General features: G+C 39.4%; 2 protein-coding genes, 1 non-coding gene and 2 pseudogenes across 3 annotated transcripts; 2 read left to right on the top strand and 3 right to left on the bottom strand.

Moving 5' to 3' along the window:
• The first annotated feature begins 14153 nt into the window (after nt 1-14153).
• Nucleotides 14154-29893, top strand: LOC144254446 (E3 ubiquitin-protein ligase TRIM34-like). Its single transcript, XM_077797600.1, has 8 exons — nt 14154-14177; nt 23064-23552; nt 24100-24195; nt 24806-25036; nt 27243-27265; nt 28672-28772; nt 29065-29091; nt 29334-29893. Exons 2-8 carry the CDS (start codon nt 23103-23105, stop codon nt 29891-29893), a joined length of 1488 nt encoding a protein of 495 aa, XP_077653726.1. The 5' UTR covers nt 14154-14177; nt 23064-23102.
• A 3813-nt stretch (nt 29894-33706) lies between these two features.
• Nucleotides 33707-35317, bottom strand: LOC144254445 (magnesium transporter NIPA2-like; annotated as a pseudogene).
• Nucleotides 35318-39672: 4355 nt separating this feature from the next.
• Nucleotides 39673-67087, bottom strand: LOC113178409 (tripartite motif-containing protein 5-like). The gene is given in 9 exon segments (XM_077797599.1): nt 39673-40238; nt 40240-40715; nt 44183-44209; nt 44478-44578; nt 45884-45906; nt 50987-51217; nt 55044-55139; nt 55699-56177; nt 67009-67087. Coding segments are annotated over 8 exon segments (1506 nt in total). The 5' UTR covers nt 56119-56177; nt 67009-67087; the 3' UTR covers nt 39673-40106.
• Trnav-cac (transfer RNA valine (anticodon CAC)) lies at nt 46056-46129 on the top strand. The gene has a single exon. It is a non-coding gene; the product is annotated as a tRNA-Val (tRNA).
• Nucleotides 52050-54776, bottom strand: LOC113178167 (ATP-dependent RNA helicase DHX15 pseudogene; annotated as a pseudogene).
• Nucleotides 67088-72089: the final 5002 nt, after the last annotated feature.

Below are 72089 nucleotides of genomic sequence, written 5' to 3'. Positions count from 1 at the left end.
AAGCTTTGACTGGTGAAATCATGACCACCAAGACAAGAAAGATATCCATCACCTTTAAAAACTTTCTCCTACTCTTTGGTAATCCCTCAATCTCTCACCCCACCATACTCCTATCTTTCAGCAAACATTTTTCTTTTTATCATTATAATTTGCATTTCCTAGAGTTTTTTTTTTTTTTTTTTTTGAGGAGAGAGAAAGAGGAGAGAGACAGAGAGAGAGAGGGAGAGAGAAAGAGAGAGAGAATTTTTTTTTTAATATTTATTTTTTAGTTTTCAGCGGACACACATCTTTCTTTCTATGTGGTGCTGAGGACCGAACCCGGGCCGCACGCATGCCAGGCGAGTGCACTACCGCTTGAGCCATATCCCCAGTCCCTCCTAGAGTTTTGTATGAAGTGAATCACACAATTTTATCTGGTTACCCCTATTCACCAAGCTGTTGTTTGTATCAAGTGTATTGCCAAGTAGTGAATAGACAACAATTCATCCATTTATCTGTTTTGTAAGTGTAGGTTACTTCTAATTTTCGACTGCTACAAATAAAACTGTGATAAACATTTGTTATAAAAGTCTTTCAGTAAACGTGATTCTTATTTCTTGGTTATATAGTAAAGCTAATGTTTGGTAATAAGTATGTAGTTAATTTAAAAAAATATAGTGGAGCGATTTTGTAAAGTGATGGTGCCATTTTACGTCTTCTCAACAACATATCGACTTCAGTTGCTCTACATACTTGCAACCACTTGGTATGATTTGTGTTTGATTTTGGATATTCTTTCTTTTTTAAAAATATTTTTTTAGTTGTCAATGGACCTTTATTTATTTATTTATATGTGATGCTGAGAATCAAACCCAGTGCTTCACACATGCTGGGCAAGCACTCTACCACTGAGGTACAACCCCAGCCCAATATTCTAATAGAAGTGTAATTTTCACTTCTTTAATAACTTGGGATATCAAACATTTTTTATGTGCTTTTAGCCATTTGCATTCCTTCTTTGGTGAATTGTTTCTTCAAACTCTTTGCTCATTTTTAAAATGTGGTTGTTTATTTTCTTAGTTTTGAAAGCTTTATACACTGTTGTGACAAGTCGCTCATTAAATATGAAATTTACAAATATCTTCTTCCAGTTTATGGCTTGCCTTTTCATTCTCTTAATAGTGTCATTCAAAGAGTAAAAGTTTTTGATTTTGATGATGTTCATCTGGCAGATTTTTTTTCTTTATAGATTAGACTTTTAGTGTTTTATCTAAGAAATCTTTCCTAATCCAAGGTCTCAAAGAATTTCTCTTGATTTTCCTCTAGAAATTTTTTAATTTTAGATTTTACTTCAGACAATGGCTTGTATTAAGATAATTTTGTTTTAAATAGTGCAAGGTGTAGAATGAAATCCACCCCCTTGTATGTATAGATGCACTGTTGCATTACTATTTGTTAAAAGACTGTTCTTTCTCCATCAAATTAGCTTTGCATCTTTGTCATATTGCCACTGATCCTATGTGTATAGGTCTCTTTAGACTTGGTCAGTTCCATTCATCCACTTGGCTACCTTTGCACTGGTACCACATGTGTTGAGTACTGTGGCTGCATAATAAATCTTGAAATCAGAGAGTTGTTTCATTTTTTTTTTTTTTTTTAGACAGAGAATTTTTAATATTTATTTTTCAGTTCTCGGCGGACACAACATCTTTGTTGGTATGTGGTGCTGAGGATCGAACCCGGGCCGCACGCATGCCAGGCAAGGGCGCTACTGCCTGAGCCACATTCCCAGCCCGAGTTGTTTCATTTTGATGTTACTCTGTATTAATATGTAATTTAGGGTCAGTTTGTCAATTTCTGAATTATAGTCTGCTATAATTTTGTTTAAGATTGCATTTTGAACTATTGATTAATTTGAGTGAGAATTGACTTCTTACAAATCTTGAGTAACCTGATCTATTAACCATGTATTTTTTCTACTTATGTTTTTTTTTCTTTCTTCAGCAACATTTTATAGTTTTTAATATATACATTTTTATCATCTTTATCCCATTTCATATTTTGATGCTATTGTATTTATTCAATTTCTAATTTATTATAACTTTCTAGAAATATAATTATGTTTGTATGCTGATTTTACATACTGAAATCTTGCTAAAACTCATTTGTTAGCTTTAGTAGTTTTTAATGCTTTCATAGAATTGATTATATAGGTAATTATGTGACATTTACTCACCATAAAAGTTTTATATATATATATATATATATATATAACTTTCTTGGTGAATAAATGTCACATAATTACCTATATAATATATAAAATTTACATTTAATATATTTATATATTTATACTATATATATTTGTTTCTTTGGTGCTAAGGATTGTTTAACCACTGAGTCACATCCCCAACCCTGTCTTTTAAATTTTTTATTTTGACACAGGGTCTAAGTTTCTTAGGGCCTCACTAAATTGTTGAGGCTAGCTTTGAACTTGCGATCCTCCTGCTTCAGTGTCCTGAACCACTGGGATTACAGCATGCACTACCATGTCAAGCAATATACATAAATAAATCATTTATTTACTCATTTATTTTTTTGAGATGGGGTCTTCTTATGTTGCCTAGGCCAGCCTTGAATTTACGGGCTCAAGTGATTATCCTGCATCAACCTCCCTCACAAATAGCTGGGACTACAGGTATGTGCCAATGTGCCTGGCATGTGTGTGTGTGGGGGGGTGCGTGTAAGGTGTAGATATTTTATAGTCTGTTAGTGTGCTACACTATATTACTTAATTTTCAAATGTTAACCCTTCTTTCTATCCCTAGAACAACCCCACTTTGTCATGATGCATTATCTTTTCCATGTGTTGTTGAATTTGATTGCTAAAGTTTTGCTCATTATTTTTTAGATCTGTGTTCATGAGGAACAGTCTGTAGTTTTTGTTTCTTTTTTATGTCTTTTTTCTGGTTTTGATATCAGAATAATGCTGATCTTGTAGAATGAATTATGCAGAATTCCCTTCTCTTCTATCTTATGAAAGAGCATGTGTACCTTCAGCATTTTTTCTTTTATGATTGGAAAAATTCCCCATTATGTTTTATCACGAGAAGTATTTCAATAGTGAGAATCTAAGTTGCCTTTATCCTAGTAAATGTAGATGCTAGGTTCTCTACAGCTAATTATTTAATATAATCTATTTATTTATATAATTTAATATGCTTCTCAGGACTTTGTGTTGCTGAATTAGGAGCTGAAAATGTTTACAAGAATTATTATAGACTCTCCTATAATTAAAACTGAGAACATTGTTGATACTTCAAACACATATAGTATTACCACCTATCTGAATATTCTACAACAGGAAGACTTGAAATTAAATGGCTAAAAATATGATGTAGTAGTGCATACAGAAGTATTTAGGAATATTTTATTAGATTCTTAATTTAACTATTATTAATTGGAATGCTCAAACTGATTATCGTGCACACAAGGGAATTTTTGCCTATGCCACTGGCTAGTTTCTGTTAAGCAACATACAATAACTGAAATCCCAGGAAGAATGTCAGTAGGAAGAGAAAATTCTAGTGGCAGCAGGGAAATCTAGTGGAAAGGCAACACTGCTGTCCTTCACATTCCATATGCACTTGTTGCCTATGCCAGAGGGCATATAACTGACAAAATTGTGTTTACATCTAATTAATTTGAAGTTGCTCCATCAGTGTACCTGTATTTAGAGAACACAGAAAATCCATGTGACAATTCTACCCTCTAATAAATACATAATCCATGTTTATTTATTTATTTATTAGCTTACTTATTCACAAATATTTATCACACACAGATATACCAAGCTTGGTGCTAGTTTGGGGGGATATGCTAAGAAACTCACAGAGTGTACACACTTGAAGAGAAGACAAACTTTGAAAATGAAGAGTATTTGGCACTTGTGATACGAGTTATTCAGAATCAGAGTGGGCTTTTTTTGTTTGTTTCTTTCTTTTTTTCAACATTCTGTTATAAGGGAGAATCTTGATAGATTCCAAGAAGACAAGGAGATTGAGTTGTATTTTTCATTAGTGTCTGTCAAGCCTCAAGAAGTTTTTTTCTTTTTTTATTCCATGTCATGAAACCATATTCTTCTAGAAATATGGTAGAAATTAAATAACAACAAAATGTTTGAAAAACTTGCAGTTGTAGCTTATGACTTTACTAACCCAAATATTGTCTGTCTTTTCTGGTTTATGTTCTCTGTGACTTGAAAGGAATAATTTTCAGAATGCGAATCCTGATACTTTAAAAATTATTACCAGGTGGGGGTTGTAAACCAGTGGTGGAGCAGGTGCTTAGCACTTATAATTCCTTGGATCCAATCCCCAGCACTACCAAACAAAACAACAACAACAAAATTTGGGGTGTGTTGTGTCATGCCTGTAATCTCAGCAATGTGAGAGGCTGAAGAAAAAGATTGCAAGTTTGAGGCCAGCCTCAACAATTTAGGGAGATGCTATCTCAAAATTAAATTTAAAAGAGCTGAGATATATCTTTGATTTATAATCCTCAGTACTTAAAAAAAAAGGAAAAAGAAACAAGAAAGGAAGAAAAAGAAAAGAAAATCATCACTTTATAAACAATTCCATTGTAAAACAAAATTTTATTGTGATCCTATTCCCAACTTTTTAAAAAAAAATCTCATTGACATACTAGTTTAAAACTGATTTGAGGGGCTGGAGATGTGGCTCAGCGGTAGCGCGCTCGCCTGGCATGCGTGCGGCCCGGGTTCGATCCTCAGCACCACATACCAACAGAGATGTTGTGTCCGCCAAGAACTAAAAAAAAATAAATATTAAAAAAAAAAATTCTCTCTCTCTCTCTCCCCTCTCTCTCTCTCTCTTTAAAAAAAAAAAAAAAAAAAAAAAAAAAAAACTGATTTGAGGTGCACATGATTAGTATGTGCAAGTCCCTGGATTCAATAACAGCACTAAAACACACACACACACACACACACACACACACAAAATGATTGGATATTCTTTTTCCAGATGTAGTTTTTATTTGTTTTAAAACAACGTATTCTCCCTGATGCAGTGGTGCATACCTATAATTCCAGTGAGTTGTATTTTCAGGAGGCTGAGGTAGGAGGTACAAGTTTGAGGCGAGCCTCAGCAAATATGTGAGGCCCCAAGCAACTTAATGACACTCTGTCTCGAGACAGATTATATATATATATATATAAAGGGTTAGGAGTGTGTAGCTCAGTGGTAAAGCACCCTTGGGTTAAATCCCCAGTACCAATCTAAATAAATAAAATAAAAATAAAAAACTTACTCTGATTGGTGTCCTTTCTGATGTTTGATTTAGTGCCTGACAATGTTTTTTGAAAATTATTTGCCATTATTACTTTAAATATTTCTTCTGATCTTTCTTTTCAGAATGCAAATCCTGATACTTTAAAAATTATTACCAGGTGGGGGTTGTAAACCAGTGGTGGAACAGGTACTTAGCACTGATAAATCCTTGGGTCCAATCCCCAGTACCACCAAACAAAACAACAACAACTGATTATCGCGCACACAAGGGAGTTTTTGTCTCTTCTCTTCAAAGTATGTCTCTTCTCTTCAAAGTATTCCATTATGCATATTATATCTTATGAAATTGTCTCTTCTTATATTCTCCATTTCATTTTTCTCTTTACATTTCAGTGTAGAGAATTCTAATGGACATCTCTTCAAGTTCACTGATTTTTCTTTGATCAGTTCCAGTCTTTCTTTCCTTTCCTTCCTCCCACCCACCCTCCAGTCCGTCCTTCCCCTCTCTTATTTTCTTTCTTTCTCTCTCTTATTTTCTTTCTTATTTTTTTGAGACAGGGTCCCAGACAGACCTCAAACTTGCAACTCATGACCCTCCAACCTTAGCCTCCTCAGTCTCTGGGATTATAGTCATGCACCACCGTGCCTGGCTTGATGTCTAGCCTTTTGATGGGGTTTGGGCCACAATCCCAAAATATGCAATCCTGTTTTTTAGAATAGTGATAGACATCAAAGGTATTTTTCACTTCTGTTACACTTGAGCACTTTCCTATCTCAGTTTCCATCTCTCTGATTGCATTACCTGTCTGTTTTCTTCATGGGCTTTTTACATTATATTCCTTGAAGTACTACTTAATTATTTTACGTTCCCTGTCTGATTATTCCAAAATCCATGTGAGATCCCGAATCCTATTGATGCTTAGTTTGTCTCTTCAGTGTTTTTTCTTGCTTTTGGCAAGCCTCCTATTTTTGTTGTTGTTGTAAACCTGATATAATGCATCAAATAAGAGGAATTTAAGAAAGGGCCTTTTTGTGTGAGATTATATGTTATGTGACTAGGAATGGACCTGCATTTAATGTTGGTTATAGCTGTAGGGGTGCTAAAGACTTCCGATTCCTTTCTTATCCTTGCTGTTTGTTACTGTGGTAGTAGGGACTGAACCCAATGCCTGGAACACAGGAGCTACATTCCCAGCCCTTTTATTTTATTTTCAGACAGGGTCTCACTAAATTACTCTGGCTGATCTTGAATCTACCTCAATCTTCTCAGTAACTGGAATTGCAGGTATGCATCAGCCTGTAATTTAAACAGAACACATGAACCTGAGAAATGGTGCCCTCTACTGTCAGGATGATGAAGCCCGAAAATTGCTTCCTGTTTTTCTGTTTTAAGCAAAAAGACCAGAGAAGAAAAGGATCTGGACTTAACATAAAAAGTCCAATGGGTTATTTCACTTAGCCTGATTTTCTCCATTTCCACGTGGAAGCTAACGCAAAATAAGGAAAGATGGAAGTGGGGGAGGGGATGAGATATCATAAAGACATAGGGAAAATCAGTGGAGTAAAAGAAATAAAAGAAAGATAAAGGAAGGAAAAGAAATATGGATTGAATCTAACAGAATCATATCCAATACACATATAAATGTACCATCGGGAATTTCACCTTTATGTACATGTAGAAAGTACTAATGAAGAATTAAAAAATAGCTGGGTATGGTGGCACAAACCTGTAATCCCAGAAACTTGGGAGGCTGAGGCAGGAGGATTGCAAGTTTGAGACCAGCCTCAGAAATTTAGAGAGGCCCAAAGCAACTTAGCAGGACCCAGTCTCAAAATAAAAAAATAAAAATAAAAAAAGCTGGGGGTGTGGCTCAGTGGTAAAGTGCACCTGAGTTCAATTTGTAGTACATAAATAAATAAATAAATAAATAAATAAATAAATAAGTATTAGGTGCAGGACAGGCTGAGTAAGTTGTCTGCAGGGCATGTAAGTTAGCTGCAGGGTGACCTGGCCACTCAAACCCTCTGTCTGGTTCTTTATCACCTGTGCTTCAAGCCCAAATGCCCAAGCCCCCCACCCCAAGGCTGAGCGCTTTGCCCCCCCCCTCAAGGCTGAGCACTCAACCCCCCCCCACTCAAGGCTGAACACTTAACCCCCCCCCCCTCTTGAGCCAACAAGGCAGCTTGCAGACCCAGAGAACTCATTAGATTTGGGCTATAAAAACTCCCTCCTGCCTGGCCCCTCTCTCTCTTGCTATCTCTCTTCCTTTCTCTGTGTCTCTCTTGTTCTCTCTCTCTCTCTCTCTCTCTCTCTCTCTCTCTCCTCTTTCTCTCTTTTCTCCTCTGTTGCACTGCTGCAATAAATATCTCTTGGTTGCTCTGAGTGTTGTGGTCACTTTTCTTTCAATAAGGAGTAAAAAGAAGATCAGTAGAATAGAGGAGGGAGAAAAGGCAGAAGGAAGGAAAAGGGTGGGGGAATGGAGATTGAAATCAAATTCCTTGTATATATAATTTTGTCAAAAGGAACTATGTATAATTACAATGCTCAAAAAAAAAAAAAAAAGTGTTGGTAAAGATGGCACCCGGAGTGCTTCTCTTCTGGGAGCTCAGGTCCATGACGTACTGAATGGCGTGTGAACTGTCACCTCCAATCCCTCTGAATGGCGCCAATTTTGAATGGCACACCTCCAATCCCTGAAATGGCGCGAACTCTCAGCCAATGAAGAAGTAACAACTCACTCACCTTTCTCCTCCTCATTCTGTGTTAAGCCCATAAATATCAACAGGGATATTTTCGTGTATAAAACTGCTGCAAACCTTGGGCTCTTACTCTCTCTCTCCTCCTCTCACCCTCTCTCTTTCCTCCCTTACTCTCCCCCTCCCCCCCCCCTCTCTTACTCTCTCTCACCCTCCTCCCTCTCTCTCTTACTCTCTCACTCTCTCCTCTCTCTCTTCCCCCGGACTTTCCCTCAATCATCAACTCTGAAGGTCTCTGTGGCAATCATGCCATCCTGTATTGCAGGGTGTTAGGACTGTGTGGATGAAAAACCAGCCTCTACCTCAGAGCAAAGCCTGTCCAAGGAAGGGGGCGTGACCCTTGTCCTTGGAAAGACCCATGGAGCACTCCTAGGCACTTACCCACCCTGCTGAGTTGTTTATCTACAAATAACAGGAGAGATCTGCTGGGCCAGGTGTCCTTGACTCAGTCAAGCTAGGTGGGGACCCATAGCAACCCTCTAGCAGCCACCAATCAGCATGAGACAGGGAAATACCTGGGATGCCAGATGACCCTCCCAGGAGTTTATGGTGGTTGATAACATGTTGAGAAACCATGTAGTTCAGCATACTCCCCTCATGGCTTAAACCAATCAGTTCAAAGGAATCCCCCTCTTATACTAAGCAATCACCCTTACCCAACTTGTTCCTGCCAGTGAATGTGCTAATCATGTTTTAGAGTTGTTTTATGATTTTCCCGCGGTGTGTGATGATTTGCTAAGAAATGCTATGATGTATGTGAAGTCCCTGCCTTCCCCAAAGAGTGTATAAAACTGCTGCAAACCCTGGGCTCATGTGGAGGACCAAGCTAGCTCGCAATAAACACCTCTTTGCTGCTTACATCTATCTGGGTCTCTGGTGGTCTTTTGGGGGTCCCAAATTTGAGCATAACATGGGATTAAGTTTGGGTAGGTTCAGGAGAATCTCCAAGCATGAGCAGTCTTTAACTACAAGGATGGTTATGGGCAATGTGAAGGCAGCAGTACCCAGAGCCATCACCAGGGGGCGAACAGAAGTTTCTCAGCCCTTGGATTTTGAGTTGGTATACAGGCATCATTTATATGAAATTCTAGAGATCTTCCATTTTTGTGAGAATAATGCTGGGTAATTCTTGATCCTAACTCCAGCCCCATATTTTTTTTTTTTTTGGTTTTGTTTATTTTTAAGATAGGTTCCCTCATCCCTTCCCTTCCACAGTACCTCTCTTTGAGGTCTTCATCCTCCCTATTCCAGTGAATCATCTATTCTCCCTGTGGTGGGAAGAGGGGAATGGTTATTCTCCTTAGGCTTGCTTTGCCACTGACACCATACACTTGTGTTCCTAGATCCTAAGTGTTGGAAATTATTCTTGGGGATATTGAAAAATGCTTCTGGGCATGCCCATGTTGCACTGGGCCAAGTTTACTCTAGGTCACCCAACAGAGTCAGAGTGGTTCCGTAACCTGTGACCTTGCCTTGGTTCTTTGTAAGTTTCTCCAAAGAGTTTTAACTGAAACAAACAAGAAACAAGTAGGATGATAAATTTTGAAGGTAAATTTTATTTTGAAACAGTATCTCTTTTAAAGGAAAGACAGCTTTCTCTTCAAGTGTGGGAGTTTGCTTCTCATGGTGACCATCTTGCTTAGTGCCCCTCATTTAGCTGCTAAGACCATCGCATTCCACCCCCCCACCCCACCCCCAGCTGTTTCCCCTGAGTCATTCAAATTATCACTAGCTGGTATTACAGGTAGAAACAACTGCACAACTTGAAGTTTAAAAAAATAATCCCAGCTCCTTCTGTCTCTAAATTGCTGTGTGTGACTCCCGCCGCCCCCCCATACAGGGGAGACTTCAAAGCAAACATTTTAAACATTTTTAAAGAAGACAGAGAGTAGCAAATCAATAACATTGCAAATGAAAAAAATGGTTCATTACAGATAATTAAACTGTTAAAAAAAGTACTGTACAGTTCTGTGCTAATAAGCTTCAGAAATTTCCTGGAAAATAGTTATTTGAAAATTAAAATGTCCAACCAAAAAAAATCAGAAATGTTTCCAGAGGAAAAATAATTAAAAGATGTATAAAATTATTTTCCACATATGTAAATTCCAGACTTCTGAAGCATTTTTTGCAAACAGAAGCCAGCTGAGAAAAGAGCCCTGTACCATCCTGCTCTGGGAGAATTTGGGGATTGAGCAAAACAAGCTAGAGAGACCTGGGAAAGCCCAGGCTTTTCTTCTGCACTGGTGTCAGTAAATAAATCCCAGATATTTCTCTGTGCCTTGGGGATACATCTCTTTTCCCCTCTTTCAATCTCTTCTCTATTTAACCATAGCTCCAAATATAACCTATGGAATACTTGCAGATTCTTGAATGGACCAAACTTGCTTATTTTTATTTCTGGATCATTTGTTTCTCCCAGTATCATGATTCAGTTGAGAGTGAAGCAGCAGAGGAACTGTTGATACCCCAAAAGTGATAATTTTTTTTTCCTTTAACATTTGTGAGTGGATAATAATTAAGAAGATAACAGAAGCTAAAGACAGGACATGGTTATATGTCTGTTGAATTCATAGAAAAATGAATTAAAAGAAAAATAGAGGAAAAAAATACTGAACAAAATAATTTTTGTTTTTGGTACTGGGGATTTAATCCAGGAGCACTTTATCACTGTGCTACATTCCCAGCGTTTTTTACTTTTTGTTTTGAAAATGGGTCATTCTAACTTGCTTAGGACCTCACTGAATTGCTGAGGCTGCCCTCAAACTTACAATCCTCCTACCACAGGCTCCAAGTTTCTAGGATTTCAGGAATGTGCCATTCACCACACCCAGCATGAACAAACTAGGAATTAAAAATTGGATGTCACAGTGAAGTGGGACAGAAGACACTGGACACCTGAGGAATTTTCAGGAAACAGGCTTATTAATTGTAGGGTCCAGATGGGCTGTTGCCTAAAAATTCTCCCCTGAACAATGAGGATAAAAATCCTTTGAACTTTATACCCCAGTTTTGGCAGGGGTGGGGAGCGGGTGAGGGGGAGGTTCATATGACAAGCACTTTTCGGTCTATACTCTAGACAGAAGTTTCACACATTTTTTTTTTCTGCAAACCTGACATGTATAAACAAAGAGGAAGCCACAAACCACAATGCCTTCTGTAGATTTTTACTGATAGCTGATATTCTGTCCAAAAAGCTCTCTGATAAGAAGAGGAACTAACTTGTATGCCACAAATATGGTGGGGGTTTCTGCTTAATTACGGTAAGTGTTTCTGGGTGGGGGTGTCTGGCCTGCTTTAATAGAACTCATGGGCTTAGTTAGTAAACACATCTCAACTAATGATTTAACAAATCTGCCTAATGATTAACTATCTAAATGATATGAGTTACCAATATTGAGCTAAGGAGTAGAAACTGGAATGGGAGAATAATATTTGACTCCATTAATGTGAGCCAAAATATATGTCCAACTTTTTTGGATGCAGATTTTTTATTTTTTTTTATTATTATTTTTTTTATGGGACAGTTGCTAAATTCCCAACAAATTTGTTATCGTCCTTCTCTCTGGGACTTTCTTTGGGTCCTAAAGCATGAGTGAGATTATGAAAGAGGCCAAAAGGACAACTATACCTCATCAAGCAGTTTCCAAAGGTAGCACTGTTCTTTCTGCATCAAGATCTACAGGAGGAAGGAAGCAAGGATTTTCTCAAATAAAACATAGAAAATGAATCCATCAACTTAAATTCTCTTCATGAAATCATAATGTGCTTGCATAATCCTGTATACAAGAAGAGGGGTGACTTTTCCAGTTCAGGATTCCTCCCCATCAGAAGTTTCAAGCTTACCTCATTTTCAAAGCACTCCTCTTGGTCTAGGGCCTAAAAGACCAGTGTCAGTATGAGAGGCCAGTAACTCTCAGCCTGATTCACATAAGAATCACATAGAAAACTTAATTTTCTTTCATAGTCAAGGTTATCCAGGCACATGTTGAAGCCAGATTTAAAATTAGGTAGTCAGTGTAGTTAGGTAAATGGGGTCTAATATCGAGTAAGATCTAAAGTGAAGGCCATGTTGAGAATGAATTCTGGGAAAAGCTGAACAACTCTTGGGATGTTAATGAAGTCCGGGAAACGCAGGACAACTCATAGAATGTTAATGTCCCCAAGGCCCAGAGCCTATCCCAAAGAAGTGTTAATGAAACAGCTTCCAGCAAACTTGAAGATGCTGACTCAAAAGTCCTTCCTGCCCAGATTACTTCTTAGGCCCACCTAAGCCCCACCCTTCGGGCCTTCCCACCTACATTCCATCACTGAAAGAACTATAAAAAGGGGAACACATTCGACCTTCAATGAATTCCACCTCTTGGGTCCCCTTCTTCCTCGGGAGAAGTCTTTTCTGCTGTCCTTTAATAACTTCTATTTTCCACTCTGACCTTGCCTCGGCGTGCTTCTCTGGTGTTATTCTTCAACATTGGGGAAGCAAGGACTCCTCACCGGTCAACAAAGGTAACATATTGGAGGTTCCCAACCAAGATTCTACACCGAGGTAAGCGCCTCTCCACGCACCCCATGTCTGTCTGAGGTGCATCTTTCTTTCTTTCTGGAGGGTAAGGTGGGCACTCAATGGCTACTTAAACTCAATTAGTGCAGCTGCTTCAAGACTTGGGTGAGAGGTTTCTCGGCCTAGGCAGCTCTCAATCACCTGTTCAATACAGAGCAGGCATGTTGGGTTTTACCAAAGCCGCTTCCAACTTTTCTGTCTAGGCCCAGAGAGCAATTGGCGTGGGTACACAGTGTCTGTCCCTAATCCCAATCTGCCTCGGATGCGTGGAGGTGGAGGAAGGAGTTTGGAACAACTTCGGAATTCTGGTCTGGGCTACACTCAGATGTATTCCTAAGGTTCCTTTCTCTTGAGCCCCCTCCCGACAGCCCTCAGGGGTGATCGGTAGATGAATGGCACTGAGGGAAAGCCCCAATCATATTTGCCTCTGTGTGGGCTACACAACACTCCCAACCCCGCATCCATTCCTTCCTGGATGCTCCCCTTCCTCCTCGGGTCAGAATTGTTAGCAATTCAGGTTGTAGGGCTGAGAGAAAGGCATGGGATAATTAGTAAAAGCTGCCCAGGTTCCCTAAGGTGCATAGGTAGCTTTCACTAGTCTGTTTTACCGCTCTGATGTTTAAAATGTGCTGTTCTCTTTAAGCTGCTAAAGGGAGGCATTTTTAGAATCCATTCTTCCAGTAGTCTCTCAGATAGAAAGCCCTACCTTACAACCAGGAGACTTGCCTTACCCTCAAGGTAAGGAATACTGCCCTTGACAGTTCTGCTTCCTCACACGTTGAACTTTGAACCTTAGAGAAGCACGCCCACGCCAAGGCAAGCATACAAAGCTGGGTTTTATTTAAAAAGGGGTAACATAGATTTCTCCTGGGAGGGAGGAGGGGGCCATAGTGGTAACTTGGTATCCCCAGAAACAAGGTGTTCTGCCCTTTTTATATGTCCTAGGTATCCTTTGTTCTCCTGCCCTCTTCCCTTCATCTCTTTCTTTTCAGTTTACCAGACTAGGCCCAGGAATGCTTGGTGGGATGGCCAAAAGGTGGGAAACAGGTGGGTTGAAGGGGGAAGGCCTGGATGGAGCAACTCAGGACTCATTAATTAACAACCTTATAGCTTCCTGTAGGGAGGGGCAATTGCTGGGACAGGTTACCTTAGCAACAGATTAAGGCGGGGGAAGGTTTTTGATAAGGGTGTAAGGAGGGCTCTGAAGGAATTAACATTTCAATCCCTCAGGGACTGTCTCCAACTTCCAGGACTCACTCAAAATTGGCCTCCTTGATCCGGCCTGACCTACCTAGGCTGACTGCCTGTCTAATTCTGGCTTCACCAGTAGCTGCCTCTGTTATGACAACCAAAAATCTCTTTGGAGTTTGAGAATTTCCCTGCAGTGAACATTTCTCTTTCTCCCGTGGAGAAACACTGTTAATCCATCACCCTCTTCCCAGTGGCCAGAAGATCCACAGGTTCTTTGGCCCAGAAACTTCTTCCCTGTTTCTCTTCCTGTATGCCCCAAGAATTTCACTTTCGCTTCTCAGCCAGCTTTTGAGAGGGAGGGACTACTTGCAGCTGAGCAGCTTGTGGTGAGTGAATCCTGCCCTGACTTTTCTCTACCACTTTAACCACGAGTTGAGATTTCCCTGCTGGGGCCTGAAGGTGTGTGGGGAGGCTTGGTGGGGCAGAGGGTGGGAGACCCTGGGAGGAAAGTACTAAGTGAAGTCCGTCAGGGGAGTTTAATTCCTGCTCAGAGACTGGTCTGCTCTGAAGGGAAGTCAGGAGTGCAGACAGTCTTAACTGCCTTGAAAGGGAGTGATGAGGAGGCCGAGGTCTTGCTTATTTCCTAGAGGAGTGCTTGTTTCTCCAGGCCAAGTCCATCCCTGTTAAACAGCCTTCCTGTTCTGTAGGTTTGATTTTTCTACCTCATGAGGGAAAACGGAATCTCCTTGGCCTCTGTTTTTTCAAAGACAGAAACAGAAGGCTTCTTCATTTGTGTTCCACTCCACTCCTCAGAGGAGAGGGGTCCCTGTATTTCAGGGACCCTGTATTTGTGAAAGCCCAAGCTCCTGAGCTGAACTTGTTAGCAGCAGATAGAACACAGCCCATGGCAGAGGGAATGTCGCTTTTCACCTGCCTCCTGGCAACCACGGAGAGGCTTTGGCTTCCTGTCCTGTCCCTAGCCCTTGGCCTACCCCAGGACAGCTGGTTAGATGACCTGACTACTGTCTGCTTCTTTGTCCCCTTTTAGTTTGTGTCCTGGAGCTCCAGTCGCTTGTTTTTCTCGGAATACAATTGATTATTTTGATGTTTGTTTCAGTGCTGGGGAAAGAACCCAGGGCTTCCGCATGCTAGACAAGTGCTCCGTCCCTGAGCTGCATTCCTAGCCCTTTCTATTTTTCCTGTTGAGTCAGGGTCTTGCAAGGTTGCCCAACTTGGGACCTTCAACTTGGCCTTCAACTTGGGACCCCCCTGCCTCAGTAGCTGGGTCTGCAGGTGTGTGCCTCTTCACCTGACTTGCTTACTCTTACTTCAGAAGTGCATGTGATCCTGTATCCTCCCCTGCCTTGGAAATTGTTCATCATTCTTTCTCTTGTGCACACCTATCCTGGGAAAAGAGATATAACCAGAAGAGAGTCCCAAGGGGTTCTCGGAGAGAGAAGGAAACTGTGCTCAGGACCAGCGGGGTCTTTGGTATAAGTGATAGAAAAGAATTTTAGCAGGTGTCAGTAGAGGCACAAATATTTATTGAGACTAGGAAGTGTTAGGTATTCAAGGGAAAAATGTGGGTCACTTTTACAGTGAGAGATGGTTTTGGGACTCCCAGTTTTTGTTTTTTGTTTTTTTTTTAAGAGAGAGAGAGAGAGAATTTTTTTTAATATTTATTTTTTAGTTATTGGCGGACACAACATCTTTGTTGGTATATGGTGCTGAGGATGGAACCCGGGCTGCATGCATGCCAGGCGAGTGCGCTACCGCTTGAGCCACATCCCCAGCACCTCCCAGCTCTTTTTAAAGGACACTTTGTGAGAAGTGGAAAAGGGAAGGTATGTAGGAATGATATCAGTATGGTGATCTCAAGGAGATTATAGCAGTCTGGTCAGTCTTAGGATCCTCATACTGACCTAGTCTTTATTATCTGATCAATATCATAGTGCAGGAAAGTCCCCCTAAAAAATTACAGGTTTCTCAAAATACCCTCTCTCTTTACCTAATCCATTTATTGGTGGAGGGAGTAATTAACTGTGCTCAAGATAGTCATCACAAGTAAATGGATTTAGGTTTAACTTTAAGATGTAGAGATTTCCTAGGAATTTGGGAGTGACAAGCTTGTGAGACAAAAGGTGGTTTAGAGAGTGACAGCCTGGAAAGGTATGTGGAACTTCTGAATTAAATTTTCATTTCCTTTATGTCCTTAAATCCTACCCTACACCTTTGCATTGATTGTTACCTCCATTTATTACTGTTTTCTTTGCTCGGGGCTAATTATCAAGAGTAGGTTATTTTCAGGAAGAACCTAAAGTTGCAATGGTCTTGCTAATCAACTTGCTGTCTGTTGACCCTGAGTATTTCCCATTTGAGGCTCACTTGTGAGCAATTGGCCTTGATGGGTGTTAGGTGCATTCTGAAACCCACCATGCTGTCCCACACTCCCACTTCTCAGAGTTGACTGTACCTGCCTTGCTATGAGTCTGCCTGACTCCTGGGGAGGGTTTGCTTCTGCCCAGATGCTGATCTAGCAAGATACAGGCCAAAATGGACTGACTTAGTTATAAAAAGCTCAATTTGAAGGAACTAAAGCAGGTTGCTGATGTGAAAAGCTTCAGTGACCATCCATTCAACTTTTTTTTTTTTTTTTTAAAGAGACAGAGAGAATTTTAATATTTTTTAGTTTTCAGTGGACACAATATCTTTGTATGTGGTGCTGAGGATCGAACCCAGGCCGAATGCATGCCAGGTGAGCATGCTACCGCTTGAGCCACATCCCCAGCCCCATCCATTCAACTTTTAATAAATATGAAATACATATAGGAGCTTACATCCTAGTTAGGGAATGAAAACAAACAATAAGTAATTAATGGAATATACAAGAAGATATATAAGAATATACAAAATATATTATTCATATATACATATATATGTGTGTGTATACACACATAAGAAGATAGAAGATACAAAATTACTGATATTACAGGGTTGTTTTTTTTTTCTTTATTGGTTCTTTTTAGTTTTACATAACATTGGATTCATTTTGACAAATTTATAAAAGCATGGATTATAATTTGTTGTGATTCAGCCCTCAGTACTGCTCCTTTCCCTCTATTTCTCCCTTTGCCTGTTCCCTTCCCTGTACTCTACTGATCTTCCTATTTACTTAGTTTTTTTTTTTTTTAATTAGTGTCTTCAAAATGTACATGATAGTGAGATTCACTGTGGGATACTCATATGAACATAAGAAAATTAGATTAGATTCACTCCACTATTCTTTCCTTATCCCATACCTCCTCCCTCTTCTTCAGTCCACTTTGTCTACTCCATTGATCTTATCTCCCACTAGGTTGGATTAGCTTCCACATATTGTAACTGAAAGCTCAGTCCCTGTCCCCAAAGCCTATCAATGCCAATTTAATAATGAGGACATGGTTTTGAGAAAAAGGAAAAAGAAGTTTTATTGCTTTGCTAGCAAAGGAGAAACACAGGGAACTTCTATCCCAAAGGCTGTGGTTCTATTGCTCAGGAGGGGCTGTGGGGTTTTAAAGGAATCCTTCAAGGGTTATGTTCCAGCTGTGCTCTGGTAGAGGGTCCCAGGGTACCCTGGTGGCCTGTTAGGATTCACTTGTTAATTTGGAAGATATTCACTTCTCATATCCTCAGCAGTCATCTCCTTCCTATAGTGGGTGTGTTCAAGGGCAGTTAACTAGGGGAAGAAAAGAACACTTTCTCCCTAATCTTGTTAGGGAAGGGGAGAGAAGAGCAGAGAGAAAAAAACATCAAAACAAAAACAACAACGAAAAAAACAGCCTTAGAGCAATGAGGGCTACATTCAGAAGATGAAGGGACCACTGTTACAATATCAGATAAAGCATTTGACTTTTGATTTTTTTGGAGACTGGCTTGTTTCCCTTAGCATGATATACATAAACATGTGCTATGTATGTATCTATATGTATAGATACATTCATTCATCTGTTGAAGGGCACATAGATTTGTTCCACAGCTTGGCTACTGTGAATTGTGCTGTTTTATGGGTTCAAAAGAGACCTGAAAAAGGCCTTTCAAATTTAAGTAATTTTTCATCTATCCCTCCTTGTAAGGAGAACTTGGAATAGAATCTGAAGAATGTGAGGAATTTAAACTTTTAATACAGGCTAGGATTTTCTCAGACATTGGAAGTAGGACAGGGTTGGTTGGGCAAGAGTTTGCAGTGAGAATAGCAGGTGGGCTCAGGGGGGTGCTGCTGGGAAAGGGGAGTATAATCTAGCCCTAACTGGACCATCATCAAAGCTAGGTTTGAGCAGAGGAGTGACTTGATTGTCATCTGCTTTTAAGAGGCTTCCTGCAGTCAGTATCCTAAGAAAACAGTGAAGAGAGCCCAGTAAGAAAGACAATGAAAGTATTAGGAACACCAGCAGTAGACAATTTTCTGGAACCCAGGCAGAATAAACAGGTGGCTTGTAACAGTGTGGTGGCAGTGGACGTGGTTAAAGTGTTTTCTTCCTCTCAACTTATCCTACTGGACTAGACAAGAGGAAAGGACAATACTAGGGGTTGCTAATTGAAAATGGTACCATAGTAAAAAGTGACTTGGGAATTCATTGACTGTCTAAAAACTTCAAAGGACAGTCTTCCCTAAAGTTCACTTCTTAAACACACTCTAATTTCACTACTTAACCTGCAGAGAGACATAGTTTGCATTTACACTAGTGCAGATGGTAAGGGAAGACTCAAGTGTTAGGTGCAATCACTTGACACCCATGTAGTGATAAGGAAAGACTTCTGAGGTGCCCTAAATTTAATTACAAAGTGCAGTGGAGGTGGGAAGAGAGAGAAGGTGGCAAGGAGGTTAATTAGTTATAAACTACAGGCCACAAACACCAAAGCACCATTTTACATTCATGACAATTAAAACCTTAAATCCTCTCAACCCTTCAAGGTTCCATACTGCCCACCTATCCCAAAGGTGGTGTAAGCCCGCCCTTCTTTTTAATAACCCATGTAGATTCAGTGTAAATAACCCCTCTCTGCCTTCCTTCCTTCTTTCAGTTTTCATTATAAAATTCTCTGGCTTAGATCTGGCAGACATTTTTTCAACTGCCACCTAGCCTCGTTGTTCAGGTGGCCGAGGGAACTTGTCCTGGGACTGATTCTTGTTGACCAGCATCTGTAATGGCTCAATAAACCTTTTTATTTCAGAGATCTCTGTTTCAGGAGTTCCTGCTTCACAGTAGCCAGGTGACCTGGGAATTCTATCAGAAAGATGCCGCTCATGTTTTCTTCTCTACTTCCTTGCATGCTGCTGGGCTTGGGTTTCTCCTGGGCAGCAGTGAGGTCATTGCCCACATGCAGGAATCTGACTTCTCTGTACCTTCCTCATTCTTTGGCTGTTAAGGTGGCAGCTGCTTTGTCAGCAACCTGTCTCCCAGCTGTGGAGATGTGGTCACAGCTCCATGGCAGAGGCATTTTCCACTACTTCCTCCTCTGTAGGTCCTTGGGGTTTCTAAGTTTCCATAAGATACTAAGAGGAAGCAAAGATAACAGAGAATCCCACATATATGATCAATCAGTTCATAGCTTTAGTCATAACAAGTGAGTATATATATATCATGTAAATCTTGCTAGTCATGAGAGCCTGGTATGACCTATAGGTAGTTACTGTAGCCAGGACCTAACAGCATTTGTCCTTTAGATGACTTTTAGTATTGGACTATTGTCTAGATTAAACCACCAGCCCAATTTTAATCTTTCTTATTAGGTTCATTTTATGGATGAGGTTGAGGGAGCAAGTTGGTCCCTATGCCTGAAATATCTCTGTACATCTTTCATCATGCTCCATGATTCTTTTGAAGAGCTGGGAGATGGTATTTACTGGTTATCACATATTGCAGGTCTTACACTATGAAACTTTTTTTTTCTTTTCTTTTTTTTTGGTAATACTGGCTTTTAAACCCAAGGGTGTTCCATCACTCAACTACATCTTCAGACAGACCAAGTTGCCCAGGCTGGACTCAAATTGGCGACCCTCCTACCTCAGCTACTTGAGTCACTGGGATTATAGATGGTACCCAGCTCAAACCTTTTTAACTGTATTAGTTTCCTAGGGCTATTGTAAAAATTACCATATTTTAGATTACCTTAAACAACAGGAATTCATTCTCAAAAGTTCAGGAGGCCAGTAGTTCAAAATCAAGTTCATAGTAGACTTGGTTCCTTCAGGAGGCTATAAATGAGAATCTGTTTTATACCTCCTCTAACCTCTAGTAGTTTCTAGCAGTCTAAGCATTCTTTGGCTTGCAGCTTTATCACTCCAAATCCTGCCTCTGCTTCCTTATGTGACTGTGTGTCCCCTTCTCTACTCTACAAGGATGCAAGCCATTGGATTTAGGACCCATCCTATCTTGTAAGACCTCAACTTGATTACATCTACAAAAATCTTATTTCCAAATAAAGTCATATTCACACAGCTGAACATACCTTTGTGGGGGACTGTTTTAGTCAGTTTTTTCATTGCTTTAACCAAAAAACCTGACAAGAACAATTTTGGAGTAGGAAAAGTTTATTTAGCATTCATGGTTTCAGAAGTCTTATTCCACAGACTGCCAACTTCATTGCTCTGGGTCCCAGATGAGGCAGAACATCTTGGTGGAAAGTTGTGGAAGAGGAAACTCACACATGTTAACATCACATACATCCAAGTTCATTTGCTTAACAAGGGGATACAGGCAGGGACATACAGCATCCAGCACAGAGAGGATCCTCACAATGATGAAAAAGGATTCCATCCCTCTGTTGAAAGATTTTTTTTTTTTTTTTTTTTTTTTTTTTTGGTACTGAGGATTGAACCCAGGGGTGCTCAACCACTGAGCCACATCCCCAGCCCTTTTTTACATTTTGTTTAGAGACAAGGTCTCACTGAGTTGCTAAGTGTCTTGCTAAGTTGCGGAAGGCTAGCTTTGAATTCTCGATCCTCCTGCCTCAACTTCCTGAGCAGCTGGGATTACAGGTAGGCGCCACCATGTCCCACGAAAGCTCATTTTTAAAGAGAACAACTATATGTGTTGGAAAATTTACAAGTATATGTAAACTAATGTAGCTTACATAAACCTCATTCAACATACTGAGTACCTTGTTAGAGTCAGAACACAGTTTCTAAGGACCTAAGGGGTCCATATATATATATATAATATATATATATCACAACTCTTTTGTGAAAACAAGGTCTGTGCTTGCCAATATAACATAATTTAAAAAAGAAAATACTAGGAGCAGGTAATCCCAGTGTCCTTTGTATTGGAAGTAAGACCTTATGCCTAGGGATAATCCTTTTCTTCCCTCACATGTCCAATTTAATTCCCAATCTTCTTTCTTTTACCTCATCATATTTCTTCAGTTCTTTTTTTCTGCTTCTGTTTCCTCCATTGACTTGTCCTCCTTCCTCCCATCCAATGATGGAAAGAGGGTGTTGCTTTTGGAAATAGACCATCACTTTCACTTCATTCAGGAAGTGTCAGATAGCCGGGTCCTGCAGGATTGCTAAAGGCCTAGCTTATTACCTTGTTAGATGTGAGTTATTTATATATTCATTCAGCAAAGCAAATTATCACTTTCTGCCCACCAGCCACAATTGCAACTTGAAATTTGAGATGCTGTCTTCTTTCCACAGGGCATTTACCAATGTGATTCCATTTACCTAAAAATATTTCTCCTCTTCCTCATAAAATATTCCCTTCTCATCATTCAGCTTTCAATTCACCTTTTAACCATTTAAGGAGAATATCTTGGATATTCCCTTTGGCACATTATTGGATTTCCTCAAAGCATATACCTCTGTATAGTAGTGCTTATCCTACCTGTAATTTTATACGTTTATACCTTTGTTAAAGATTATTTAAGGGGCTGGGATGGTGGCTCAGCGGTAGAGTGCTCACCTAGCATGTGCAAGGCCCTAGGTTCGATCCTCAGCACCACATAAAAATAAATAAATAAAATAAAGATGCTGTGTCCAGTTACAACTAAAAAATAAGTGTTAAAAAAAAAGATTATTTAACTAGCTTCTGTCTTGTTTAGTTGACCACCAAGTTTATTATGGCCAGTGTTATCTGTTTATGTTCAATTTTGGACTTTTGATTTTAATCCATTTTCTAGATTTTAATCATTGAAGACAATTTATCTTCAGTGATAATTTGTTTTGGTGAATGAATATATAAATAACTCACATCGAATATATAAATATGGATTAAAATATCTCTCCATGCTATGGTCTCCTTTTATAATATTCAGACATCTCTTTTCTGACCAACAGTTATCCCACTGGAATTTATTTTCTTAGGTATCAGAGCTGAATAAGATTTACTTATACCATCTCCCCAAACCTACAAATATACATCTTCAGTTTCCTGTCAACATCCCTGACATATTTTTAGACCAAGATAAAAATCCCATCGCCTACAAACACAAGACTCAACAACTGGTCTGGATTCCTCCACTTCTACTCTAACTTAGAACTGGGTATTATATTAGTCATGTTTGGTTGCTATGACCAAAATACCAGGCATAACAAGATAAAGGAGAAAAGGCTTGTTTTCACTTATGATTTCAGAGGTTTCAGTCCACGGTTGGCCAGCTCCATTGCTTTGGGCCCCGGGTGAGGCAGGTGGAAGGGCATTGCAGAGGAAAACTACTCAGCTCATGGTATCCAGAAAGATGACAAAGATTATGAGGGAAAATCTAGGGACAAGTTAAGTCCCAAGGACATACTTCCCCAACCAAACCCTACCTGCATATAGTTTCCACCACCTTCCAGTGGTTCATTCAGCTATCAATGGATTAATCCAGTAATGAGGTCAAAGCTTTCATGATCCAATCATTTCCTTAAAGTGCCAACTCTGAATATTGCTGCACTGGGTGCCAAGCATTTAAACATATAAGATTTTGTGATGGCTAATGTGCATTTATTCAGTGATGCATTTGTTGTTCAATAGATGAGTTAGAGCAGTCCTGTCTAATGAGGAACCATGTAAGGAGAGAGTTGAAGGAAGTATAAAAGTCATGCAAATATCAATAGGAAGATCAGCAAAGAGCAAGAACAAAAACCCTGGGGAATCAGTGGCTCAACTGGGCCATTAAATTTCATTTCTGATTTCTCCCTCTCCTTCTTTTGGTTCCTCAAGAGTGTGGTCTTGATCAGTCTTTAATGTGCGCACAGTTAGAATCCTTATTCTTGCCATTCTAACACCATCCTTTTTTAATTTGCCTAGTCATCCAGAAGGATTTACACAAGAAAAGCATCAGGAGTTATGATCGGAGGAAGCCAGGGAAGAAATGCGATGGCTTCAAAAACCCTGGTGAACACACAAGAAAAGGCAAAATGTCCCATCTGCCTAAAGCATTTAACAGAGCTACTGACTCTAGGCTGTGGTCACAGCTATTGCCAAACATGCATCTCTAGGAACAAGAAGTCTGTGACCAGCCCAGGAGGGGAAAACAGGTGTTTCCTATGTAGTATCAGGAACTTATTTGGAAATACCAAAGCTAATCAGCCTCCAGCTGACGTAGCAGAAGGACTCAGGGAAGTCAAGTTGAGCCCTAGCACTGTGCAAAATGCAGACTTATGTGCACGCCATGGAGAGAAACTCCTACTCTTCTGTGTGGAGGATAGGAAGGTAATTTGCTGGCTTTGTGAGCGTTCTCAAGAGCACCGTGGGCACCGAACGTTACTCATGGACGAAGTGACCAAGGAATGTCAGGTAGGTCCCTTGATGGAGAGAGAAAGGGCAGAAGGTGGTCCTGAGTAAGAAATCTCACTTTCCCATTTTTCTTTACTCATGTTGACCCTACATTCAGTTTCTAATACCTGGAGTCTGTATATTCCCTTCATTTACATAAGGGGTGATCCTAAGGTCTTAGCCAGAGTAGATTTGGTAGTGGTCGTGAGTCTTCCTTTCATTGTAAGTAGAGAATTCTTTCTCAAATTTAGCTGTAACTGCTCCTCTCAGCAGGATGATCATGGGGGGAACATTGTGGGTTGAATGTGGTTGAATGTGCTGTAGAGTCTGTATTCACTCTAAGAGAAGCAGCAGGCTGCTGTTGGTGAGATCATCATTTTCGTCCCCCAGGAATAATGAATACATTCACTTCCAATTTCCTCCCATGTCATAGATTTTAATCATCAATCTCACAGCTTTTGTAAACTCTATTGTCTTCTGAGGTCAACTTAGTTTTATCCAGGTTCATCTTCTGTCCAAGGGTGGAGAAACCTCCACGCTTGATTCCGGTGTGATTTCTTTCCCACAGGACAAGCTCCAAGCAGTTCTCAAGAGGCTGAGGAAGGAACAAGAAGAAGCTGAGAAGTTGGAAGCTGATATCCAAGAAGAGATCACTTCTTGGAAGGCAGGAGAAAACTCTCCCTGAGAGATTCTTACACAGGAAACTTGGGCAGGACCTTTAGTTCTAATCCAAGGAGCCCCTTCATCTTTGTCCCCCGACTCAGAATAAATCCAGCAGCCATTTGACTAGTTTCTTGTTGTGGGAGAGGGCTGGAGAGTGGATATGTCATGGTACACAAAATATTTGAAATTGAGCACTGTGATCGACTGCATGGTGCAGAAGCCTGGAGAGTACTGTATTCCCTTTTTCTTTTCCACTGAAGCTCCTACACTTTGTAGGAGGGCACTGGGCAAAAGACCAAAGATTTCTTCAAGGTTCAAAAATGAGGAGCATGATAATGGGTAGTCATGAGTATCCGGGATAACAGTTTACAAGTCAAGCCCCAATGAGTGTGGGCCTAGAAAATATTGTCTGAGGTCATTGCTTTAGTAGGTATTGAAAGGAAAATAGTAGGGAGAAATAAAAACCAATTCCCCCAGAATTGCTCTCCTGCTTCTATACTCCTGGCTCGAAGTTCCTGAAAAATGTTTTCCTCCTGGCTCCTAATATATTACACCGTAGACCCTCAACAGACTCATTGCATCTCTCCCTCTCTCTCTGCCTTTCTTTGCAGTGTCAGGTAGAGACTGAGAGAAAAAGGATACAAATGGAATTTAATCATCTTAGAAGAATCCTGGACAGCGAGGAAGAGAGAGAGCTACAAAGATTGGATCGGGAGGAGAAGACGACACTAGATAGCTTGGCAGAAGCAGAGGATGAGCTGGTCTATCAGAAGCAGTTGGTGAAAGAGCTCCTCTCAGATCTAGAGCGTCGGAGTCAATGGTCAACACTGGAGCTACTGCAGGTAGAGGAATCACCTCATCTGAGGTTCTGGAAACAAGCCTGTTACTTTATTTTTATAGCTAATAATAGTCTATGTTGAATAGGAGTGATGAAGGCATTCATTCTCACCTTTTTCCTGATCTTGGGGGAAAAGGCATTCAGGTTTTGACGATTTAGTATGTGCTAGCGCTAGGGTTTTGAAGATGCCCTTGATCAGGAAAAAGCAGCTCCTTTTTGCTCTTAATTTGTTAACCCTTCCTCTTTTGCTTTTATCTTGAAAGCATGTGAAATTTTATCAGGTACTTTTTTTTTGGCCTCCTTGGGGATCATCATGCAGTTTTTATTCTTTTTTTTTTCTTTTTTTTTTTTTTTTTTTTTTTTAGAGAGAGAGGGAGAGAGAGAGAAAGAGAGAGAATTTTTTTTAATATTTATTTTTTAGTTCTCGGCGGACACAACATCTTTGTTTGTATGTGGTGCTGAGGATCGAACCCGGGCCGCACGCATGCCAGACAAGCGCACTACCGCTTGAGCCACATCCCCAGCCCAGTTTTTATTCTTTATTAATGTGAAGTATTACATTGATTCATTTTCTTGGCTGAACCATACTTGCATTTCTGAATTAAATCCCATCATGCTTAGAGTAGTCATGACTTTTTTCCTAGATTTGATTTTTTTCAGTATTTTTTGAAAAATTTTATGTCTATCTTCATAAGGAATATTGGCTGGGGGATTGTTTTTTGTTTTGTTTTGACTTGTGATATCTTTGTGTGATTTTAGTATCAGGGTAGGGCTGGCCTCAGATACTATGTTGGGAAGTGTTTCCTCCTCTTCTGTTTTTTGGAAGAATTCGTGAAATTGTTTTAGTTAAAGCTTCGTCCTGGGGTTTCATAAACTGACTTCCAGACCACTCACATATAATTGAATCAAATCTTTATTGAAGTACACTGGTGGCGACTGACCAGAACATAAAGCTGTTCCCCTGATCAGCCCCGAACAATTGCAAGGGCGCTCCTTATAAGCCTGAAAACTGCAAAAGGGATGTTCGGGGGTCTAGCCAATGCAAGCAAGCCAGGTTACAGAAGCGGGAGAGTGCAGTCAAGGGGCGGGAAGCCCAACCAATCACAGTTAGCCCAGTCACCCCAGTTACAGAAACAGAGCCCCGTTACCCTAGTTACAGAAACAATGCCCCATTAGGTAGTTCCATGTTCTTAAAGGTTTCTATATAGCAAAAGGAAAAGAACATCTTGCCCCAGTCATGACCCTTCTACTTGGCATGGTTGTTTTACAGAATGGAGTCACAAAATAAAATGGAGTCACATTTGCTTTTACTATCACAAAATATTGACTTTTTTTTTTTTTTTTTAAAGTCTCCAGCAGAATTCACCAATGAAATCATCTGGTGATTTTTTGGTAGAAAGTCTTTGACTTCCAATGTAATTTCTTTACATGTTTTGTTATCTATATTTTCTGTCTTCTTCAATTAGTATTGGTAGTTTCTGTATTTCTAAGATTTGTTCATTTCTTCTAGGTTATCTAATTTATTGGTGTAGAACTGTTTATAATCTACAATTCTTTTTTTTGTCCCTGGTGCTGTGGATTAAACCCAGGGCCTCACACATGCTAGGCAAGCTCTCTACCACTGAGCTACACCCCAAACCCCTTACACTTTTTAATTTGTGCAAGGTCAATAGTGATGTCCCATCTTTCATTCTTAATTTTACCAATTCATCTCTTCTCTGTTTTTCTTCATATGTCTGCTGAAGGCATGTTTTGATTTGTCTGATTTTCTTTCATATTTGTCTATTCTTTCTTTCATTAATCCTGCTATAAGCCTAAAGCTTTTTCTTTTGATTCTGGGGATTGGACTCAGGGATGCTTTATCCCCAACCCTTTTGATTTTCTGTTTGAGACAGTGCCTGGCCAAGTTGCTAAGGGCCTTGCCAAATTACTGAGGCTGTCCTCGAATTTGAGATTCTCCTGCCTCAGCCTCCTAAATCATTAGGTTTACAGGCATGAACCATTACCCCCAGTTTAATCCTAATACTTTTTTTTCTTTCTCTTTTTTATTTATATATAACAGCAGAATGCATTACAATTCTTATTACATATATAGAGCACAACTTTTCATATCTCTGGTTGCATACTTAGTATATTCACACCAATTTGTGTCTTCATACATGTACTTTGGGTAATAATGATCTGATTTCTATATTTTCTCTTCTTCCTAGGACACAAGTGGAATCATGAAATGGTACATATGGGTGACAACGAATAGTGCTTTTATACTATAAAGGAAGGTTTGTAGCCATTAGAAACATTTCAGTCAGAATGAAAAAAATGTCCCATGTCAGGGAAATTTGGATGCTGTACTATCTTCACTTGTTGGCGATAGGTGAGGCTCTGAGTGTTCCATATCTACTGAGAACTGAACAGATTCTATGTTGGCGAATTTGATGGTTGGAGTTCAGAGTTAGGGTCAGAAAGTTTATTAGGGGTAAGGAGTTCCACACTAGGACTCCTGAGACTTCCCTCATTTCACTTACCCTTGGTCCCTGCACACAGTTCTGGGTCCCTTATTTCTCAAGTGCTGTCTTACCGCGTAAAGGGCTCTGTCAAGTCCTAAAATAGACCATAGGGAATATCTTTTTTTCTCCTCCTCCTCTCCCTCCTTCTTCTCCTCCCCCACTCCTCCTCTTCTTCCTTTTTCTTCTGGCACTAGGGTGGTACTCAGGTACTCAACGGTGCTTTACCACTGAGCTCTACCCCAGCCCTTTTGAGACAGGGTCTCATTATATTGCCAAGGCTGTCCTCAAACTTGAGATCCCCTTGCCTCAGCCTCCCAAGACTCTGGGATTATGGGCATGCACCACCACACTTGGAAGGGACAGTTTCTTATATTACATGGGAATAGAAGGAATCAGAACTATACAGTTCTTACTATATTTCTTAAGACAGAACCAAGCCTTGGAGTTAGTGGCTTTGACCCATGTTGCCAATAATTCATCTTTTTTGTTTATTTGCTTTAGAAACTCATGAAAAAAACTTAGTCCTTGTGTCTGTGGTTGCCAATCCACCTGGTGGCATCAAATTCTACACAAACACAAGAAATTCTGACCATATTCACTTCGGTAATCATAGCTTCTTTGTCAAGTGTTTGTAACTTCCCCATAGAATCTGAAATCTCTAATGTGGACTCTGGGATTCAGGCTCTGGACTGGTACACACAGAGTACCCATGTCACAACCAGGACCTGCAGCTTCACTGTTGATTGCTTAGGCATCCACGTACCTGGCCCTCCCAGAGAGACCCACTGAAGTGAGAGGACTTTTCCATATCATGTATCTTTTTCAGAAGTAACAGAGACTTTTTCTATGCATTACTTCATCTAATTTTGAATTATTTCCATGAAGTATCAAGTATTCCATTTTTAGAAGAGGGAACTATTGCTTTCAAGAGGTGCAGATCCTCCCAAGGTCATACAGCGGGTACGTGGGAGCATATTTCACACAGTGTATTTCTTCTGGCTCCACTTTCGAAGCTTTTTCTCTTGGGTTCTTTAGGGAAGAGGTATCCATGATGTGGAAGGATAAGAAGGCAGTGGTGTTGGTGGGACACAAGATGAAAAATGTGGGGGTAAAGATATTTTGTCATTCCTAGGAGTGAGATCTGGACTCTGAAGAAGCCAAAAACTGTCTCCAAGAAGCTGAAGACTGTATTCCGTGCTCCAGATCTGAGGGGGATGCTGCAGAGCTTTAGAGGTCAGTAGAGCAGGGGAAGAGTACGGATAAGGATTTTTTTGTGGCATCAAGGGTAGCAGGTCTAGTCTAAGAATGAGGATGAGGATGGAAGAGAGGAGGGAGGTCAGAGAAAGGGTCTTCTGTGACAGAGGATATGATCAGGAGTGAAGGAGAATGGCCAGGCATCTGGCTCATCCTCTCATTTGCAGTTTACAGCTCCACCATATGCCCTCCCTTGCCTCTACTTTGGATAAGAGAGATATTGGTGCTTCTAGTTTTCTTTACTTCTAATCAAAATCTTTTCTCATTTCAGAGCTAACAGATGCCCAATGCCACTGGGGTAAGAAGTTGCAGGGTCTTCAGATCACTGTATTTGGATCACCTCAGAAGCTTGTGTTTAATGACATCTTATCATCTGAGCCTCATGTGGTCTCACATAGACATTTCTCTAGCATTCCACCCCTCCCCCAATCCATCAACCCAACTTTGCTCCAAGTGCATTTCCCACATGCCCTCTTCACAGTGAGACCAGATAAACCTGTTCCATGTCTGTCACTGATCTTTTTTCGTTTTCCCTTGCAGTGGACTTAACATTGAATCCAGGCAACTTAAATTTGAATCTTGCACTTTCGGAAGATGAGAGACAATTGACAAGCGTGTGTATTTGGCCACTTAAGCGTTACGATTGTGACATCTTAAGCTTGCAACATTTCTCTTCAGGGAAACATTACTGGGAAGTTGATGTATCCAAAAAGACCAGCTGGATCCTGGGAGTACACTGTAGAAAACGTTCTGCAAAGTATGCTGAGAGAAAAGACGCAAATCATACAAATGTGTCCTCCACATACAGACCTAAGTACGGCTACTGGGTTATAGGTTTACAGAATAACTTTGAGTATATCGTCTTTGAGGATTCTTCCAGCTCTGATCCTAAGGTGTTGGCCCTCTTTATGGCTATTCCTCCCCGTCGTGTTGGGGTTTTTCTTGACTATGAAGCAGGCATAGTCTCATTTCTCAATGTCACAAACCATGGGTCACTCATCTACAAATTCTCTAAATGTTATTTTTCTCAGCCTGCTTATGCATATTTCAATCTTTATAAATGTCCAGCCCCCATGACACTGTGCCTACCAAACTCCTGAATTTTCTTTTCTTTTTTTTTTAAAGAGAGAGTGAGAGAGGAGAGAAATTTTTAATATTTATTTTTTAGTTCTCGGTGGACACAACATTTTGTTGGTATGTGGTGCTGAGGATCGAACCCGGGTCGCACACATGCCAGGCGAGCACGCTACCACTTGAGCCACATCCCCAGCCCCTGAATTTTCTTATTCCCTCATCTCCTACTTTAGGATTCCTTGTCTAGAGGCTCCTCTCCTGCTTCTGAACACATCTGCACCTTTCATCCTGTGGTCTTTCATCCCTGTTGTCTCCCTTCTCTACTTGAGAATTTCTACTCGTCCTTGAGATGAGATACACTATGGTGTATTTGGTTTGAGTTAGGAGAGATGCTTTTGTACCCATTTATTCTTCCTCATATTCTCAAAGATAGACATCACATCGAATCCCTTGTAAAGATGGAGAATTGTTATGCTGAGCGTGGTGGCACACCTGTAATCCCAGGAGCTGTGGCTGAGATAGGAGGATCACAAATTCAAAGCCAGCCTCAGCAATTTAGCAAGATCCTGTCTCAAAATTTAAAAAACGAAAACAGGGAGTTGGGGATGTGGCTTAGTGATTAAATACTCTTGGATTCAATCTCTGGCACCAAAATAAAGATGGATCATTGTTTAAAATATCCGTGCCCTCCCATTTCTTCATATTTCCCTGCCACTGATCTGAAGAGAGTAGCAAAGCCTCTTGGCCACTCATTTGTGTTATTTAGAACAATCCACACAAATCACTCCTGTGACCAGGATGACCAAAAACTGAGGAGTCTTTGAGCAAATGTCAGTTTGCCCAGGATACCCAAGGTTTATTGGGGAGCTGAGGAGAGAAAAACATCCACTATAGATTTACCCAGAGTGAAGAGTCCTCTTCAGAGGATTTAATTCAAATCCTGTTTCCTCTGTAATAAACTGTGTAATGGTAAATAAATGTTACGGTTCTTTTTTCTCAAATACAAATTGTGATTTCAAACTGTACCTTAGTTAAGATCATTATGTGAAACTAAATGTCAATGAATATAAAATGCCTAATTGTCTTCTACATAACAGTAACTAAATACATGCATTTGTGATTACAGAAAATTTAGTCTTTGTTAATCTCCCCACCAGTTTGCACTCTTCAGAATAGTAATAATTGTTTCTTCTGAATTTTTATTTTCCAAATACCCAGAGTCTGCTGTTAAGACCACTTCAGTTCTAGTTTTGTTTTATAAAACTTTATTATTGAGGCTGGTATTATTTTTATTAAAAGAAATACATTTAAAGACTGCAAAACAAACCCGTGAGCTTCCATAGTCTGTGCAATACAAGGAGCCATGTCTAGATATAACTAATGTGGGACAACCATCTGATATTTAGGGCTTTTCCTTGTGGTAGAAGACTTGAGTGTTACTATTGTTAGTTGCCACTCTATGCATCCTTTCTTCCTTTTTTTTTTCTTTCTGTGGAGTAGAAAGGAGAGCTGGGGAGATGCTGGTCAAAGGAGCCTACAGCATTATAGGAAAACCTTAGGTACAAGAAAAGTTGAAATGCTCAATCCCTGTAGCCATTAATGAAGCAAGAGCAGGTCAGGGTGAACTGCTTCAGGCCAGGGTGCTCTTGCAGGTGACAGATGTGTATGCTGTGGATCCTTAAGACCTGAGCTTTGAATTCAATCAGAATTTCATTATCATAGTCGTGTTGGTACTTCCCCTTAACTAAGTTAACTAAATTAATTGGACTCAGTTTCTCTTTGGAAATAAATTTGCCGAGATTTACCCCATTGTGATATTGTAGTAATTAAATGATATGTTTGCAATAACTTCTATGTTTCCTAGCACATATGCCTCGATCTAGATGTCCATTTCCTATGTGAGATGAAATAATGTTGAAAATAAATATTAATATACTTTAATACTGTTGTTGATTTGTTTCAAGAAACAGAAAAACTTAAGAATCACCAATATTTTAAATTTCTTCATTGCATCATAAATGTTTTCATTACACAAACTGCTTTTATCTTCATATGGGTATTATTTCATTCTTATTGGCTCATATTAGTTATACATAACATTAGAATTAATTTTGACACAATTATAAAAGCATGGAATGTAATTTAATTCAGTCCCCAGTACTTTCCATTATGCTTCCTCTTCCCTCCCCTGTTCCCTTTTCTCTACTTTGATCTTTCTGCTATTTACTTGCAGTATTTTTTAAAATTAGTGTCTTGTGGACATACATGATGGTGAGATTCACTGTGGTATATTTATATATATGTACATAGGAAACTTAGGTCAGGTTCATTCCACCATTTTCCCTTATCCTGTTCCTCCTCTCCCCCCATCAATCCCTTTCCACTACTCCAATAATTTTCTATTTTGATAGAATTCATCCTTCTTCCCTATTTCTCTTCTTTTTCCCCACTTTATTTTGGACCAGCTTCGGTATCATATGTAGATTTTAAAAGCAATAATAACAATCTCTGTAAGTGAACATAGTATCAAAATCTGATTTGACATCCTTTTCTATTTCCATAATGATTCTCTTTCATTGGAAATCTCTATGTACTCTGCCCCATCCCTGTTTTTTTTTTAATATTTATTTATTTTAAAGAGAATTTTAATATTTTTTAGTTCTCGGCGGACACAACATCTTTGTTTTGCATGTGGTGCTGAGGATTGAACCCGGGCCGCACACATGCCAGGCAATCGCGCTACCGCTTGAGCCACATCCCCAGCCCAATATTTATTTTTTGATGGACACAACACAATGCCTTTATTTTTATGTGGTGCTGAGGATCCAACCCAGGTCCCGCCCGTGCTTGGCCAGTGCTCTATCACTGAGCCACAATCCCAGCCCCTCATTCCTGTTTTTTTTTAAGTTGCCAGTTCACCTTACAGCTTATAGTGATAGAGAAGTCCAAAGTCCAGATGGTCCACCAATTATGATGGTTCAACTTAATAATTTTTTTTCTTCTGATTTTATTTCCCACTTATTAAAAGGTCTAAATAACAATTAACTTATTATGAAAATAGACTGAAAAGTACAAGAGCTGATATAAAATGGTCATAAAGGTTCCCATGGAATTCAAGTAACCAAAGAATAAATCCAGCCAAGGTACAAAGCAGAACCCAGCCCAGCGGATGCACGATGTGCTGGTTTAATAGGGTTCTAAGAATACCATCAAATGTACACAGTAAACCACATGTGTGGTGACAAGTCATAGCCTAAGAAATATTTCCTTGGCATGATTCCTACTATTTTTTTTTTTTTTTTTTTTTTTTTGGTCTGTGAGTTTCCTTCATTTAGTAACTCAGGATTCCCTTTAATATTTCAACATCAAAATAATTCATCCAAACAGGAGCCACTTTTATAGGTAAGATAAATCAGAGGATAATGTATTGGGATAGTTTTGTTCTTGTCTACAATCAAAAAGCCTTACATGATCAGGGATTGATGGGAGTGGGAATGACAAATGTACATTTCACACTTTCATCAATAATGAAAAAATAAAGCATTTTTATAGACTTAAAACTTGTCATTAGTGCATTTAGATTTTGAAGAAAGAATCAAAATGTAAAATACCTCTACAATTATACAATGTTAATAGAAATTGGCCACATACTGAGGCCATTTTTAGTGAGCTACCATTGTTTAAAAAAATATAAGAAAAGTGACTTCTTGGTCCAAATTAGTGAAAACTTAAAAAAGATTGTCTTTAGAGAACATTATTTGAGGACAATGCTTTTTCAGACAGATTCTGATATTCAAAATCACTATAACATAATTATGGATTAACCTTTAAATCGCATCTTAAAAACCTGTCAGATTTCCATTTCTCCTTGAGATATTCTCACCAGTGTGTTGTTCAATTCCACAGGTTAAGCTTTCTTCATTATTATTAAGAACTTCATACATAGTAGGGAGATTGCCATTCATTGCTTTATCATCTTTTCGAAAAGACACAGGCAGACTTGCTAGACTAAAGCTGACATCTTTAAAGGCATGCAACAAAAATATCCCCACAATGATTGTGAAGAAGCCACTCAGAGTCCCAATGATATCATCAGCAGGCATATCTTGCCACTCCTTAAAAAGAATAGCTGAACAAGTTAAAACTGAGGTTGTAAAGAAAACGTAATATATTGGTGTTACAAGGGAAGTGTTGAATATGTCCAGGGCCCGGTTTAGGTAATTGATCTGTTGCTGAGGGCCATTACCAAGTAGGTATTGACGCATCGTAATCCTTGCCAGTGTACCCCATGTTAAATGGACTTGCCTTGGAAATTTGTTGCGACCTTGCTTGTGTGTTTGAGAAAGATGACCCTGCTCAAGGTGATCGAGGGTGGATCCAGGTTTGAGGAAGTATCCTGCAGGTTTGAGGAAGTATCCCGGTCCTTTGGTTTAGGGTGTTCCCGGTTTAAGGCGTTTCCCGGTTTAAGAATATGGGTTTTAGGGAAGTTGAGGTTGAAGATTATTGCTGCTGGGATTAGGGTGTTCCTGCTGCTTGTTCCCGGTGAGTTCTCCTGAGATTCAAATGGGATTGGAAAAAGGCCTCGTGGAGTAGGTGAAGTGTGCAGGAGATTTTAGACTGCCCCTGAACGTGTGTGGAGGCTGGTGTGAGATCGGGAATAAAGAATTGCTGTTTGAACCTACAAAGCTGTGTGGTGGCTCGTGATTCTGTGCCAAGCCGAGACATTGACATTTGGCATTTGGCAATCTGTGTGCTCACACAGATGACGAGGCTCAGCAGCAGAATCCAGGCCAGGGGATGCCGCAGCACAGGCTTTCCAGCTAACAGTTCTTTGATGGTGATGCCCAAGCCCTTTGCACAGGACACTGAAAACGCTCCAATCACAGAGCAGATTGTTATGTACACAAGAATATTTGTCTGTCCGTGGGAGGTCCCACCACAAAGATTAATATCAAGGACACAATGACCACAATTGTTGCAAATACCACAAAACCTGGATCACCTAACTTGTGTGACATTTCATTTAACATTTCAATCTCCTCTTCCTTTGGAGCATGGATGACCATAACTGTAGATCCTAGAATGCTTAGCAAACATCCAATTTTCCCATGAAGATTTAGTCTTTCATTTAGAGAGTATGAAGAAAGAATGGCACTTACGAGGACTCTGAGAGCTCCCAGTGGAGTCACTAGCGTGGCTGGTGCAAAGGCATATGCAGTGAATTTGGCCACCTCACCTGCCTCCATTGACAGTAGTCCAGCCTACCACAACCATTCTTTAAGATACGCATGGCCACCTTGACCTGCTCTGATGGATCCTTTTCTGGCAAGTCGAAGAAGGCCTTTTTTTTTTTTTTTTTTCAAAATGAAACTCCCTCCTATGAAAATGCTGGAGGTCATAGCCAATCCCAAACCAATATAGAAATCATATTTTCCACGCCCTGGGCTCATTTCGTGTGTCACTTAAGAAGCTCCTGTGAATCACATTGATTACAGAACAGAGAAACTGCTGGCACTGAAGGCAGGGGGATGCCGTCTTCACATAGGTAAGTTTAATATGGTCTCTCTTTTGAAAACCAGGGATGATTTATTCATTCTCATTTTCTTGTAAATACTACCCTTTATTTCCATTTAAAGTTTTTAACTTTACTGTTCCAGCCAAGACAAAACTACTCGAAAGAACTTATTGCACACGCGCCACCAACAAGGCCAACGAGCCGGATTTCTATGGGATTGAATGGCAATCCGATGCGCGACAACTTAATAATTTTTGATTTCATAATTCTGCAGAAGTATAGCCATACAACAATCCTGTTTTTTTGTTTGTTTATTTGTTTTACTTTCAGTATAATATTCAGTAAATTACATGAGCTGGGTGTGGTGGTGCATCTTGTAATACCAGCGACTCAGAAGGCTGAGACAGGAGGATGATAAGTTAGAGGCCAGCCCTAGTTAGGCCCTAGTAAGCAACTTGGTGACACCTTTCTCTTTCCTTCACATCCCCACCAAATTCTTTTCACCTTTCATTTTTTTTGGTAATTGCCAGTCTAATAGGTGTGGGTGACTTCTCATTATGATTTTGATTTGTGTTTCCCTAATGATTAGTAATACTGAACTATTTTTATGTCTTCTTTTGACGAATGTCTATTCAAGTTTTTCAGTCCATTTTTATATCAACTTATTTTCTTCCTGCCAAGTTACATGTATGGTTTGCAGCTATTTTTCCTGATTCCATAGGTGATAGCCAAAAAATTGGGGGGTCCTATTAAGAAAGTAGTTGCCTTTGCCTATGTGCTGGAGTGTTGACTCTAAATTTTCAACTTGATAATGAGTGAATCTATATTGACTATTTTAATTTTATTTGTCATCCTGGCTGGGCCATGAGATGTGCCAATATTGGGTCAAATGCTCTAAATGTTGCTTTGAAGGATTTTTGTTTATTTATTTATTTTAATGAAATTGACAGTTGAAACAGTAGTATTTGAGTAAAGCAGATTACTCTCTATAGGGTGGTAGGCTCATGCAAATAGAGGTTCTTCACAAAAAGAGGCAGTTTTGTCTCCAGACTGCCTTTTATTAGAGTGGAAACATCCATCCTTCCCAATCTACTCTGCAGATTTTTGACTTATCTGATTGCGTATATATGTGAGAGAGTTACTTACAACAAATATCTCTGACTCTACTATAGAAGAATAGTAGAGTCATGTCAGGGACTAGAAGGAAATTCTCCTTCAAAGATTAGCCTGACAGCCCCCTGGGAGACATCCTGCCAGGGAGGCATCCTGCAGCTACCTATCTCCCTGGAACATCCTGCGGTTATCAGGATCATCAGACATCTTGCACCTGGCAGTTTTACCACCCACATCCAGCAATTGCTGATTAGAGAGCTTCCCCATCCCCAGCATATGAATACCCACCTACATCCAGCAATTGTCGATTAGAGAGCTTCCCCATTCCCCAGCATATACATACCCCTGTGTGAACAATAAAAGTTTGCAGCTTGATCAGAACTTCTGTCTTGCTGTCACCTTTCATGTCTCTTGTCCCTTCATTCCTCCCCATCTAGGTTCGCTGGCTGCCCCCGTTGATGTGTCCTGCCGGACTGGACATAGTATTTGAGTAAAGCAGTTTACTCTCTATATAGGGTGGTAGGCTCATGCAAATAGAGGTTCTTCACAAAAAGTGGCAGTTTTGTCTCCAGACTGCCTTTTATTAGAGTGGAAACATCCATCCTTCCCAGTCTGCAGATTTTTGACTTGCCTGATTGCATATATATGTGAGATGTTTACTTACAACAAATATCTCTGACTCTACTATATAAAAATAGGTTCAAGAATGTACCTATAGAGTCTCAGAAATAAAGCAATACTGAGAAGAAAAAGAATGTTCCAATTCTTTTGCCAATAAGACTTGAGACCCTGGGCTAGGAGGACATACAATTTAGTAGAGGCATGACAAAGGGGTGTAGTGACTGCAGGCACTGAAAAGAAAAATGTACCTGGCATTGGAAAACATGGGGATATTTAAAATCAGAATGCAGAGACTGGCAACACTGTATTTGGGAAAACTGGAAAGTCACTGGCATCCTGTGCAGGTGAGTGCAACCAACTCCAGGTCAACAAACTTCTGATCACTATTTGTTGATGGCTCAAGGTATACAGCCTGCACATTGTCCATGGATAATTTTACTAATCTTTTTTTTTTAAAGAGAGAGTGAGAGAATTTTAATATTTATTTTTTTAGTTATCGGCGGACACAACATCTTTGTTTTTTTTTTTTTTGTATCTGGTGCTGAGGATCGAACCCGGGCCGTATGCATGCCATGCAAGCGCGCTACAGCTTGAGCCACATCCCCAGCCCGATAATTTTACTAACTGAAGAGCTCATTCAATCCTCCCATGGGACCTAATTCTTGGCATAGTACAGTCCTAAGACATCAGAAATGCAAGAGAGCACGAATGCTACTCAGAGATTCAGAGGTAATGAGAAAACCCTAGAACTGATACACAGATGGACAGCAGTCCAATTGCTTTTCACTGGACTATGTGAGGCCAGGATGCCTCTCCAGCCTCTTACTAAGAAGGACTGAAGCTGAGATCATTTAGAGGCTTCCTATTCTTTTCTGCAGAGGTCTTCATTTCTGAGACCAGGAGCCTCTGTCAAAAAGTGGATAGATATCCTGCAGTACATCCCTCTCTTCTGTTGTTTACACAATTTCTGGGTTTTATTTCCTTGTAACTGTAAACTTCATTCTGAACCAGGCTACTGGGTATTTCAGTACATGGAAAGACATGAACGTCCTTGGAGAGTCACTTGTCAAGAACTTAAGATAGTACCAATTGTTTCTAGTGACTGAGCATCTCAGTCATCAGAGCAATGGGGTGACAGGAAGGCAAGATTTAAGGGAAAATTCATAGGTTTGATTTTCTCCAGTTTCCAAGGATGAGTACTGAGGTGGGCGTGTGTGCCTGTGTACACACACACACACACACACAGCAGTTGGGCATTGCCTATCTTGGACTCTCTCTCATCAAAATTCACCCAAAGATGAAGAACTTGGGAATTCCTATGTCAAAGAACTGCTGAGAACAGATACTACTTGACCAAATAGCCTCCCTCTTTTTTTTTTTTTCCCCCAACTTCTTGTTAGCCTAACTGGAGAAGAAATGGAAACAAAAAATGTCAAAATATATAGGGCTCCCATGGGACCCTACACAAACATTCACCACAGGACTCACTGAAGAACAGGATTTTTTTCTTTATCACAATAAGGACAACAAACAAACAAACAAACAAAAAACCATACTACTATTGAGAAATCCTCAAATATGCTTCTAACTCCCTGTATCATTGTAATTAATATACATGAAAATTTATTTTAAAACAGAGATAAGGACTTTCAATGAAACAGAATTACTACAGAAGTATGAAGAAAAAAGACTAAACAGGCATGAAATTAACATTTTTAATTATACAGAAACACTTATTTACAATTTGTTTAAAATTTAAAAATTTGTGATCTTTTAATCTAGTTATTTAAAAAAATCATTCATTTCATCATTATGAGAAGGATAAAAAAGAACGGACACCAAGCTACAGTATTACGTTTTCTTACTTTTTTTGGGGGGTGCTGAGGTTTGAATTCCAGGGCTTTCCACATGCTAGGTAAGAATCTATCACTGAACTACTCCCTACCAATGGATTACTTCTTATCAAAAACAACATAGGTTATTAAAGATATCCTGTTGGTTAATTTTCACAATAATACATGGAGTGAGTTTCATAAGGATTATTTATCTATTTCTTTTAAATGGTAATCTGAATCCCTTACAATTTAGTTTCATTTACTTGATAGGGACCAACATGTGGCATCACCAGAATTAGAAAAGCAAAACAAATAAACAAATTGAAAAAGTAAAATACATAATATATACTTGGCACATAGGTGGTCTTGGTATTAGTATCTAGGACATAAAAATTAGACTCCAGTAAAAAGTCATTCCTAGCTCCCTTTCACACAACCTGTTTCATGGGATACTGATACCACTGATACTTTCTGGTATTTAACAGAACAAATACTCATTGGGACACTTCAAAAGATACTTTGTACTTCATTTATTTTCTCACACTGAGACAAAGTATCAGATACAATTTTTAAGCCAAAATCATTATTAAAAAAAAAAAAGCACATCCATTTTTGTTATTGTTATTCAAGGTTATACGGCTAATCTGTAAAGGGACAGAATCTGAACATAGATATTCCATATACAAAACAACTATTGTTAGTATATACCATTTACGTCTTCTTAACACCTTGATTCCTTGATGAATAAGAAGCATCATGGGTAAACTGACATAGGGTTAAGGGATCATTCTACAGAGAGGTACTCCTATGCATAGCCCTCAATAATATAGAAAGGTGGTAGAAAACTCTCCTTCATCTTCTGTCAGTAGCAAAAAGAGTTTTCAAGATTTGGCAGAAGTGTTACCTCAACAATGGGATTATTTAATGAGGATTATTTAATGGTCATTTTGCCTTGGAAGCATGGGAGATGATGGAGGGATAAATCCTCATATGAGGATTTATAAATCCTTATACACATCTATGAGTGAAAGACTTCCTAACAGAAATGCTGAAGACAGCAAGGAAAGGTGGATAAAATGGTGCAGGTGAGCTCAGGTGCATGGGATACACAAAAGGGCCAGAGGCACTACACAGATGGGGTGAGAGTAAGAAGTTTCAAGAGCTTGGCCAGTGTAGTGTCATGGGCTCTGGACATGTCACAGGATTGAAATAAGGAAAAACTTCCTTAGAAAAGGAACAATTGGAGAATTTATAGATAAGAAATCCATGGTTTGTAACATTGTAAAAATGAAAGCTCACAAGCCTCATAATCTAGGAAAACCCCAATGTGTTGTGGAGGAACAGTCACAGAGAGGACCAAGGTCAAAGGATCACAGTGAACATCCTCCTCAAAAGCTTTATATTCAAATATGGGAAGCCTAGCATCCTTCTCAAAAGCATTATATTCAAATGTGTGAAGCCCTATAACCCAATAGCCACATTTAGGTTGATAATTTTTACTCTGTCCTTGGAAATTTGAGGATTGAAAATAACTTCTATCACACAACCCCAGATACCAGGCCTTCTTCTTGGACATATCTACCATCCAGTAATGTTTTCCTGATGTGATAGGTGGGTAGCCCAGAACACCTTCATGATAATTCCCACGCTTGCGTGAGTGTTCAAATACATGCTTTCAAGAGTAGGGAGTTACATATCTTAATTGTCTCTGATCCTTAGAAATGACAATATTTGGATTGTTGCTTGGAGACAGTGTCAGGTGAATTGTAGAAAAATTAGAGTTACATGACAGCTACGATTTAGCTTTATTTGTGATCTTATTAAAGGAATCCTGAGAAGAATTTAAGAAGTGGAATAAATTCTGATCAGAAGTCATAGAGAGGGCTGGGACTGTAGCTCAGTGGTAGAGTGCTGAGGGCCATTGCCAAGTAGGAATGACGAATTCGAAATTTCCTTGCCAGGGTACCCCATGTTGCTTAGAGGATATTCGATGGGACATTGCATGTATGCTTTAGTAAGGTGACCTTGCTCAAGGACCAGGGAGGATCTGGGTTTAGAGCTGATCAGGTTTGAGGAAGTATCCTGCTCCTTGGGTTTAGGGTGTTCCCGTCCCAGTTTAAGAATCTGGTTTTAGGGAAGTTCCAGGTTTAAGTTTATTGCTGCTGGGAATAGGGCATTCCTGCTGCCTGAGTTCCTGTTGAGTTCTCATGGAATTGAGAAAGTATTTTGGTACGTGAATTGGTGGGCAGAACTTGGATTTCCCCAGAACGTGTTTGTACAGGGCCGGTGTGAGTTCCGGAATAAAGAATTGCTGTTTGAATTTACAAGGAATGTGGTGGCTGGTGATCTTGTGCCCAGCGAAGACATTGGCATTTGGTGGTCCTTACGCGGAACGTCTGAAACTTGGAGGTCAGTGAATTTGCTTGCTCCTGAAGGAGAGCAGAAAAATGGGTGAGCATTTCAAAAAACAATGTGTTCTTGTTTTGATTTATTTTGTTTTTATTTCAAGTTGCCTGTTCCTAGAACTTTCTCAGGCAAACTGGGGAAAATGGTTAACTCAAGGTTTGAAGTTGTTCGCCTCCGAGGAAGAGAAATTGTTAGAGGAAGGAGGCACCCCAGTAAGACCAAGAACAATTAGGGCATATGTTGATACAATACAAAAATGTAGCCCATGGCTTTTTAAAGACGAGTTATTAAGTATATCAATGGGATCATCATGGTATCCTGTAGAAGGATTTTTCTTCAATAAGAAAGTTCTGTTTACTATACTTGTCTAAGATCTTGGTTTTTACAGACATCTGATTAATTTACAAAGCTAAAGTGTTAAAACATCAACCACTAAATATAAAACCAAGTACTCTTTACTTATTAAGTTCCATAAGGTAATATATTTAAACATTATGCGTGTTTCCATAAATTGGTATATAGAAAAACGTTTAATATTGCTTTGGTCTGTGTCTTTGCTAAAACAAGGTTACTTAGAGTTAAGATTCTATCATGTGTAATTTATATACAAAGAGTATAAGAAGTTCCAGTTGGGTTTCAATTACAGTATTATAGTACCATAAAAAACATGAAAGTATTTCATCTTATTAAAGTGGAGTAATTTGTCTAAATTAAAAAATTTTATAAGGGTTGTTTCAGAATGTGAATTTATAAAAAGGGTTAATGGTTAAAAAAGAGATAAAAAGATTCAAGATGTGGAAATATATTTTAATATAAAAGGTTAAAGGAAAAAGAAATGTTTCTAGATGAGATAATCTCTGTGGTAAAGTAAAAAGTTGTAAAATGCCATTTAAAAAGATTTTGAGGAAACTAGACTTACTTTAAAAGTTTGAGAAAGGAAGAAAGAAGAAAAAAGGTATTTGTACATGGCAGATTGAGACAAAGCTTCTTAATGGAGTTTAAAAAAAAAAGCCTTTGGTTGAAGGGCAGCCATGTAAACTAACATTAAAGCAATTTAAACAAAATCTAAACCTCATATAAAAGAGTAAGCTGTAGGTGGTGAAAAAGTACATTTTAAAGTACAGTATAGATGATAATTGAAAGGCTTTAAAAGGTTAAATTGAAGGTGGTCGAGATACCTTCATGGGGGGGTGGGGGGGAGATTGCTTTACTCATTAGACCAAAAAGAGGGAGATGAGATAATCTTTGTGTGGTAAAGTAAAAAGTTGTAAAATGTTTAAGTACATTACAAAAGGCTTTAAAAGGTTAAATTGAAGGTGGTTAAGATGCCTTCATGACAAGGAAAGAAAACCCATGAAAATGGGAAGATAATAAGATAAAAGATATTTAAATAAAGAAGATTAAAAATTTGAAGTAAAAACTTTAAAGACAGAAGTATAGAAAGTTTAAAACAAAAGATAAAGATGTAGAAAGATAAAAAAGATATAGGAAGATAAAAAAGATGTAGAAAGACAAGAATTTTAAACCCACAAAATAGGAAACAAACAAAAAAAAACTAGGAGAGAAAAAAGCAACTAAGTGTAAATATAAAAACCTTAGAAGAAAACTAGAAGATAGAAATAAGATAAAAAATGGTTAAAAATGTCAAATAAAGATATTTCAGATAGAAAATGCAAAAGGCTAAGACAACTATTAGATACAGACATTCAAGATAGAAAAAGGTAAAAGAAGTTTAAAGTCAAATATTGGATAAAATAAAAGAACAATGAGATTATTAGTAATTTTTTTTCAAAAAGCCCATCAACTTTAATTTCTGGTGGTGCAGAAATTAGAGGTCTTAGATGAGGGTGTTAAAATTTATAGACAAGAGCCAATTTAGAAAACATTAAACTAGAAGGAAATTAGTTTAAAACCATATCAAAAAATCATAAGGACTAAAGTAATTCTAAAAAACTAAGGCAGAATGCTTTTGAAAGACTTAAATTTAAAAGGATCTTAAAGGGGTATATATCCCCCAAAGATAAACTTAAAATAACCCTTTTTACTCTAAACTTTCTAAATTTGGATTCATCAGGACTTAGTGCTGCGGAAAGACACATGTACCCAAAAAATGTACATAAGCCTAAGGTACTTTGGAAGAATATTCTAACAGGACAATGGAAAGGTCCTGACCCAGTGATTTGTCGGGGTTCTGTTTGTTTCCACAGGTGACCTTGCTCAAGGACCAGGGCGGATCTGGGTTTAGAGCTGATCAGGTTTGAGGAAGTATCCTGCTCCTTGGGTTTAGGGCGTTCCCGTCCCAGTTTAAGAATCTGGTTTTAGGGAAGTTCCAGGTTTAAGTTTATTGCTGCTGGGAATAGGGCATTCCTGCTGCCTGAGTTCCCATTGAGTTCTCATGGAATTGAGAAAGTATTTTGGGACGTGAATTGGTGGGCAGAACTTGGATTTCCCCAGAACGTGTTTGTACAGGGCCGGTGTGAGTTCCGGAATAAAGAATTGCTGTTTGAATCTACAAGGTGTGTGGTGGCTCGTGATCTTGTGCCCAGCCAAGACATTGCCAGTAGAGGGATTGCATAGCATGCATGATGCACTGGAATCGATCCTCAGTACCACATAAAAATAAACAAATAAAATAAAGGCATTCTACCCATCTACAACTACCAAAAAAAAAAAAAAAAGGCATAGAGATAGAACACTGAAGAAACAAGGTATGTGAGTAACTGTCGGAAGGAGCAACATGGACCTTAAAACATGAGAACTATCAGAGAAATCAATTCTGAAAGACATTGAGAAGACTGGCTTATAATACAGTAATTTCTGCATACCCCAGTAGCATTGAACATCTGTCAGCTCTGAAATGATAAAAATTCATAATGTGAAATACAAAGGTATCAGCACTGAAATCCATTCCCTTTCCAGATTAGGAAAAGGAGGAGGGATATCATAGGGTAGTAAACTGGCAAGTGAGGATGAATGGCCACTCCCCATTAAATATGATCACATTGTGAACACAGAGTCCACTCTCCCTTGTCTCCTCTACCCATACCTAGAAACCACACCTTCTTCCCCATCTATCACCTGCCACCACTAGAATCACACACTTAACCTAGCTCTTCTCACCTTGAGACACCTGCAGCATCCCCTTCAGATCAGGAGCTTGGAATACTCTTCTATTTTCCTTGGGGAAAGTTTTTGGCTTCCTCAGCATTAAGTTCTTATGCCTAGGGATGGAAAAAGTTGAGCCACACTTCAGACCTTGTGGTCCCACCCGACAACAACGATTTCTTTCCATCATTTCACCCCATTGATGCACTTGAACTTTCTTCACCAAGGATCCTGAGAAGGGAAGGGAAGATTCCTAACTCTGAACTCCTAAGAAATGTTTCATGGTCACCTCCCTATTTACTTTCTTTGTGATCTTGTGAGGGTCTTAACATCTCAGAAGCATAGTTTCTAAAATGAATCAAGTTGTCCCTCTCTCTCTACCTCCTAGAATGCATGGTCAATGGTGAAATATTGGATTTTACGAAACTCTGGTGTCTAAGAAAAAAAGAATATGAGGAATATCAGTGCTATGAATGTGTGTTCTCAAGAAAATGTTCAGAAACTAAGACTGCAGGTCCTGGCTCCTGAGTATTTGAGAAATAAGAAATGTAAGAATCATATCTGGAAATGGTCAAAGCTTATTACGAATAGTGAAGCCCTCAGGTGACATCTGAGGTTTCATATTCTCTGGGGAAAAATGTCAAACATTTGGCAAGGGCAATACTATGAACACAAACTTCATACTAGTCTGAATTCTATGTTTCTGAAAATATGCACCTTTCCCAAAGTATTTGATGCACATGGATCAACTGATTCTGGTGTGCTGCTATCCTTGCACACCAAGGCAGTGCCTTCTGGCACCTTTAACTTAGTTCCTGACAATTCAGACTCCTTATCATGCAACTGGAAGATGCTTGTACATACAGAAACTCTTTCATACACTTTATCCCTGATAGACCAACTTCAACTTCAGTCAAGATTTTTAATTATCCAGGGATTCTAGTTTGTTTGTGAAAATCTAAATAGAAATCACAAAGAAGCCCTTGGTCTCCTTTATTCCCAGAAGAAACATACAAACATCCAGGAATTGTCCCAACGAGTAATTCTTAGTACTTATTAGACAAAGAAGAAAAGTCTTGCCTACAGTAAATAAAGCAGGCATTAAAACTGCAACAGAGCTAGAAGTAGGCACATGAGGCAAGAAATGGTGGTGCCACAGGGGGTCTGATATTAGAACATCTTATCCCCAGGACAACTACTGTTTCAAACTCTGAACTCTATAACCCAAGTCCCCATCATAGAATCTGTCTAGTTTATACAATACTCAAATCGTGATTTGTGACTATAAATTTAAGATAATACTATATCTAAATTTACCTGATCTGGGAGATGTTGTATTCTAACTGAACATCAGATAATTCTACTAACTACAAATCTCTTCTTACTACACAAAATGATCATCCCTGGTATCCCACACATACCTTCTCATGACATCATTCGTATCCTAGAAAGAAGGGGGGAAAAACACAAGTTATGAAATCACAGACTGTCCTCACTGACCAAGCTTCATCACATTGTCACCAGCCCCTGCTCAGCTGAGAACAGAGATGGTCACAGTGTGATTAACAAAATAGTAAAGATAAATTCAAGGGCTGGGGATATAGCTCAGTTGGTAGAGTGCTTGCCTCACATGCACGAGGCCCTGGGTTCAATCCTCAGTACCACATACACACACAAATAAAAAGATAAGTTCAAGCCAGCCATTCTATGGCTCCCCATGAGATAATTTAAATAATACACAATTCTTTCACTTATTCCACATTTACATAGACTGATATACTATTATTTGCCAAGTATAAGCAGACTCTGGATAACCAAAGTTGAGTAAAAGACTGAAAGAAAGAGGAAAATGCCAGAAATCCACATAAGGCAAAAAAAAAAAAATCCTTCAAAAATGAAGGGAAATAGATGTAATACCAGAAGAGAATTTAGAGAGTGTTGCTGACACATGAGCTTGATGATTTTTTTTCTTTTTGTGGATTTTTTTTGGGGGGGGCGCGGGGGGCCCACTGGGGATTGAACCCAGACAGTCCCTCAGTTAGTGAGACTGACCTTGATGGAACTTAAGATTCTCCTGCCTCAGCCTCCCAAAATATTGGGGTTATGGCATGTGCCATGGTGCGTGGCACAATATGGAGAGATGTTCAGTTGCAACCAAAATTCCTTCAACACGTGGGTCAAATTCATAGAAAGATATAAAGTATAAAAAACTCTATAGTTCATTTCCCAAATTACTTCTTAATAATTTGGAAATATATTAACACAATAATTAGGTACTACTTTGATAATTTATATATGTATATTGTGTGTGTATAACAATAAGATCCCAAAGAAGGAGGAAGGAAATGAAGTATTTGTGCCAAGTTTCTATATTTTGCAGGAATTCAGTTAGTATTGATGTGAAGTAGATTGAGACAGAATAGGGTGCATTTTATAATCACCAGATCAAGCAAGGAGACAACAAAAATACAGCTACAAAACCAGGAAGACTAAATTTCTATCCTGGAATATATTTATTCAACAACAACAACAACAACAAAAAGGCACTTAAGAGAAGAAAAATACCAAGAAACTTCAGAAGAAATATAGAACACAAATAACAAAGTAGTAAATATAAACACAATTATTTCAGTGACTGCACTGAATTCTATGGTCTCCATATCCTTATCACAATAGAGATTGTCAAATAAACATCAAGCAAAAATAAATGTCATAAAAAGGCTAACAATAGATGAAAACAATGTTCCTTTAAGAGTTAATAAAGGTGATCAAATGTAACTAACCTGACCAAAGAAAGAAAAAGAAAGGCCAAGTGCAGTGGCACAGGGGATCACAAGTTCAAAGCCAGCCTCAGCAATTCAGTGAGGTCATAAGCAACTTAGTGAGACCCTGACTCATAATGCAAGGATGCTTCAACATACAAATTTTAACAGAATGTAATACTAAAACCATATGATAATTTCAAAAGATACACAAAAAGCATATCATGAACTTCTATATCCTTTCATGATAAAAAAACTCTCAACAAATTAATTACAGAAGGAATATACAATAAAATAAAGTCCATACATGACAAACTCAGAGGTAATATCATAATCAACAGTGAGATGGTGAAAACCCTTCTTCCAAGATCAGGAAAAAGCCCGTTTTCACCACTTTTGTCAACATAGTACAGAAAGTCTTAGCCCAAGCAATTAGGCAAGTAAAAGAAGAAACAGATATCCAACATGGAAGTTAAATTTTTCCTCGTTGCAGACAACATGATCTTATTGAAAACCCTACGGATTTCACAAACACACCCACAGAAATATTAGAATAAAAAACTAATTCAGTAAAGTTCTAGGATGTAAAATCAATATACAAAAGTTAATTGATTTTCTATACTAACAACTATCCAAAAGAAATGAAGAAACCCCACTTATAATAGCTATAATAAAATAAAGTACTTAAAGTTAACAAGGAAATGAGAAATCTATATACTGAAACCTATAAAAAAGTTGATACAAAAATTGAAACAGACAAAAAAAGTGGAAAGATATGTGGTGTTAATGGGTTGAAAAAACTGAAATAGAGAAACATTAAAATATTTCAAATTCAGCTAAAGGAGCAAAGCGGGAGGCATCACAATGAGTTTAAAATCTATAACAAAACTGCTTTTTTTTTTTTAATAAGCACTTTACTGACAAAGCTATATTCTCAGCCCTGATCTGTAATCTTTTAAAAAAATTTTTTAATTTATTTTTTAGTTTTCGGCAGACACAACATCTTTGTTTGTATGTGGTGCTGAGGATCGAACATATGCTGCATACATGCCAGGCGAGTGTGCCAGCCCCAACAAAACTATGCTAATAAAGACACAAAACATGGCAATGAAAACAGATTCACTTGTCAATGGAAAACAATAGGGAGTCTGGAGGTTGGTGGGAATGGGTGTATTTATGGTCAGTTGATTTTTAATACGCTGTGTACCAAGAGTACACAGAAGGTTCACGCATAGCAGCAATGCCCACTAAACCAGTGACTTGATCATATGTTCAAGCCAGCCTAGACAACTTAGCAAGATCCTGTCTCAAAATAAATAAATAAATAAATAAATAAATAAAAAGGGCTAGGGATGTACCTAAGTGCTAGAGTTCCCCTTGGATCAACCCATAGTGCTGGGGGTTAAGTACGGAGAAGAAAGGACTGTCTCTTGAATAAATCGCATTGGGACAACTGGATAACTATATGCAGAAGAATGATAATTAAGAACATATCATACCACATACAAAAATCATTTCACAGTAGATAAAAAAACTTCAACATAACACATGGAACTATAAAACTACTTGAAGAAAACATACTGCAGTACTCCATGTCATTGGTCTGAGTAATGATATTTTGACTGAACCCCAAACCCTGGCAACAAAAACAAAATTAGAAAAATGGTATTACACCAAACTAAAAAGCTTGTGCACAGAAAAGGAAATAATCAACCAAATGAAAAGACAGGCTACAGAATGGAGAAAACATCTGCAAAGCATATGTTTTTAAGGGATTAATATCCAAAATATATAAAGAACACATACACATATAATTGAAAAGCAGAAAAACAAATGTTCAATTTAAACACCGGCAAAGGACTTGAACAGACACTTCTCAAAAGAAGACAAACAAACTGCAGATATATGAAAAAGATGCTCACAATCACTATTCATCAAGGAAACACAACTTAAAACTACACTGAGAGATCCCACTTCACATTTGGTAAGAAGACTATTAGCACAAAGAAAAAGCAAGCATTGGAAGGACACGGAGAAAAGGAAATCTTGGCATAATGTTGGGGGGAATGTAAATGAGCACAGCTATGATGACAGATAATATGGAGGTTCCTCAAAAGATTAAAAATGATCCAGCCACCCAGCAAATGGAACTATATCCAAAGTATATGAATAAGTATGTCCATGAGATATCTCTCAGATTTACTAAAACACTATTCACAATAGCCAGGCTTTGGAATCAACCTAAGCACCCATCAAAGGATGAATGGATAAAGAAAATCTCTCTCTCTCTCTCTCTCTCTCTCTCTAACACACACACACAAACACACACAATGGAATACTATTCAGCTTTAAAAAAGACAGAAATCTGTCATTTGCAGCAACATGAAATGAACCTGTAGGAGATTACACTAAATGAAACAAGCACTAAGAACAAATGCTGCGTGATTTCATTTTTTTTTTTTTTAAAGAGAGAGTGAGGGAGGAGAGAGAGAGAGAGAGAATTTTTTTAATATTTATTTTTTAGTTCTCGGCGGACACAACATCTTTGTTGGTATGTGGTGCTGAGGATAGAACCCGGGCCACACGCATGCCAGGCGAGCGCGCTACCGCTGAGCCACATCTCCAGCCCGTGATTTCATTTAAGTATGAGGAATGGGCAGAAAATGATCTCATATAAGTAGAAGACTTAAAATGGGGCTAGTCAGGTGCTAAAGGGCAGGAAGAATTGGGCACATATGTGATAAATATATACATTTTCTGTAAATTAAAATACAGTCAAGGGGCTGGGGATGTGGCTCAAGCGGTAGCGCGCTCGCCTGGCATGCATGCGGCCCGGGTTCGATCCTCAGCACCACATACCAACAAAGATGTTGTGTCCGCCGAGAACTAAAAAAATAAATATTAAAAATTCTCTCTCTCTCTCCCCTCTCTCACTCTCTCTTTTAAAAAAAAAAAAAGAAAAAAAATACAGTCAATACATAGACACATAGACATTAAAAGGAATACAAAAAATTCTTATGATTAATTAGTATTACATATTTGAAAATCAGATGAATTAACAAATTCCTATAGGATATCAATGACCAAAAACAGACTCAGGAAGTATAAATCTAAAACAGCCAGACACCAATAAAAAAGTTTAAAAATTTGTATTGCACTCAAAAGGGCAGAATGGACTGAGATGGCTTCACAGGTAAATTTCACTGAATATTTAATGAAGAAATAATACCAATTCTTCCAATTCCCCCCCCCCCGCCCCAGGAACTACAGAAAGGGGAAAGTCTCAACTCATTCTATGAGGGAAATGATAGACACATCTCTTGTAACCGGAAGCCATTTGTTTGTCAGCAACGAAGCTGAGGAAAAGATGCTTAGGGCTGGGGATGTGGCTCAAGCAGTAGCGTGCTCGCCTGGCATGCGTGTGGCCCGGGTTCAATCCTCAGAACCACATACAAACAAAGATGTTGTGTCTGCCGAGAACTAAAAGATAAATATTTTAAAAATCCCCTCTCTCTCTCTCTTTAAAAAAAAAAAAAAACAACAAAAAACAAAGATGCTTAAAAAAGCAGAAAACAGGGCCTACCAAATATCACTGGTTACAGTGGATCTTCCCCCCAAGGTTTAACTTTTGAACTGCACTCGATAAAATAAAAAAAAAATTGGATTATTTTACTTGCTATTTACACATTTACTTATTCCATAAGCTTCATAATTGATTTGGGAATGAGGCACTTCAGGGCCCAGAGAAGTTGAAAGTCTTACCTGCAGCATCTCAACTGTTGACCCTTCCAACCGATGTTCCAGATCTGAGATGAAATCTGTCACCAACTGGCTCTGCTGGATCAGCTCACTTTCAGACTCTGTTAGGCTGTTCATAATACCTTCCTCCTCGTTCTTCAGTTTTTGAATCTCCTGCTCCTCCTCAGATTGGAGGATGTCTCTCAGTTTTCCAAACTCTACCTGGACATTTTCCACTTCACTCTGTATTTTGTTCTTGGGGGGGGGGTGGGGGGAGAGAGAGAGAGAGAGAGAGAGACTGGGAATAGGAACCATAAAAAGAACTATTTTACATGGAGAGTTCTCACAAGGTAGTCTTGAAACCAAGGGAGAGATTCTGAGGCAGGACGATCTTTCCCTTTCCCTTCCTTCATGACATTCCAAAACAATGACCTGAGGTCAGCATTGTCCAGACTCAACCTGAGCTGCAGTGGGATACCTGGGTGTGCCTCAGCTTCAGCTATTCAGGACACTCATATCTGCTCCTCATTTCACTTTCTTTTTTTTTAGTATAATAGACTTTTTTAAAGTTACTGCCTATGTACTGAGACAGAAGATGGTATTTACATAAGCAGAAGACGTAACATTTTACAACATCTAAAATCAATCTCAACAACTACAATGACCTTGCATGTCAACACAAAGGGGAGGCATAAATGTTTAAATCTATGAAATCAAATTGGAATACTTACTGTAAAGAAAAATTAAAAAGCTTTCAAATAAAGGCCATTATTATTATTATTATTATTTTGGTACTAGGGAATGAACTCAGAAGCACTTGACACTGAGCCATAACCCCAGCCCTATTTTATATCTTATTTAGACACAGGGTCTAATTGAATTGCTTAATGCCTCGCCTTAATGAAGCTCACTTTGAACTTGCCATCCTCCCGTCTCAGCCTCCTGAGTCGGAAGGATTACAGGCGTGCATCACCACAGCCGGCCTAAAGGCCATTACTGAACCTACGGGAAGAGCACAACTTGAACTTTTGAATTCATTCATCTTTTAAAGCTCTCCTCTGTATAACTTCAGTTCTATGCATGGAATTCAGTACTGCGAGTATTCCTTGGATTGAAGTTTGGCAATAATGTAGTCCAACTACCTCCTTACTTCACACTGTGGGAAACTGCTCATGTCATAATATTGATGGGCAATTTTCACCAGCCATTCTGGCTTGATATCTGTACATGTCCAGATGTAATTCTTTGTTGTTAGAACTAACTCATTATAAAGCACCCATTCAGCCTTGTGGTCAAGAACTCTAGAGGGATGCAACTGAATGACCTGATTACCTTTCACAGTTAAGTAATGGCCTGTTCCTTCTAAATGTGCCACCTGCATAAAATACCCAGTAACCAGAGCTTTTCTTATGTTAATATAATAGTCCCTGCTGATAAAGTCAGTACTTCTATGAGGCATAGAAGTACTGTCCATAATTCGAGATAGCTACTGGCGTACATTGTCTGTGGATATCAGGGACTGGTAGTTGATGAAGTTGCCATAACACCACTGAACCAACCCATGATTTTGTTTAAAAGCATGATAGACATTCAGCAGGGTCAGATGATCTCCATCTATGTGGGCAAATCTCATCTTGGCCTCATCTGCAGCTTTCTTGGCCTCCATGGGGCAAACAAAACACTGTGGGACTGACAACATAGCAGTAATAGATAAGGCCTCATTAGAAGACTTGTAGTTGTAACTTGCAATAACTATTTTAGCAAGCTGTGGATCTAGAGGAAACTCTGCCATCATGGATCCCAATTCAGTCAGAGCTCCATCATCACTTAAAGCACCCAGATAATGCAACATTTCTAGGGTTCTCATCAGAGCTTCAGGAGCTGGTGGATCCATAAAATCAAAATGCACCAATTCATCAAAACCAAGTTTCTTCAACTGTAACACCACTGATGCTAAATTAAAATGCACAATCTCAGGATAGGTGTTATTCTGCATTCCTATTTTATCATGTTTCTCTGTGTAAATCCTGAAGCATTTCCTAGGTTTGGTATGTCTAGCTCAAGCAGCTCTGAAGCTGCTCTAATAGCTGTCACCAAAAGAGTGACAGTGATGTCAGTGATGTCCTGCAATGTTAGTTGACACAACCAACATTCTTCTAATTACTCCATTTTATTTATTGGGAGGTGGAGGGTGCTACTGCTGGGGTGGAGTGCAGAGAAGGGTGGAATGATTTTTTTTTTTTTAATATTCTTGACGATAACACTTAGATAAACTGAGAAGAAAATTTAGACAAATCTATGGCTTTCTCAATTCTGTACACTGTTTTAGAAATATCTTGATTTTACAAAAATTTTGTTTTTTATTCTAATTTGTTATATATGATAGCAGAATGCATTACAATTCATATTTTTTGGAATAACTTTTTTTAAGTACTTATTTTTTAGTTGTAGGTGGACACACAATATCTTTATTTCATTTTTACATGGTGCTGAGGATCGAATCCAGTGCCTCACAGGTGCTAGATGAGCGCTCTACCACTGAGCCATAACCCCAGCCCAGTGGAATAATTTTAATGTCACCAACTTCAGAACCCATAACATCAACCTCATGCTTTATTCTTTTATAGGCTTCATCAGTTTCTTCTTGATTGGTAAAGAAAAGTAGATCTCCCTCCTCCTCTTCCCACATATGTATCTGGATCACTGTTTGAATTGCTGCTTCAAGATAGTCTCTCTCGGGTTCTGGAGTATAAAAGATCTCAACAGGATGTATGAGGCTAGGCATAATTAATAGTGGACAGTGATCAAAGTAAATATGAATTTTCCCTCATGTAGAGTAGTATTCGTAACTATAACCTTTAAATCCAATCAATGTCTTACAGCTTGCATTAAAACACCCATGAGAATATATGTAGCCTGTGTTCTTTCATGAGCCTCATCAACGATTATTACACCATAGTGCTCCAGGAGGGGATCGTCATGGCTTCATGAAGTAACATCTCATCGGTCATATAATTAAGTATAGTTTTTGCACTACTACAGCCTTCAAATCAAATGGAATAACCAACTTCCTGGCCCAACCTCACATCTATTTCATCAGCAACTCTATGAGCCACACTCATTGCATCCACTTTCTTGGGCTGGGTACAGGCAACTCCCCTCTTGGGTCCTGGTGAAGATCGCACATACTCCACACACAACTGTGGAGCTGTGTTGTCTTACCAGACCCAGACTCACCAACCAGAACAAATAACAAATAACCAGCATATCTGTAAACCTATTCAAACAAAGAGCTGAAGTCATTTCTTTAGAATATCATAGTATCAAGGTATATGGGATAAACTGGTGAGTGGATTAATACACTGCAGAAGTGATTTGTGTCCTGCATGTCCAGTGTGTGTGCTGAATGAGCAGAATGTGTTGAATGAGATAAATGAGAAGCTTTTAAAGGTCGTAATTCAGCACTGATAAGCACAGCAATTGGTTGAAGCTCACAATTTCTTCTAGCTTTCTTTCTCCCTCTCTTGCTCTCTAAGTCCTCTATCAAATTCTCAGTCCTTCTTTCTCATGTTCCCTGCAGGCTTCTGGTTGGAGGAGTTATCCTCCTGTAGGTCCAACCAGCGCTATTTGGACATCTTAGTCTTTGAGCAAGTGGTTTGGAAGGAATTGAAAAGAAAAAAGGTGGCAACTGTATTGGCACAGTGGAGAAGAACCACTTAACTCTTGGGGATGCCCACCCTCCAGCTACAACTTCCTCATTCCACTCTTGAACTTCTGCCAAAAGCTGAACATTGAAGACAGAACCATGACCCATTGCCAAAGTATTCCTTCAGTAGAATCAGAGTCTCAAAAAGCACCACAGCAACAGGATGCAAGCCAACCTCACTGGAGTGCCTCCCTGTGAATAGCTCTCTCCAAACAGCTGTATTACTTTGTGATGTACCCACTCTCCAGCCTCCACTCCAAAAGGAAAAGGGCAAAGAGGATTATTCAAATGCTTTCCACGTGATAGACTGACATGAAATAAAGAAGATCCTGCCCAGAGTTCTAGCTAATTCCCTCAGAAAGTATTTCCTCCTACCTTCCAGAAAGTTCTCTCAGTTTCGATGTCAACTTTCCACTTCTCAGCTTCTTCCTTGGATCTCTTCAGGTTTTGCAACATTTCCTGAAACTTCTCCTGTGAGAAAAGAACCACACCAGAGTCAAGGGAAGAATTTTCTTAGCACCTAGAGAGAGGATAAACCTGGAAGAAATCAGGTTGATCTCAGAAGAAACTAGAGCTTTCGGAAATTGTGTGAACAGACAATGGTAATCTATGAATTGTAAGAAATCCTGTGGTGGAAGGTGTCTTCTCTAAGTCTCTGGAAATAATGTTACCAACCTCTCACCAACAGTAGTCTATATATTTTTGCACTAGAAGAGGAACCTGATGTTGCAGCAAGGAAAGAACTTATATATCAACCCTTCTCCTTCACTCTTCTGCTGAAAGAACTTTTCTTGGACTCGAAATCTCTATACATCTAGCACAAGGTGCTGTATTTTTATGCTCCCTGTCCAAGAGTTTCTACTCCAGGCTTAGCAATTAAGTGAAGATAAAAATTCATCCGTTAGGTCTCAGAAGGTAAGCATAGCACAGCATAGAAACAAATCACAGGCATCGATTCCATGACACAATGTAATTAGACGAGTGTAAAGAAGAGATATTGTCTCTGTCCTTCTTCCACCTGATCTCTTACCTGGTACTCCTGGACAACCTCCTCCAAGAGGAATGTGGAGTGCCCACGGTGCTCCTGAGAACGCTCACAAAGCCAGCAAATGACCGTGTTGTCCTCCTTACAGAAGAGTAGGAGTTTCTCTTGATGGCGTGCACAGTGATACACCTTCCGCTCCTCCTCTGGATTCAGCTTGAACCCCCTGAGCCTCTCCACTATGTTGGCCACATGCCGATTAGGCCTCAGGTTCTCAAACTGGTAACTGATTCTGCACACAGGGCAGCTGCTCTCCCCTTTTTGACTCATCATGGACTCATAGTTTGAAGTGATGCAGGCCTGGCAGAAGGTGTGGCCACAGTCAAGGCTCAGAGGCTGTGTCAGGAGCTCCAGGCAGATGGGGCAGGTCACCTCCTCCTTTACATTTCCTAGGATTGCTGCAGCCATAACATCTGTTTTCCTGCTCCTGCCTGTCCTGACTTCTGAGATTCCTTCTGCTCAGATTCCTACATGATTGGAAGATCAAAAGTGGGCAGAGTAAGAAAGGTTGAATGAATGGATACTGACTATGTAGAAATGATAATAGACCCAGACCAAAATTTTTAAAAAAGAGGAGAAACAAAGAACAGAGTTTGGTAACATTGTGTAAGATCTTTTCATAATAAATATCAACTAGGTCACGTCACATGATAAATTTCATATATGTAACGACTATTATTTCCCTTTACTATTACTGGAAAGGCAGAGAAATAGAGGCCTGTTCTAGCAAGAATTTTGTGTAACCTACCATCTATCCTTGCCTGTTTTTCCCCTGGCCAAAAACACATCCTCAGTGTTAAAAGCACCAAACAACTCATGCCTCAGGCATTTCACCCTTGCTCTTTCCCAGTATAGAAAGCTCCCTGATATTAGTATGACTCCTTACCTGTTATCTTATCACAAAGAGCTGCTCTGACTACCTTACCAAGAGTTCAAACACCATCTTCTCTGATACTTATGCAATGCTATTTTTTTCTTATCAAAAGCACATAATAAATAAAAATGAGTGTGTGCTCCTGGGAGTGTGTCTGAACCTCATAAGTTATAATCCTTTCACTAGATGTGTGAATAGAGATACTAAGTGACTTACTATTTTCAATGTGATTTATCTTCAATACATTGAGGTGAGATGAACTTATTCCATTTAGGGTCCATTTAGAAGTCTCCTCTCTACATTACAGTTAATCCAAGACAAAAGAGCTAACTGCATAGTTACCTATTGGTCTTGCAATTCTTCTACAAAATGTCACTGACGATGTGTTAGCAACTAGATTAAATATCAAAAACGTAAGACGAGCCCAAGCACAGTATAAACAACCAGGGATTAATCAACTGGACAGGCATAGTAAATTAAATAGCCAGAAGGAGCAGACATGACAACCACTACTAGAGAGATGGGCAAGTTGCTGCAAGACTAAATAAAAGGGGCAAATAGAAGATTTTCCAAGAATTCCAAGGTGAAAACAAAGGTTTAACAAACCTAAAAAGCATGAAGGGGAATATGGGATGAAAAAGGGGACAAATGTGTTAGGTAAAATAAATCACCCTTATGAAGAGCCTACTCATGTATGACACAAGCTCTTCAATGTTTTTGAAATTGCTAGCATAGGCTGGTGTGGTGGCATGTGCCTGTAATCCCAGCACCTTGAGAAGTCAAGGCAGGAAGATCACAAATTTGAGGACAGTCTCAGCAACTTGGTGCAGACTTAAGCAACTTGTTCAGACCCTTTCTCACAATAAAAAATTAATAAAAGGGCTACGGATGTGGCTTAGTAGTTAAGCACACCATGATCCAATTACCAGTACCTAAGTAAATAAACAAATGAACAAAATTTCCAGAATGCCTGATGTACAGTGAGTTGTAGGGCTTTGGTATCATATAAGTCTGCGGGAAACAGAAAATGTGACACTTCTCAAGTATATAACACTTAAGGACTATTTTCTAATAATAGGGAGAAAAATATCAGTCTAAAAAAGTTCCTGTGTCACCCCAAACAGAGCTTTGACTGAATCATGCAACTGTGTGTCCTGGGGCCAATCTGACAGTGTGCCTACCTCTCAGGGAAGCAGAGCGCCCATTGAGCTAGTCCATCCTGCTCTTCAGGCCAAAGAGCAGAGGTGCCCTTCTTCCTCAGAACCAAATTTGCACTCTGGAATCAGAGCTGCTGAGGCACTCGCCTCCCGGGAGTGGAGTCATCTCTGTGCCATACCATCTTTGAGGCCTGAACTGCTGTGGTGCCCCATCTTCTCAGGACAAGGTGTTATCACTGCACTGTTCCTGAGATGGGAAATGCAAGGCATAAGCCACAGCTGTGGCCCACATTCCTAGGTCTTTGCTGCTGTTGCACCATGGCCCCCAGAGCCTGGGCTTCCTCAGAATCCTGCTGTCTTGGTCCATATTTGTGCTGCTACAAAAAAATACCTGAGACTATGTAATTCTTTAAAAACAACAACAACAAAAAAAAACCATTTATTTCTTAGGTTGTAAGGGCTAGAAAGTCCAAGATTAGAGATCTATGTCTGCTGAAGCTTTCTTGGGCATCATCTTGGGGCAAAAAAAAGTAAAGCGCATATATGAAAGAGACAGAATATGAGACAAGTGGGAAGGAGGCCAAACTCATCAGCACCTCACTCCCATGCTAACTCTCTCCTGTAATAACAGCATTAATCCATTAATGAGGACAGAAGCCTCATGACCTCATCACTTAGAGGGCCCACCTGTCAACAGCATTGGGGATTAAGTTTACAACATGTAAATTTTAGCATAGATTCGAGGGTTTGCCCCATTCCACCCCATGTCAGAGCCATAGCTATGTTCTCTCCCTGGGCCTCAGCTGCTAGAGTACACCTCAGAGTCTCAGGGTAGGGCTGTAAGGGTGACCTACATATACCCTTGTTAATGGTCTCATGAACCAGAAGTTCCTAAGTTCAACAGAAGTTTGTTCCACAAGTCTCTAAGTCCAAGATCCTGGCTCTGCAACCACTCTGAACATATGTACCCTGGAACCCAAGTGGCATCTAAAAGCTACAGACAGGACACCAGCTGTGTTGCCATGGCTGTTGCCACAGGTTCTTGCAGTGCAGGCCACTGAGTCACATTCAGACTTTGCACATTGATTACAGCTGACAGAGCTACATTAAGACTCCACCAATATGCCTACCTAAAACCAGAGCCACCCCACCCTGTTCAAGTGGCACTCTTATAGTCACCTGAAGTGAAAGTCTTTCCCCACAAAAGATAATCTGCAAAGCTAACATGCAGACAACCACATGTATACTCAAGAAGTGTGAAGAAGCAAAGAAAGAGGAATCTATCAAAGGAACCTCCAGTAAGTGACCCCAAGGAAATGAAAATATACAAACTGCACCCAAAGCATTTCAAAACAACAACGAGCAAAGGAGAAAATCAGCAAACTTAACAAAAGAGCCACAGAGAAATATTGGAACTGAAAATTCAACAAAGGAAATTAAAATTGCAGGAGAGAATTTCAACAGTAGATTAGCTCAGGCAGAAGAAAAAAAAAATATATGAATTTGGGAACCTTGGTATGGTGTGCATGCCTGTAATCCCAGCTACTCAAGAGGCTGAAACAGGTGGACGAAACTTCAAAATTAGCCTGTGCGACTTAGTGAGACCCTGAACAAAAATATCAAGGCTGGGGATGTAGCTTAGTTGTAGAGTGCTTGCCTAGCATGCACAAGGCCTTGGTTTTGATCTCTAGTAAAGCAAACAAAGAAACAATGTCAATAAAAACAAAACACAAGTGGGATTTATCTGTGGCATAAAAAACTAGCACATACAAAATCAGTAAGACACATAATATTACAGAACAAAAGATTAAAACCACATGGGGGCCAGGTGTGGTCGTGCAAGTCTGTAATCCCAGTGGTTGGGGAGGCTGAGGCCGGAGGATCTTGAGTTCAAAGTCAGTCTCAGCAAAATTGAGGCGCTGAGCAACTCAGTGAGACCATGGTCTCTAAAAATACTAAATAGGGTTGGGGATGTGGCTCAGCAGTAGAGTGCCCCTGAGTTCAATCCCTGGTGAAGGGCTATGGAAAATAATATTTCTACAAGAATCCCCCACCCCCAACCAACAGAGGGACAGTGTGACTCAGGAGGAGGAAACGAAACTAGCCAAATATTAAACCTCTCCTAGAAACAATGGGCCCAAGGTAAAAAAGCAAACATTCATCCCTTCCCAACCACAATCAATCCTGAAAGGAGGAGGCCTGTATTGGAAAGCTAGGCCCTGGACTTTTACCTTTTTCCCATTGCAGATGAGTTCTGGAAGGTAAAAAGCCAATAGTGAAACTCTAGGTAACAAAGGGTCCCAAAGGAAGGAAGATAAGCAGTGAACATGAAAAAAAAAAAAAAAAAAGTTCTGAGCTTTTCCCAGTGACAATGAGTTTCAAATTTTTGACAACTGCCTTCATGAGCTAAAATTTTAACCTGCACAACTAGGTCCCTGATTGTTCCAATAGCACCTCTACAGTCTCCAATGATTAATTCACCCTCATTGTAAATTATAAAACTCAGACTCCTTCTGTAATCCGCAGGCCATTTCTGTAACCAGAAAATGAGCCCTCTCGTGCCAAATTGATTGACTGCCCTGTAGAATAAAGGAGAGCTTGCTGAGGTCCGCTTCGGTCCTGGTCATTTGTATTTTCATTATGGTGCGGAACAATGTTGGTTATTTTTGCTTACACCTGGTAGCTACCCAACAAACAAACAAACAAAAAAATCTGACAAAGTACAACATCCTTTCATCATTAAAAGCTATAAAAATGTAGGAATCAAGCTGGGCATGGTAGTGCAGACCTGTAATCTCACAGCTAAGGAGGCTGAGACAAAAGAATCACAAATTCAAAACCAGCTTCAGCAATTTAGCAAGGCCCTAAGCAACTCAGTGAAACCCTGCCTCAAAATAAAAAAGAATAGAGAGCTGGGGATGTTGCTCAATGGTTAAGCAGCCTTGGTTCTGTCCCCAGCACCAAAAAAAAAAAAAAAAAAAAAGGAATAAAAGAAAAATTTTCTCAGGATAGCAAAGACCATATATAAAAATGCCATAACTTATAACATAATTAATAGAGGATAAAAGCTTTTCTTTAAAGCTCTGATAGAGAACATGTTCATATTTGTCATTTCTGTTCACCATAGTACTGAAAGTGCTGCTGAAAACTCGGTCCTTGTCCCTGATGACAATCCAATAACGAGGATATAGTTTTGAAAAAAAAAAAAAAAAAACACACAAAACAAAGAGAAGGTTTATTGCTTTATTTGCAAAGGAGAAACATGGGGGATTCCTGCACCAAAGGCTATGATTCTGCCTATCAGCAGAAAGGGGGCTTTAAAAGAGGTGATTCAGAGGCTACATTCCCTGTGTGCTCTGTGAGAGTTGTAATTTACTTGTTAATTTGGGAGATTGTCACTTCTGACATCTTCTGGTACCACCCCCAAAGTCTGAGTTACTTCTTCCTATGGTGGGTGTGTACCCAAGGACTGATAAATCTGGCTACCATGGGGGAAGAAAGGTAATCCTATTTCCCATGAGATTAAGGAAAAGGAAAGATTAGGGAGGAGCAGGGAGAGAAGAAGAGAAAGAAGCATGGACATTTTAAAAATAAGTTGCAGTGCCAGAGCAGCAAGGGCTACTACATTCAAAGCATAAAATGGATCACTGTTATAAAAGTACTAAGAAGAACAACCAGATGAAAGCAAGAAAGAAAACTATACAAATGGGAAAGGAAATGGTAAAATTATATGTATTTTGCAAATAACAGAAAACTCCAAACACTGCACAAAACCTCTTAGAGCCAGTAAATTAATTCAGCAAAGTCACAAGACACAATATCATCATAGAAAAATCAGGCTGCATTTCTTTGCACAAATAATGATCACCCACCTACACACCCAAAAAAGAAATTAGGCTGGGAATGCAGCTTGGGATGTGCAAAGGCCTAGTTCCCATTCCTAGTATTGAAAATTAATTAAGAAATCATTCCATTTATGAAAGTGAAACCAGACTTGGGGGATGAGACTAGATTTTCCACTTTACCAAATTCCCAAGTTTTGCAGAATAAAATCCACAGATAATCACAGAAGGGAAGTAAATGGAACAGAAGAAATACAGAAGAAATACAATCCCACTTTGTGCTATCTTCGGAGTTTATATATGGTTCTAGGGCAGAGCATGGAGCAAATCTATGTAAACTGGGTATGGAAAAAGGCATCCAAGGTTCACTTCAATCCTTCTTACTGTAATCCATCCTCCTTCCTGTAACTTCCATTTGGTTCACCTCTACCTTCCATTTTCTACCTCTGGGACAAAGAAGTTGGTTGTAGGTGTACTCACAGGTGAGCCTTCAGGTCTTTTACATTTGAAATAGGCCTTAACATGTGCATTCATATGTACACTGTTGTACCCTTTAGCCTCCAGATGTGGTTGAAGGGGCCCATTTTCTTGACTGCCTGGCCATTTTACTGATCTATTTTATTCTATCCTCATTCAAAAGCATAAAAAATAAAAATAGGAATAAATGTAACTAAAGACATGGATTATTTGCACAATAAAATGTAACCTATAGAAAGTAATTGAAAAGGGCACAAATTAACATAAAAATGTCGGGTATTCAATGATTGCAAGAATTAACATTCTTAAAAAAGTCCATACTGTCTAAAGCAATACACAAATTCAAGGTAACCCTTATAAAAATCTCTATGGTATCAGTCACAGAAATAGGAAGAACAAGCCTAACATTCATTGGAAATGACAAATAAAACTTCAAAAGGTCAACCCTGAGAAATTTCAAAGTATGTTACAAAGCAAAATTACTGAAAACAGTACAACTGACACAAAAATGTACACACAGATGAATGAGCAAAGTAGAGAGCCGAGAAATAAATCCAAACGTATATAGTCAAATAATTTTTTGACAGTGGAACCAAGAAAAAAACAATAAGGAAAAGACAGTTTCTTTAATAAACAGTACTGGGAAAAAGAATTTCCAAATGCAAAAGAAGGAAAGTTGACTCTTATCTTAAACTCTAGAAAAAAAATCAACTCAAAGCCAATAAAAGATCTAAATGTAAGGAATAAAACTATTAAAAAGAAAACAGAGGAAAAGCTCTCTGACATTGGCCTTGGAAATAATAGTTTGGATCATAATAAAAATCCAGGCTATACTTAGCATAATGTACTCTAGTTCTATGCATTTACCAATAAATGCCATAATTTCATTTTCCTTTATGGCTGAATAAAACACCCTTGTGTATATGTGCCACATTTTCTTCATCCATTCATCTGTTAATAGGCACTGAGCTCACAAAGTCAAGGATTGAACATTTTCTCTCACATGCAGAAGCTAGACCAAAATAAAGGGGAAAAAGTGGGGAGCATTGCAGGAAAAGAGACATCAGTGGAGTAAAGGAAGAGGAGATAGCGGGAGGGAAGAGCACAGGAAATGGGAGGAATCATGAAATGAAATTGACAAATGGTTCTATATACACATGAAGGAATATACTACAGTGACTTTCACCTGCAGAAAGAAGACCAGTAGAGAAGAGGAAGAAGAACAGAAGGGAGGAGAGTGAAAGGGGAAGTAGTGGGGACTGAAATGAAACAAAATGTTTTCCATGCACATATGATTATGTCAAATGAACACCACTATGATTATAATTGTAATTATAAAATTATAATTATATATTATATGATTTTTTAAAAAAATCCAGGCTACAGGGTGATGTTCTGGGTTGGATTTCCAGCACCAGAGGGAGGCATGGAGCTCACGTTACAAAATCAAAAAATAATCATACAGAAAAGATTCTGCACAGCAAAGGAAACAATCAACAAAATAAAAATGTCTTCTGATTGGGAAAAAATATGTGTAAGGCACAGATCAAATAACTGGTTGATATAAAAATTACACCAAGAACTCATACAAGTCAGGAACAGAAAAACCTGATTTTAAATATGGATAAAGAAACTGATGAATATTTCTGCAAAGAAGACATAAAAATTGGTTAAGAGGCATATCTTAAAAGGTACTAGACATCACTAATCATCAGGGACATGCAATTCAAAACTACACTAGACATTACCTTATACCAGGTAAGATGGCTTTTATAGACAAGATGACAAATAAAAAGTATTGGCAAGGCCATGAAGAAAAGGGAACCATTGCATACTGTTTGTGAGAATGTAGTCATGTGACAATATGGAGACCCCAACAAAATGAAAAACAGAACTACCAAATGGCCTGGTAAGTCTTCTTCCTGGGTACATGTCCAAAAGGGATGAAATCATGTTCTTATAAAGATATCTGTACTCCCATGTTCACTGTGGCATTATTCACCATAGTCAAGACTTGGAAACAATTAAATTGTCCATTGGTTGACGAATGGATAAAGAAATTTTTATGTCTGTTTGTCCATGCATCCATCATCTATTAATGATACATAATTCAGCCTCAGAAGAGGAGTCCTGTCATTTGGCACAACCTGAATGAACCCAGAGGACAAACTAGGTTTGTAAAAAGCTAAGCAACACAGACAGAACTTTCTTCTTTTGTGATTGAGGTAAACTGTTTCTCTTGGCATGATGGAAGTACTGATGTTATGTAGAAAGGATTACTTTCTCTAAAAAGGCTGGGAAAATAAAATTGAATTATACTTCATTTGCTAAACACTGTCATCTAGTATCCGTAGAGGCCTTAAACTGAAAAACAATAAGTTAATTCCAAAATACTGTGATATACGGCACGACAGATGTGCAACGTGTAGGTTCAGAAGACTAGCGCGTTCCACTCATTTCTGACACACGCCTGTAATTCTGAAGCCAGAATTAGACAAGCAGTTAGTATAGATAGGTAAATCGAGTCAGGTCCCATAAAGGAGGCCATTTTTTTTTTATTGGTTGTTCAAAACATTACAAAGCTCTTGACATATCATCTTTCATACATTTGATTCAAGTGGGTTATGAACTCCCACTTTTACCCCAAATACAGATTGCAGAATCACATCGATTACACATCCACATTTTTACATAATGCCCTATTAGTGACTTTTGTATTCTGCTACCTTTCCTATCCTCAACTATCCCCCCTCCCCTCCCCTCCCATCTTCTCTCTCTACCCCATCTGCTGTAATTCAATTCTCTGCCTTTTTTTTCCCCTTTCCCCTCACAACCTCTTATATGTAATTTTGTATAACAATGAGAGTCTCCTTCCATTTCCATGCAATTTCCCTTCTCTCTCCCTTTCCCTCCCACCTCATGTCTCTGTTTAATGTTAATCTTTTCCCCATGCTCTTCCTCCCTGCTCTGTTCTTAGTTGCTCTCCTTATATCAAAGAAGACTTTTGGCATTTGTTTTTTAGGGATTGGCTAGCTTCATTTAGCATAATCTGCTCTAATGCCATCCATTAAGGAGGCCAATTTTGAGTCCTGGAAGTTGGAGTCTGTCCCCTGAGGGATTGAAATGTTAATTCCTTCAGAGCCCTTCCTGCACCCTCATCAGGAACCTGCCCTTGCTCCAACAGGTTGCTAAGGTAACCTGTCCCAGGAATTGTCCCACCCCACAGACAGCTATAAACTTGTTAATTAATGTGCTGCTCAATCCTGCCCTTCCCCCTACAACCCACCTATTTCCCACATTTTGGCCATTCCACTGAGCATTCCTGGGCCTATTCAAGTAAGCAGGAAGGAGACAGACAAGGGGAAGAGAGCAGAACAAAGGAAGCCTAGGACATATAAAAAGGCAGAACACCTTGTTTCTGGAGATACCAGGATACAAGCTATGGCTCCCTTTTTCTTCCTGGGGGAAGTCTGTTGGGAAAAGTGTAAACAGCAGCCGTACCCCAGAGAGAAACCCCAACATGGCGTCTAAGGACTTCTTCTTCCTACCTTCTTCTTCTCTGCAGTGGCACGAAAAGTTCCCGCCCTTGTGAATTCTTCCGCGGGTGCTAATTTTAAACCGCGCTGGCGGGAACCTTAGCCCCAATGAGAACTAATTCCTGGGCGCGGGAACTGATATCTGGAAGAACTTGCCAATAAACGGGTATCCTGCCATTTATCTAAGCCCTACCATCTCCCCTTTAGTTCTATATAAGCACACAGCTTTTTGCAATAAAATTGGAATTCTCCCGACGAAGTGTCTTTGCGTGGGGATCCTTTCAAAGTCTATGTTACCTCTTTTTAAATAAAACCCTGCTTTATATGCTTGCATCTGCATGCTTCTCTAGTGTTCAAACTTCAACATGCAATGGAGAACTCATCTCGTATATAGGTGGCATTAATTCCATTGACTATGGAGGCAAAGAAAGGAAGATCACATGTTCAAAGTCAACCTAAGCAAATTAATGAGAGTCTCTCTCTCTCTCTCTCTCTCTCTCTCTCTATATATATATATATATATATATATATATAGATATTTATAGAAAGGGAATGGCGATGTGTGACTCAGTCAGTGGTTAAGCACCCCTGGATTCAATCCCTGGTATTAAAAAAAAAGATGACATTTTTGTAGTTTCCCATGTGGTTCACCAGTTCTTAACTCTTAGCTGAGTTCTGCTTTTGGCAGATATGGCTCAAGGGGAAGGAAGAGCAAGGGTGATAACTTCTTTTTATTGTTTAATTACATAGAGAACAATGAGTTTCATGTGACACATTTATGCATGCATGTAACAAACTTCATTACAGTCCATCCCCAGTAGCCCCTTCTCTCTCCCTCTTCCCGTTCTCCCCTACTTTTACCCTACAGTTCTCTCTTCTCTTTTCAGGAGATCCTTTTCGTTCTCCTTAGAGTCAACATGTGAGAAAATATACAACCCTGGACTTTCTTTGTTTTTAAGGAACTGCAGTAGTTCCGCGTCTGGGTGGGGGCTGTGAAATAGGCCTGGCGAGTAGATAAGAGGCCACAAAGCATCAGGGCTTCTGAATGCAGGCCCAGGTGATGGGAATGGATCTGTAGCTGCAGATCACATTATTACCCTGACGGGCATTATGCTTTCAATTTTAAAGATCTCTCCAGCTCTGCCACAGTTGTTGCGGGAGGGAACATCTATCCAAGGAAAAAAGGAGTCTGGCACCCTTCACCAAGGTGCAATTCAAAATTCCAGACCAGGAGGGAGACAGGGTTAGGTTCAGCGTGGACAATTAAGGTCCCTCCAGGAAGTGAATGCCTTTCATCCCTTTACTCCCAACTTGTTTCACGGCACCCCTCCCCCAGGCTGCTCTCAGCAGGGAATCCCGGAGCTGGGCCAGCAGGCTTTCAGAACAGCTTCCTGGCAAGAAGTTAAACTCACCCAAACGAATCCGGGTTTTCTTCTAAAGTCTTCCAAACGCTGCTCTCCACAAATTGGCTCTCCACCAGGGCGTCCCCCCTGAGTTTAGTGCACCACCAGAGAAACGAAAGTTAAGTTCTTGAGGGCGGGGAAGAGAAATCGGGCCAATGTGCTGCCTTCACGTAAGCCTCTTGGTCCCCCTCCACACCCCAATTAGTGGGCCCCTGTGCAGGCCCCCCTTCCCCAGGAGGAGGGGTGGTAAAACGAAGGGGCACGCCCCCCACCCCTTACCCATTCAACTTGCTATCTATTGCCTGGCCACAGTTCGAATTACTGTAGCTCTGAAATATGTTGGCTGTTACCTAGTATGTTGCCCTCTGGGTATCTTTTGCTCTACTGTTGAGTATTTTATTTCCCAGATTTTTCGAAATTATGAGTGCATGTCAATTATATAAATTATGGGTTTGATTGTGACATTTCCAGATGTGCACATATTGATTTATTCATGTCCACTCACCCTACTGTCTTCTTTTACCCTCTTGTCTCTTCCCTCTTCTCTGGTCCCTTTCCCCTTTACAGGATCTTGTTATCCTGTCACTTCCAACATAATTCGTGTTAACCCAACATAGTACTGAAAGTTAGAAAAGGTGCTCCTAATGAAAATTCTTCCCATGTACTCCTCTTGTTCCTGATACCTTAGCTGGGTTGTGCTTTCAGCCAGCTGATGTGGCTCATAGAGAAGGGTATACATAGTTAAGGATATTTAGAGTACCGATATAATTCCCTGAGTCTGGGCTTGGGGGTTTTACAAGACCAGTAAACCATGAAGCCACAGATCATTGCAGCTGCCACACCATTAAGAGTTCCATACTCAGAGGGTTTGGTGCTAGAAATTGACCTGGAAAGCCATGCAGAAATATTACAATATTTTACACTTACAACAGATAAACTATGAAGCCTCAAAGAACTGCCCATCTGCCCCTGTTGTCTTCTCCAAATTATGTATTTCATGCTTGAGAAGGGCCAGGCCTAATTCTCCTCTGCTAGTCTCTATGGAACTGGTCCAGAAGGCTGGGCTGTGGCCCATAGACCATTTATAGCTTTCTAGGGCTCCTCACTGGAAGCAGAGGTGAAGATTCAGTCAATACCCTCTGAATTAGGAAATGAAAATATGTGAGGAGAGGGTAATGATAAAAACTGCTGTGGGCAGCTGCTATCACTCAAGACCATCATTAGTAAATCCATCCTCCTCTCCACACTGTACCCCTCAACTCTAAATTTCATAAAGTCAGGAAGAGAATTTCTCTATTTCCCCCATTTTCTCATATTGACTACAAAGTCATGCATATAAGAGTGACAGTTAAATAGATATTCAGATATATAGTTATAAGAGTAATTTCTAGTTCTGTGGTTCAAATGTGAATGAGAAACAATTAGAGACATACCCAAAAAGGATATTTAATCTGGGTACTCCCAGAGCAGTTAAGTTAATAAATAAAAATAACCATTATGTATGTAATGTAAATCAGGGCCATTTGTATCACTGCTGGAATTCACAAAAAGAGGTATAGAAATAAGGAGGAATGAAACAGCCATGCTGGATGAAGACTAAGAGCCTGGCTCAGGATTGATGAATTCATATACACTTGTACATAGTTTTGGGCAAAGTCCCTAAAGACACAATTCCAAATATTAAACTCTCAAAAGATCAAATCCCCAAAGTCTAATATCCTGAAAAATCAAAATCCCAAAAACATATTCTGGAAAATATTTAAAAATTCTTTATAAGTCATCTGTGTACATTTTTTAAAGGAGATTATTTGAGAAACCGAACACTTCATAACCTCTTCACATATTAAGATATGCAAGAATCTCATACATATTTTTGTAAGCATGAACATTCAGGCATATGTACAGCAGTTGGACAGGTTTAACAGTGATAGGAAGATGAAATATAGACAGGTCCTGGTCGTTCTATAGTTATTTTTTCCTGCCAACGCAGATTGGATGGTGCCAGCCACAATGGACCTTACCCATCTAGGGCACTCATAGCTATACACTCATGTCTCTAGAAACCCTCACAGACGTCAAAAATAATGTTTTATCAGGTTTCTGGGTTTTCATTTCAACTAAAATGATGCAAGAATCCTGCCTACAACCCAAACACTAAGTCTTTCCCCACAGTTTGATTTTTCCCTTCCTCTTGTATAGCCTCCCCCCACTGCTCACAGATGGAATTGCAGCTTTCAGAATTTCAGCTTCCAGGATTCCACTTTCAGGGTTTTAATCTTTTGAGATTGTGATTGCAGGATTTTGACTTCAGAGATTTTCATCATTTAGGATTTCCCCTTTGAGGATTATGGTCTTTGAGATTATGACATTTGGGATTCTGTCTTTCCAGATTATGTTTGGCAATAGTTACACAAATTCATTTGTGCACACATACTTATATATACATATAATAGTGAATATAATTAAATGTAAATACATAAACACTTTGCCAGTTACTCTGTTAAAAGCATCAGAGGAAGGACACATTTATATAAAAAAAAGTTAAAGGAATTTGTAAACAGAGTTTCTCCTTATGCTCCTAATGCTAAGGAGCAGGAGAGGCAGATTAGTTTTAGATCCATGTTACTCCAACATCACTGCTCATTTCTCTGCACCAACTACCATGGAGGAGGCAGCAGCCTGATTCTGAAGGTGCTAGGGGCAGAAGGAGCAGCCCAGGAAGTGCTGAGCTGCAGCAGGAGCCTGAGGCATCTTAAGCTAAACCCTGGAGACCAAGAAATATTTTGACATTCTGAATCTGTGCAGCCATAAATGAGGCAGGAGAAGGTCATGATGATGGATAATTTGCCGAACCACTTCGTGCCCAGCATGCTACTGCTGAAAATAAGAAAATATTTTTAGTGTAAAGGTTAAATATTGTAATTGGAATGTTGAATGCTTGCACTTGGAAAACAAAATTGTGCATGAGGATATCACCACATAGTGGTCCTTATCAAATTAACTAATTTCTATGCGGTTCAATTTCTTTTGAAATATATACATAAATATAAGTATGAACATATATAAGTATAAACATAAATAAACACAACAAAACTTACTTGAAATGATATTGTGAGAATTAAGTAATAGAATATTTGTAATAACTTCTGCTATTTATTGGCAAATAAGCATTGACACAGAGTTGTACCTATTATTTTTTCTTGGTTTCTCTGATTTGAAATAAATATTTTAAAAAATGAGTATTTACTTTTAGTTTTTTTTCATGATTTAAGGTTATTAACTTTGTTTAATGAAATAGAATAATTTGTGTAAATAGTCACAGCCCTTAATATGTGTTACCAAATTATAAATATTACATCACTGTAAAATATCTTTTTTCTTATCATATTCATAGGCATATAATCTGATTTTATAATTGTAATAATATCTTCAATATCACTCAATATGGTAGATAAAGGCTATATTAGTTTTCCATTGCTGTATAAATGGCTACCCCAAACTGAAGGACATAGAAGGCTTCGGTTAGCTCACAGAGTCTGTCCCTCATAAGTGTTGGCAGCAGTTTAGAAGGGTTCTGTCTTTCAGAACCTCAGCAGTGTGTAGTGAAGGTGTCCACTGGGAGGTTAAAGGAGAAAAGGGTCTGGTTCCAAGATAACTCAGGTTAGTGGTAGAATACAGTGCCTTGTGCTTGTAGAACAGAGGCCCTCAGTTTCTGAAGACTGTCCAAATTTCCTGGTCCATGCAGTTCTCCATGGTAGTTCACAGGATGGCTGCTGCTTCTTGAAGGCCAGCAGGAGAAAGGGAGCTACTGCTCCAGTAAGACGGTGTTAGATCATAGGGCACAATCACAGTGCTGACATCTCCTCACCTTGGCCACATACTGTTAGTTATGAGGAACTCAGTAGTTCTGTGCACCCTTGGGGTGGGGAGGGAATGCACAGAGGCAGGAACATCAGGAGGCAGGAGTCACTGGGGGAAGAGGGGAGCTTCAATACACAGGGATTTGGAGACAGATGGGGAAATGGTGCCCTCACCACGTCTTGGATCCATCTGCTAATGGGAATGGCCAGAAGATTCTGCTCAGGTCCCAGAGCAATAGTTATCGAAACTTCAGAGTGGGGCAGAAAGCATGTGGAACCCCTTTGAAATCACTTTGCCCAGAAGCCTGAAAATGACCCTAGAATTTTATTTAGATCACCTGCTGAGGTAATCTCCCTGTAAGCAAGAGTGTTACAGTGCAGGGTCTGTTACTGCAAAACTCTTGAGTGACCTGCCAGCAACCCACTGCCCTGAAGACAGATCACAGCAGCCAAGACAGGAGCAAAAGCAACAGCAGCAACAGCAGCATCCACATGTCTCTAGGCACTTGGAGGAACACCTGGGGAGGAACACCTGGGGAAGCCCTGCTCAGCTCCAACAGGTTGCCCTGCATAGCCCCCAGAAGTCCTGGCTGTGAAATACCTGGGACACTACTCCACCCAGCTTTCCAATCTCTCCCTCCAACACAGAAAACATGTCCAGATCCTGATAGGCAGCTCGTGTTGACTCACCTGGGTGCTGTTCCTTCTACCCCTGCCTGTGCCTTGCCCTCCTTGATAGGCCAAGTTCTCATGCTAAGAGGTCCTCCTAGCCATGTGACTGCCGGGAGGTCTTATTGTTGGGAAAGCTTGAAGACATTTCTCTGGCAGGTCTCAGTACTGAGTGCTTTTTGCTTTCTAGCTCTTTCCCCTTGGGCTTCCCCTGCCCCTCCAGATTCATAAAGTTTCAGAAGCCTTTGTTCAGGGCCCCAGTGAGTGCTGATCCATCCAGCAACTAGTGCACCTCTCCTGAGGAAAGCGGAATGGGGAGGAGGCATTTCCTCATGGTTTAACTTCTTATTTATTTATGTGTTTATATTTTTATTGGTTCTTTTAGGTTTTTTTTTTTTTTGGTAACTTTAGGATTCATTTTGATATAATTATGAAAGTATGGAGTATAATTTGCTCTAATTTAGTCCCCAGTACTTCTCCTTTCCTTCCCCACTGCCCTCTGTCTCTTCCCTTTCCTCTACTGATCTATTTACTTTTTTGTTTTATTTTAATGTCTTAATC

The sequence above is a fragment of the Urocitellus parryii genome, chromosome 4, assembly GCF_045843805.1.
Source record: "Urocitellus parryii isolate mUroPar1 chromosome 4, mUroPar1.hap1, whole genome shotgun sequence".
NCBI classification, from domain to species: Eukaryota; Metazoa; Chordata; class Mammalia; order Rodentia; family Sciuridae; genus Urocitellus; species Urocitellus parryii.
This window is presented reverse-complemented; position numbering and strand designations above follow the sequence as displayed.

Excerpts from the sequence above, each read along its gene's own strand:
- LOC144254446 (XM_077797600.1), top strand. The coding sequence starts at position 23,103 with ATGATCGGAGGAAGCCAGGGAAGAAATGCGATGGCTTCAAAAACCCTG. Across the intron at positions 23,553-24,099 it reads AAGTGACCAAGGAATGTCAG|GACAAGCTCCAAGCAGTTCT; the intron begins GTAGGTCCCTTG and ends TCTTTCCCACAG. Across the intron at positions 25,037-27,242 it reads CAACACTGGAGCTACTGCAG|GACACAAGTGGAATCATGAA; the intron begins GTAGAGGAATCA and ends TCTTCTTCCTAG.